Source organism: Lactuca virosa, chromosome 6 (assembly GCF_052849685.1).
Source record: "Lactuca virosa cultivar CGN04683 chromosome 6, Lactuca_virosa_CGN04683_v6, whole genome shotgun sequence".
NCBI lineage: Eukaryota > Viridiplantae > Streptophyta > Magnoliopsida > Asterales > Asteraceae > Lactuca > Lactuca virosa.
The window spans coordinates 266,614,353-266,675,300 of NC_136431.1; the positions used below are offsets into that span (position 1 = coordinate 266,614,353).

The 60,948-nt window shown below is 36.9% G+C and overlaps 2 protein-coding genes across 4 annotated transcripts; both read right to left on the bottom strand.

Annotated features, from left to right (window-relative positions):
- Positions 1-32,697: 32,697 nt before the first annotated feature.
- Positions 32,698-37,095, bottom strand: LOC145119604 (uncharacterized). Of its 3 annotated transcripts, none has more exons than XR_013713906.1 (3): positions 35,751-37,094; positions 32,936-35,660; positions 32,698-32,830 (listed from the first exon to the last, which is right to left on the bottom strand). XR_013713906.1 is itself a non-coding variant. In XM_079055282.1 (3 exons), the coding sequence occupies exon 1, from the start codon at positions 36,970-36,972 to the stop codon at positions 36,328-36,330; it is 645 nt and encodes a 214-aa protein (XP_078911408.1). In that variant the 5' UTR covers positions 36,973-37,095; the 3' UTR covers positions 35,416-35,660; positions 35,751-35,911; positions 36,055-36,327. The 3 variants fall into 3 exon arrangements, 2 of the variants coding, with proteins under 2 accessions (XP_078911408.1, XP_078911407.1); XM_079055282.1 differs by lacking the exon at positions 32,698-32,830 and having other exon boundaries at positions 35,416-35,660; positions 35,751-35,911; positions 36,055-37,095; XM_079055281.1 differs by lacking the exon at positions 32,698-32,830 and having other exon boundaries at positions 35,416-35,660; positions 35,751-37,095.
- Positions 37,096-47,400: 10,305 nt separating this feature from the next.
- Positions 47,401-51,669, bottom strand: LOC145119980 (uncharacterized). Its single transcript, XM_079055763.1, has 9 exons — positions 51,418-51,669; positions 51,048-51,235; positions 49,500-49,681; positions 49,099-49,383; positions 48,942-49,000; positions 48,765-48,801; positions 48,605-48,676; positions 48,051-48,375; positions 47,401-47,960 (listed from the first exon to the last, which is right to left on the bottom strand). The coding sequence occupies exons 1-9, from the start codon at positions 51,530-51,532 to the stop codon at positions 47,595-47,597; spliced, it is 1,629 nt and encodes a 542-aa protein (XP_078911889.1). The 5' UTR covers positions 51,533-51,669; the 3' UTR covers positions 47,401-47,594.
- Between the last annotated feature and the right edge of the window lie 9,279 nt (positions 51,670-60,948).

Genomic DNA, 60,948 nt, shown 5'->3' on the forward strand with positions numbered 1-60,948 from the left:
CTCCTCATGCTGCTCTCGCGTCTTGGAGTAAACCAAGATGTCATCTATGAAAACTATCACGGACCGATCCAACATCGGTCTGCACACGCGGTTCATGAGGTCCATGAACGCGGCAGGAGCATTGGTGAGTCCGAAAAGCATCACCACGAACTCATAGTGGCCATAACGCGTCCGAAACGCAGTCTTCTGCACATCCTCCTCTCTGACCCTCATCTGATGATACCCTAAACGCAAATCAATCTTGGAGAACCAAGATGCTCCCTGTAGCTGGTCAAAGAGGTCATCAATCCTCGGGAGTGGGTAACGGTTTTTCACTGTTACCTTATTCAGCTCCCTATAATATATACACATCCGATGCGACCCGTCCTTCTTCTTCACAAACAGAATCGGGGCTCCCCAGGGTGAACTTCTCGGTCTAATGAATCCCTTACCTAACAGCTCCTGCAACTGTGTAGACAACTCCTGCATCTCAGGAGGAGCCAACCGATACGGTGCCTTGGCTATCGGAGCCGCACCAGGGACTAGGTCGATCCTGAACTCTACATGTCGTTCCGGAGGTATCCCAGGCAACTCCTTGGGGAATACATCCGCAAACTCTCGTACCACGGGTACATCGCCCACCGTTGCCTTACCCATCTCCCAGGTATCCATAACATAGGCAACAAATCCTGCGCAACCCTGCTGAAGGTAACGCCTAGCTCTCGCTGCTGAACATAAAGCTGGTCCTCGCTGTGGTCCCTCGCCCTGAACCACCAGCTCTCCCCCACTTGGGGTCCTGATCCGCACCAACTGCTGCGCACAATCAATCACTGCCCCATTGGGGCTTAGCCAATCTATACCAATAATAACCTTGTTCCCCCGCATTTCCTGCAGCGGCTCTGGACTGGCTGGCCCTTCGACCTAACGTCGGATCCCTTGGGTTTCTTCCCCGAAACCCCTGTCACCTGCTCTGTCTCTGCTTTCCTCTTCCTGACGTGCTCCAAATCGAGCTCCCTCTCCCGCGCCCTGGTAATCATAGACTCTAGGGTCGGGCAGGCTGAATAGCTGACATGCTCCCGAATATCAGCCCTCAACATATCATGGTAGCGGGTCTTCCGCATCTCCTCATCCCCCGCATACTGGGGTACCATCAGGGCCCTCTCCCAGAACTTGGCGGTGATCTCCGCCATTGTCTCAGTCGTCTGCCTCATATCCAAAAACTCCTTGGCCAGCTGCTGAAGCTCCACAGCCGGCGCAAACTCAGCCTTGAACCTGGTCACGAAATCTGACCAAGTCCGGCTGGGGCTCCCAACGAGTCACCAACCGACTCCCACCAATCTCTAGCTCTATCCCTCAAATATCCCGCAACAAAGCGGACCTTCGACCCTTCCGAGCAGAAGCTCGTCAACTGCGTAGACTCAATGTCTACGATCTATCTCCTGGCAGCAATGGGGTCCTTCACCCCGTGATAATCTGGCGCACCGCTCCCTCGGAAGTCCTTGAAGGACAGTGTGCGCGTACCCGTCTGGCTAGACGCCATATCACTCCTGAATGCCCAGAGGCGATCCTCCATCAGCTCAACAATCCCTTCCTTGATCGACCCGAAAATGACCGGGGTCGACTCAAGGATGCCTCTCGTGATCTCAGACATGATGAACTCGCGCAACCGATCATCAACCTGCTCGGATCCTGCACTGAGCCTGATCCTGATCCTGATCCGGAACCTCCTGCTCCATGTCGCGTAGTCACCATACTGAAAATAAACGCATAAATGTCAGGATCATACATACTCTCGAGAGGTCTAACACACTCTCCAAGTTTCCCGGTTCTGTCTCAACCTTCCCTGATTCGAGTAAGGATCCTTTGCTTCCAGTAGTACGGGCCCATACTACCTTCCACATCTATCCGTACCTTCCTCAAGAACTGTCTCGACTTCACCAAGTCCCTTAGCCAATATCCCTTTCCAACTAATCTCATCAAAGGCTTTCCTAGGGCACTCTCCGACCTACTCTCCGCCATCAGCTACACTAGGAGTCCCTACCACCCTTCCCTAACTAGCTTGCGGATACTGTTACATATTCACTCATTAGTTAGTTAAAGTTAGTCAGGACCCCTACAGCACAAAGCAAGCAGCATTCGTGCTTCGAGTAACCAAATCAAGCATAACCTAACCAGGCTATCCTACTACTGACTAGACTGTCCTAGCATACATCTCATACAACAGGCATTCAAGGCATCCTCCTAGATCCTTAGCCTACTCTAGCATGCAGATCTCAAAATCATATATCATATAACATAACATAACAAGTATGGGTATCTTGGGGAAAACTTACTTGAGCTCGGCCGGTTGCACGCACCACACACCTGGTTCTTTCTCAAAACTGTTTAAATTAAATTTTAGAAAATTGTTTTCTTGCGAAAAATCTTTTAATCCTCGGTTTGAGTTCAGACACCCCCCCCCCCCCCCGAGAGTGTGTCCGAATCGCTCAAACCAGGCTCTGATACTAACTTGTAACATCACAAATTTCAAGCCCAATTTTTTTCATTTTTAATTAAGTAATCCACAACATACTTTACCAAAACATTTCCCATGCCATGACTTTTGCAAACAGAAATATAACAATGTGTCTGAAAATCATATTGTCAAAGTAAAATAAATCAGAGTACATTCCCAGAAAACTCCATGCGAAAATCATGTGTGTGTGATGCACTGCTACACCGCCGGCTCCTTCCCCTTAGACGAAGAGGTACCTGAAACCAAAACTAAAACTGTAAGCACAAAGCTTAGTGAGTTCCCCCATCATACCACATACCATACAACCACATAGCATATAAACTGTCGGACAATTTTGGGGTGCCCGTCCTACCCATGTCAAGCCATTCTGGGGTGCTGACCTACCCACGTCAAGCCATTCTGGGGTGCTGACCTACCCATGTCAAGCCATTCTGGGGTGCTGACCTACCCATGTCAGGCTATTATGGGGTGCCGACCTACCCTTCGGTCTTTCAACCGAACACGGGGACTATTTCACCCCCTACTGCTAACACATAATGTCATATCTCTATCATATTGTCAGACGTATATGGGGTGTCCGACCTACCCATTGGTCCTAACGACCGATTCGGGGACTAGTCCCCTCCTACTGTTACCATCTCACATAACATAGCAACTAGCATAGTCACATATCAAGCAAACTAGCATACTCGCATAGCAAACAATAGCAGACCAGACAATTATCATAAAGACAATCATCCCAGCTAAACATCTACTAGTAGGTCGACCTTGTTGCCGTAGACCCACTTCTACTGGAAGGTAACCCACCTCGATGTCGTGTAGTGTCTGAACTGTCCTCGGTGTGAAGGTCGGCTCTCCTCGACCCCTCGATCCCTACATGACAACCCTTAAGTCATCAATCAGAACAAACAACCCTAACCAGGGTCAACCCTTAAACCAAGCAAGTCAACATTGGTCAAAGTCAACACCCAGTTGACCTGAATCGCCGAGTTGGTCCACCAACTCGTCGAGTCCATGCTCCACTAACCCGATCCAACCCCGACACCCCTCGTCGAGTCTTACGGGAACTCGTCGAGTCCTCCTTCATTCAAACCATCAGGACTATCTTCATCCGACTCGCCGAGTTCTTCCTTCAACTTTCATCTCCCTCATAAGAACGTGTCCAGTGTATGACTCGCTGAGTTGTATGAACAACTCGTCGAGTCCATCTTCAAGGTTGGGAGATTGCCTTGGACTCGTCGAGTCTGTTCATACACTCTTCGAGTCCCATGATTCTCAGGCCCCTTTTAAGACTAAACATCTACGGGACTTTCCTTGCTAACAACTGTTCCCTCTACAGAAAGGATTTGGTGGTCATTTCATAACGACTCGCCGAGTCCCAAGAGCGACTCGTCGAGTCCCTCCATGACCATTACTATACAGTCGATTTAAATGGGTCTTAACACCTCAAAACCATAGATCTGGCCTCCTAATGTCCATTTTACACGTAAAGTTCCAAACTTGGTGCACATTGTCACACCCCAAAACCAGAATGGCGGAAACGTTCTGGGGTGGAGGACGTCATGTATAGCATCATAACCAATGTATAATAGCAATCATAGCAACACAACCATTACAATGAATACTTTAATAAAAATGTTTACATCAATTTGGAAATTGTTTGAAACTTGTTTGAATTACATCATATAGTTTGTATGAATATAAACATTAAACTCTTATTGCTCCAACCTCCTCAAAAACCCAGCAGGTACCTGTCTACTGATTTCCTGAGAATACAAGCAGTTTGAAAATATCAGCATAAAGCTGGTGAGTTCATAAGTAGTAGTTTGTAATGAAAACTTGTTGATGAGCTAGCAGAAATGTTTGTATAGTTTCAAGAAAATCCGATATTTTATTTAGTGAGAATGTAGTATTATAAGTCTTGTAATAAACCATGAATATCTGTATGTTTCCAAGAAAATCCGATATTTTCTTTAGTGAGAATGCAGTATTATAAGTTCCGTATAAAACCATGAATGTTTGTTACTGAAAACTGTAGTGATATGCGAAAATACTACTTCATGTGACTAGCTAAGACTAATCATGAAGTATAAGTATTTTTTATATGAAACCCTTGCATAATCTATGTTGTTTGGAAACCCTGGCTTCAACCATTATACGTAGTGTGTGTTAGTTCTATTTAGTATGAATAAAACTATTGAAGAGTGTCAGGTTGTAAACTAAAGGTGATTTATATATAATGTGAGTCGTATAACCATGCTTGATATGACTAGAGACCTTTCCAACGTTCTTCAGGCGTTGAGTTAAATGACATTTGTCACCCAGGCATGCCTGCCTAACTGTAGCTAGCAGTTTGGGTGTGGGATTGTCAGTCCCGAATAGATCTATTCACAAATCTCACGCTCTCCCTCCAGGAGACTTTGGTTATACTATGATAGGATTTATCCCTGTACACCTAAGGGTACAGTAGTGAAGTAGTGCCTCACAGTATCGTACAATCTACTTTACAGGTAGTGTCGTAGCGTTTTATCATAGTGAAAATCCGTATGTATACCGTATGTAGTGAATATTACAGTTATGAATACCATGATGATGCAGTGATGTAAACTGTAAACCATTTCTGTATTATTGCATACGTTTAGTAGTGAAAGTTTTTGTACTTGTTATGTTTTAGAAAATCCCAAACTATACCGATTATAGTTTGCATGTATAGTGTAGTGAATATCGAGTCCGGAAAACTATGCAATTTTTAGTGAAAACGTCCCTTATGCTCAACACGGTACAAAAGGGTTAATGTATGTGAATTTCATGAGTTTTATACTTGTTAAAAGCTCTTTGTATTAAAAAAAATCATTTATGGTTTAGCTTGTATTCCCCCTGAAAACGTTTGAAAACCAGTAAAAATGTAGGGGTATGAACTTGTTGGGTTTTTGAGCATTCTAACACTTCCTAAGTGTACATGCAACCCTAATAACCTTGAATCTATGTTTTCTCTATATACATGCAAATTTCTTTTTCAAGGTTATTTCCTAACTAGCATGGCATGGGGATTACATAAAACATAAAAACTAGTAGAAATACATACCTTGTTGTTGCTTGGATTCCTTCAAGACTTTGTGAGCCTAGCACCCCAAATGTTGTGCCTCAAATGCTTCACACAACACCACAAGACTTGGAATAACTTGAGAGAATACTTCTAGCACTCAAAATCGGTTATGCCCTCTCTAGTAACACTAGGTCACGATTTTGCTAGCCATAGGGTTCCTTTTATAGTGTTGTCACAATTAGGGTTTACACATGAATGCCCTTAATTGTCATGACTCTTGATTTCTCATGACCCATGGGTTTGTAACTCCCATGGACTATCCATGGAGCTCCATATGGTTATAACCAAACCCATAAACCATGGATCATTAATCCACCATAAAAGAATTGATGATTGTCATAATCAACCCTATATATTTAATTAGTCTCACTTTGATCACCAAATTAATACTAGATTAATACTTGATCAATACTAATTAAATAATACTATTATTAATATATTAGAACTTATAATATATTAATAATCATAAGTGCTTTATTCTCTCATCTAGTCTATCCAAGTATTGTAATGCCATGCAACCCAAATGGACCATGCCGGGTCGGGTCAAGTACATACCAAATAAAGTTATGGACTTAGACACTATATCCAACAGTCTCCCACTTGGATAAGTCTAATAACTATATTTGCAAATATGACTTCAAAATCCGACTAGCAATCGTAGCTCTTTCAAAGTCTCTCGGAACTGAGATGATGATGATACGCCATTTAAGATAAGTGATCATACAATCCTCTGTTCTCATGATATCAGCCGGACAAACACATGGAACATGGTCTTACTTATTGTCCAGCATTTGTTTCTCGATCTCTGATTTGTTTCGACATAGAACTAAATTGAACACATCAATTAGGTTCTGACCGGGCCCGGTACATAAGTCAAAACCAAATCATCGAGGGGCCCAGATATCGCTTCTATTTCTAGAAGGAACAGATAAACTTCGACTGATATGCTTGTACTAACTACTTGTTGAATTATTCACAAAGGCACGTTTTATAACATCGAGTTACCAATGCGTTTTCGTACAATCAATGAATAACCAACTCATAGTCAACAACTCATATCTCTAGGTTTGAAGATTTATATGATATTACCGTCTCACGATCACTCGAGATAAATTCCATGAAGTGATGCAAGTGAGCGTGGGTTGAATCCAATACTCAGCCCTTATGAGTACTCATGAATGTTGTAGCAACCATTGCATTGTCTAAAGCACTTTAGACAAATCATACAAGCCAAATTCATGACAGTCTTGATTCATATCTACTTCCAACATATGACTGACTGTGGATGGTTTGAATAATATGATATATACCATAACATAATTATTCTGGAAGTCAAAACATGCAAAGTGAAACACAAGAATAATACTAATCTTATATGGCCCCAACACTTTGAGTGTAAATAAAACACCTTTTATTTAAGCACCATATTGATTACTCATTATTTATGTTTCGATTAATCAACTTTATGCTTGAATTAAAACATTAGTTGTCCCATGCTCCAAGCATGTACACTATGTTTTTCCAAACAACAATTATGCCATACTCCAAGTATGCATACTATGTTTACATATGGTCCTCTCTTTGTGAAATAGATCAATTGACAATATTCCAATGATGCTCATTTCACAATTCCAATCCTCGTTGTAAATGAAAGAATACCAAACTCTTGCCATCTACTGTAATCTGTTAGATTCTAAACTTATATGCAATGATCCCCTTGTAATGACTATTCACAGAAGTCACAAAGACTTGGCAACAGAAATTACAAAGTATTCCAATGGAAAACAATTCCATGGAAATTAAGTCTCAATATTCAAAGTACATTCCTTTGAACATCCTTCTTAGCATTAAGTTCTTTAATCTTACACAGATTCAAAGAATAACTTCCACCTATGGAGACAATTCCATATTACCATTTTGACCATAACTTCTGAACAAGAGTTGCCTCTTTTCAAAATATGTCAATATGGTCCTTACTCTATACTTCTAATTGTCCAAGAGCAACCAATCTTTGGTAAACCTCAGATTGTCCTCGACAACTTTGCTTAATCATTTTAGTCATTTCCAGTTCTATTCCTTTTTCCATCTTAATGCCCTAGGCATTTGGAAAATTTAGAATGGATGAATATTATAGCACATGTAATCAAACCTATACCCAAAGCATATGGGACATGATTTATGCTATAAAATTTTTTATTTGCCATGTTTTCATAATTCGAACTATGAAGAGGGATGCCGTAATCATAATCGAATTTTGAGAACGCAACATATATAGAATTTCCTTACGTTAAACCATTCCAACATAACATTCATATATATTCTTGACTAAAGTAGATTAAATTCTCAATCTAAGCTTGTAGAATTGGAGTGAAGTATAAAATCCTCTCCCTTAATTATAGCAAAACAACTTTTTCAAGGCGAATTGAAACTTTTGTTTTCTATAATTAACATTGCTAACCTGCAATATTTAACATAATCGTCATGCTCCCACTAGCATAATGATTACCAGCATAACACTTTATGCTCCCACTAGCTTTGACATGTACTCAGAAATCTACTAGACTTCTAGAAATCAATACTTTATTGACTTTCTTACCAAAGTTCATATTTCTGATACTAGATTGCTTTGATAAGACTTTATCAAAAACATACACCTTTCCTTAGATAGCTCACATGTTTGTCTAGACCTTTTGCAATTCTCACTAGTTAGTGTGCCGGTTAACCACACACGCTCCACTAACTATATGAGAATGCAAATATTACAACCGCTATCTACTTAAAATCTTCTTAGTGGAAGCGTTTCCTCACCATCATTCTCATGAATCGAAGAGAAACCTTATGACACTTAGATTTTATGGTGTATGTGTTCCTATCCATGTGAATTTGTCATAACCATAATCACAGGACTAGGTTAGTGACACTTCCAAATTCATAGGGACTGAACTTGTGCAATCTTAATTTCTTGCCACCTGGTAGCACAATGCCCACCATTGCTTCCGGGTTGTTATGCAAACAATTGAGAACTCATAGAACTCACAAGCATAATCAACTTTCAACTGGAACAGACACAGAAACAAGAATATGTCAACACGATAGGTTACAAACCTCAAGTCGTGGGCTAGTGATTAACAAAACTCTTGATTTAGTTCTTGAAACTATTTCAGAATCATTTAGACTCCCACTATCCTCTTGACATATAAGACTTCTCTTTGTCAAGAACCATTCCTTGACAAAACAAATATTCAAGATCTAGTGCGGATTCTTATCAAGTTAAACACTTCTCACTATTGGTCTTAGCTGGTCTTTGTTTTATCCAAAACATCACAACTTACCAATCTCAAATGTACAAGAATAGGAAACATCTTACTCTACATTTGACAAGTGTTATGAACTTTCTAAAGACTATGTCACTCAAGTTACAATCTTGGAGTATAACTCCAGGATTTGTTTTTGGCACGAAGTATGAATTATCTTTTGATTTAACCATTTCAACAATTCACGATTCCTCTCCTCAGGCAACAAACACACTAAGGTGTCCTTAGAGGATCAATTGTGATATGGTTCCATAATCACTAAGATAATCATAAAACAAAATACACAAGTACTCTCCCATCTCTTCAGATTGGAGAAAATTTTATCTTTCTGCCTTATTTGATTCTTCTTATTCATTCTGCCATACATTGAAACTTTTCCAATGTTTCAGAATTACACTTAAACTCGTAAGCATAACCATATTTACTAAACTTTAGTAAATCATAACGAATAATCTTATCTATCTTTGTGGTGGACCTGACCAGCACACAACCAAGTGTACCCAATCTTTTAGTCCTTCACTTGACTCACATGTACATGTGAACAAGGAATTAGTCTTAATTTCCCAAAGACGAAAACTTCTCATTCATCATACAATACAAGTTGCATGATTCCAAGTTTCTATCTAACTGAAACTTGGGCGATGAGAATCTTTCCTTATTTGGTAAATTATGATACTACCACAAATGAAAGAATCAAATCCATTTTCAAATATTGCTATTAATGGAAACATATAATCAACAATTTTTCACAAATGCCATTGTAAGGATACTTAAAATAAATAAAATCAAACCTTTTCTTTATTTTAAAACTTTGCGGAAAACTTATCCTTACAACCCATATGAAAACCTTGTTGTTATCTATTCCTAAGCAATATGTCTCAACTCTTAAGTAATAGCTCAAAATTCTGATCACCGAACCTTGCGATCAAAATCCCTCTTCGCGATCAGAATCAGCATATACTTCCTTTAAGTTTCTTCACTTTTCTTTGATTCTTAAAACATCAACATGTGACCCAGTCACATCATGCAATAAGAATCTCAGAATAGAAACTTAATAGAGTTAGACAATGGACTTTACCTGAAGTAGAGTCAAACATTTGACTTTACTATCCTTATGGACTTTTAGGTAAATTTGGCAGCTTCGCAACCAATGCCCTTCCTTTGGCAACAGAAACATATGGACTCTTTGGAAACGGTACACGGGACTATCACAGACTTAGCCTTTGTCTTTACCATTTGGTCAACCGAGTTGACTATGGCCAATTCCTTTCAATTGGGAAGAGAAAGTTTTTCTGGACTTCCAATGTTACCATTGTCAATGTCCATGGAAGTTTGGGAAGTTGATCTTCCAATCAAATTTTGCTTTACCAATGCTCCAAATCATTGCTGATTCAGCATCATCAAGCAAATAGGTAAGATCATTAAGGGTCATGCCGTGATCTGTTATCAGGGAGTGACCAAGTCAACAGCCAGCTACCTTGAGACTTCGACACCCTACTCTCCCGGCTTGTCAATATGTGACTTAATCTCCAAGACCTAAGCACATATAGACTTTGTTTGCCAATAGGGATTGAGTGACTTAGAACTTATAATGTCTTGAAACTTGTGGGATAAGGAGATTTATTGGAGGAGGTGGAGGAAGTGAAGTATGATTTCCAGTCCCACTAATGCACAACAAAGGGATTGATCTTTCACCTTGGTTGCCATTTGGGATATCATCTTCATTAGGAAGCTTGTTCCTAAAGATTTGGAAAGACCATAGCTGTCTAAACTAGACATCTATAATGGGAGAAATTCAAGTTAGTTGATTTAAAGTCCTTAATATAACACCCAATATGAAATATTAAGGCTAGGACCCAACAACCTATTTATAACTGGAAGAGGGATGCCGTAATCCAAATTATAAAATAGTTGAAGGTAGGTAAATGACGATTTACCAATTTCCTACCACAAAAACGAAATATAATTAAGTTTTTAATTGGATTTGAAACTCCTAGATCTTTTGAGATACATTGAACTTTCAATGGCATGTTTGAATCTCGATTGTGCCCTCTCAAGTTTGTGACTGGGATGCCGAGGATCACAAACAAGGTGTGAATAACCATACAAATTGACTTGGTACCCTCAACAATATTACCTAATCGATGTGCCGGTTAACCACACACGCTCCACCGATCTATAATAAGGTCAAGTTACCCTTTGCCACTCTTACTAGTCCATGTTAGTGTGCCGGTTAACCACACACGCTCCACTAACGACTTGGTAAGGTACAAAGTGTAATTTTATGGGCTAGCACCAATTTCACATTTTCCTAAAGTAACTAAGATTGGGAATTTATAATGTATAGTTACTTTATAATTCATTATACTTTTAACGAGTATTTAAAGTCGTATCCTACCCGTTCGGCTAACGACCCTCCACCGATCAAGGAAGCGGTGGGTGAGAGTGGACACCCATTAAGTCACCATTTTATAGGCAACAACCTTATACCCCCCCTTATAGACCGGCTTCGTGAATGAGGCCTACTAACGGTAAGAATGACATATTCTTATACATATCTATATAATTAAAATTATAATAATAGTACAAGGGTGTATTTTAAACATTTAAAATACTTGGTGGTTTAATCTATTAATTAAACTATACTTAATTTAATTAAACTTAAACCATGTCTTTATGGAATTATTAACTCTTTTAATTAAACACTTTAATTAATTTAATGAAGTCCATAAAGCTTGAATTTTACCTTTAAAAAATTCTAAGAGTTCAATTTGGAATTAAAGTGTAAGGCTTTTCAAATTCCAAAACTTGAGGGCAAGAATTGAAACTATTCCAAGTCTCTTCAATTTGTAACTTATGAGTTTTAATGGTTCATAAAATGAAGACTCTTCATTTTATGAAACCTCTTTAGTTCTTTAATCATAATTAAAAGAAGTGACTTTTGGTTATCCATAACTTGAGGACAAGTTATGGACACCATCATTAGCATTAAGATCATGAATTAAACAAGCATATAAGTTACACAAAATTCCTATGATCTTCTAAAAACTCATAAGAACAAATATTCATATCAAACAATTTCAAGAAAATCATATAAACATATACAATACTTGAAAATTGATAAAAGTCATGTAAAATGGGTTAACATAATCATTATCATTTTGAAAAACAGATTTTACAAGTCCAAAACAGATTGGGATAATGATCTTAATCCATTTCCAGCAACAAAACTCGAAAAAACTGCCCAGCACGCTCCTACTCGCCGAGTGCATTATTCTACTCGTCGAGTAGGATGAATTTGTTCATGGACTCGGTGAGTCCTCCCCATGGACTCGGCGAGTCCAGTCGTCAGAGTGCAGAATTTTCGATTTTTAAGCAGTTTTGCATCAAGTATACAGAAAACAATCCTAGGCTCTGATACCACTGATGGGATTTTGAGCATTCTAACACTTCCTAAGTGTACATACAACCCTAATAACCTTGAATCTATGTTTTCTCTATATACATGCAAATTTCTTTTTCAAGGTTATTTCCTAACTAGAATGGCATGGGGATTACATAAAACATAAAAACTAGTAGAAATACATACCTTGTTGTTGCTTGGATTCCTTCAAGACTTTGTGAGCCTAGCACCCCAAATGTTGTGCCTCAAATGCTTCACACAACACCACAAGACTTGGAATAACTTGAGAGAATACTTCTAGCACTCAAAATCGGTTATGCCCTCTCTAGTAACACTAGGTCACGATTTTGCTAGCCATAGGGTTCCTTTTATAGTGTTGTCACAATTAGGGTTTACTCATGAATGCCCTTAATTGTCATGACTCTTGATTTCTCATGACCCATGGGTTTGTAACTCCCATGGACTATCCATGGAGCTCCATATGGTTATAACCAAACCCATAAACCATGGATCATTAATCCACCATAAAAGAATTGATGATTGTCATAATCAACCCTATATATTTAATTAGTCTCACTTTGATCACCAAATTAATACTAGATTAATACTTGATCAATACTAATTAAATAATACTATTATTAATATATTAGAACTTATAATATATTAATAATCATAAGTGCCTTATTCTCTCATCTAGTCTATCCAAGTATTGCAATGCCATGCAACCCAAATGGACCATGCCGGGTCGGGTCAAGTACATACCAAATAAAGTTATGGACTTAGACACTATATCCAACAGAACTCACCTTGAGCAAGTGGTTTTCACGAAAGTCCGGTACGAGATGTTGAGTGTCTAGTGAAACCTCGAACTCAACTTGATCCTAATACATGTAATGACACACACATAGGAGTCAAATGAAGGTTTTGCATTACTAGATACCATTGGAATTCACTCTAGGGACTTGAAACTACTTGCACCACGTGATAGGACCTTGTAGGATTGAGTATAGGGGGTGTATGGCCACCTTGAGTGTGTGTGCGGCCATGGGTGTGCGGTCGTACACTCATGAAATAAGGTGCCTTCGAAGTGTTCTCAAGGTCCATACTCACATCTACGAAGTGTTCTAGTTCTATACTCAATTGTAGTGCAAGATAAGGGTCCTAGAAGTGGGTTTATGGTCCTAGAATGAGTGTATGGTCGCACACAAGAGTGTGTGGTCGCACACTTGGGTATGATGCCGCATACTTGGAGTGTGTTGCCGCACAAGGGTGTGTGTGGCCGTACACAGGTGTGTGCGGTCGTACACCCCTCAAAATGATGCCCAAATTATTCATTCCAAGGTATAACAAGGCTAGGGGCATGTCTACATCGAATATGGAAGTTAAACTCTCACTTTGGAGGGTGTTCTAAGGGTGTGCGGCCGCACTCACTTCCAAACACGAAGAATATGTCGTTTTTCCACACTTAGGGCTTGGATAGAGTGGTCTTTCATGTATTTGTAAGATAGAGAATGAAGTACTCACGTTCTTGAAGCTTTGGAAGGGTTTGTGGTTGAAGAAACTTGAGAGAAATGGTGTAGTGTGCTGCCAAGATTTTAAAGGAATGAAAGGAAAGGGGTCTACCCTTTATATAGGGGTGAGAGTGTTGTCAAGAGGGAGTGTGCTGCCAAGGGAGTGGGTGAGCGGCCGCACACCCAGGTGTACGGTCGTACACTCCTCCAAGAGGTGTGTATGGCCCGATTTTCTCACTATTCAACACTCTGACTCATTCCTAAACTCAACCTTGGTCATATACAAGCTTAGAACACTTAAATGAACCCTTAAATAGCACCAGAAATCAACAAAACAAGTTGAATATTGACTGAATTAGCTAAGCGTACAAGATAAAAGTTTCGGGGTGTTACACACATGCATGGGGTATTTGGCTCAAAAATCCCAAAAAGGTGTCCTACAAGATGCATGGGGCTCTCATGGCCATAGAGTTGGCACCTTTATGCCATGAGACCCCTCCAATGACTCAGATCTGGAAGTAGAACTCCATGAAACACTTCACAAATCCGAAAATGGCTTGGAAATCCCTAAATGCACCCAAAACTCTAAGCTCTAGAGATGAACAACCAAATGGAAGACCAAAACAGGGTGCATTTACCTTGCTTAAGCTGAAAATGGAGTAAGATCTCTGGATCTACAAGCCCCAACTCGAATCCCCAAGATTCTTCCTTCCTTCCAAGCTCCACAACTACCCAAAAGCACCAAAATTGGTCTTAGATCACTCAAAGCGGCTAGGGTTTCGATATGAGGTGTTCTGGGAGTGACAGGGACGATGGAGGCTGAGTTAAGGCGTTTAAATAGGGTGCAAACCCTTAAATTTAGGGTTTCACTCAAACAGCACCTACTCGCCGAGTCAGTCTCCGACTCGTCGAGTAGGTCACTTAAACTTCCCGCGGATCCCGTCTCTACTCGATGAGTTGGGCCACCAACTCGTCGAGTCCCAGAGGAAAATACATAAAAATACTTGAATTAAAGACATACCAGGAATCGGGTGTTACAATGCATGAGTTATGAGCATTTTGAGCTAAGAAAGTGAGAGTTTTGGTGTGTTTGTAACCTTATCAGCCATGCAAAGGCTTAAAGTCACTGACTTTATGGAGTAAGAGCCATTAAGGAGTCCGGATCTGGGATTTGAGTTAATGTCTTAACTGATTAAGACCAAATGTGTAGAAAGAGTGAATTTGGGCAGTACGCTGAGCGTAATTCCTGTACGCCCCGCGTACTGCCCCAGTGTCCCCGATGGCCAATATGAATTCGTGAGTACGCTGAGCGTACCAAGGGAGGTACACCCCGTATAACCTCACTGTGGACTTTTGGGCTAAGTCTCATTTTTGGGCCTTGAGCATTGGGCATGGAGTTTGGGTTTGTGTAATAGAGTTTTGGACCAGATGATTATATATAAGTGCTTTGGGCCCTTGATTTGGGCTTGCCGCTTAGATTTGAGAGTTGGGCCTCAGGAGAACCCATTTATTATTGGGCCTTGATGGGCCAATGGGTATTAGGTTATGGATGGGCTGGTTAGTGGACTGCCTTTGGACCTAATGAGTAAGAGATTAGATTTAGTTCCTAATTAGGTTAATTGTGGGTTTGGTTCAGAGTTAGAGGCCGGTGCGTGGCACCAGCATTTATAGGGGTTGTTCATCATCCGAGGTGAGTCTTTTCACTATACTTTACCTAGAGTGGTAGTTATGTGTGTCCAGAGAGTCGTATGTGCTTACTTGAGTTATGCATTTGTCTGTGTGATATATATGCTATATTATGTGTTATTGAGACCGAACCGGAGGGTCCAACAAGCTATGAGACCAGAGGGTCCTCACTGAGACCAGACCAGAGGGTCCAACGAGCCATGGGACTGGAGGGTCCCACTGAGACACATAGACCGGAGGGTCTTACAGAGTTATAGCCTCGAGTGGCTAATGCGTTGTATGTGGTATTTTGCGGAACTAACTAAGCTTCGTGCTTACCGTGTTATGTGTTATGTGTTTCAGGTTTTTATCAGGATCACGGGAAGGCGCCGGCTTGATTGTACACACCAGAGAAAGAGTCATGTTTTGAGGATCCTGTATTGTTAATTAAATAATTATGGATTTGTGTTTTGTCAATTAATTAAATGGAAATTTTGTGAAATGTGTTATGAGAATTATGTGATTTTTAAATGAAAATTTTGTTTGAAAATTTACGGTGTTACAAGTTGGTATTAGAGCCTTGGTTTGAGGGATTCGGATGCACCTTCGGGTAAATATGGACTCAAACTGAGGATTTGAGAGAAATTTTCAAGGGAAATGATTTTTCTAAAAACGAGCAAGAGTTTCTAAGATAAAAACGAGAAGGAGCAGTGTGTACAATCAGCCAGAGCCTGAACGGTGATTTCCCAAAATACCCCTACTTTTATGTTATGAGATATTTTATGTGATATTTTGCATGCTAGAGGATGGGTTAGGAATTTCATATTTTAGGACTAGAGTGGCCTGATTTGTGATGCCTTAGCCTAGGGGATGCTGCTATCTGTGATGTGCTTTTGAGTATGTGTTGAGTAGGAGTATCTAGCAGGAGTCCCCTAGAGAGAGAACTCTGAGTATAGGTGTAATCTAGGAGAGATACCTAGATGAGCATTGGAGGGGCCTACTGAGAGAGTAGTTAGATACCCGCGAGGGGTAGAGTTGCTTGAGTTCAGTGATATATCGTGAGTGTGAGTAGAGCAAGTGGAGTTGTAACCTAGAGTGGTTTTACGTGTTAGTAGAGTTTACTCGATGTCCGAATGTTGCTTGCTTCGTGCTATTTGGAACTCTTGATGATGGGAGTCAGCTACCAAGTGAATATGACGATATTCAGGAGGTAGATGGTTGGCGTCATAAGGAGTTCTTGTGACAACCGTCAAATTTCGGTCAAGTCAAAGTCAAACAAAGTCAACAAGTCAAACCGGTCAACTCCATTAACCCTTGTATGTTAAGGTTTACGTTGTACAATTCGCTATTTTAATGAGAAAACATCATTTGGAAAATTCATGTGTTTGATTTTCCTTAGCCTTAACAGTGCTAAACAACGAACCAAAGCGATAAAACACTATTGCACAATTATCGGGGGCTGTGTAAGACTCTTAAACATGGCTTAACGGGGTTTACAAATATGACAATTGTAAAAATCTCATCATATTTACTATTTACTATTTACTATTTACTATTTACTGCCTACTATTTACTATTTACGTTTTAAAAATTACTATTATTAGCCAATTAGTATTAACCATCTTCTAGAAACATTTGTCATGATTACATCATGAATATGTCATATACACTAACTAGTTATATGGAGAATGTCAACATTTAACACCTATTATTAAAGAATTATATATGAATAGTAATTCTTACTAGTATAAATACAAGGCTTAAGTCACTCATTTTCTACACCATTCTCTCTCAATTTCAAGACTTCCAAGGTTAATCATCAAGCTTTCTTCCACTCTTGGTTCTCGATTCGTCAAGGCATCTTCTAAGTGTTTTTGAGTTGAACACTTCTCTTCTCCAACATCCATCCTCTAAGAACACATAAGGTGAGTTCATACCCCTACATTTACATGTTTTTCTTAAGTTTTAAGGGGGGAATACAAGTAAAATCATCAAGAACACAATTAAACTTTTTCTATCAGATTACATCAGAAAAGATGAACTTCGATCACGGACTGTTTTGGTCAACTTAAATATTTTAGTTTTCAAAACTGTTCCAGGTGCAAGTAGTTCAAACTCTTAGCTTTAAAATGGCTACTTGCACATCTCCATATGATTTTTCTACAATTTATGGTGATTTTTACAAAACTGCCTATCATTTCAGAGGCAAACCCGGACCAGTCTGTGATTATGAACATTTTCACCTCTGTTAGAGATCACTAAAAATCATGATAAAATTTACGAACAAACTAGACTCATATTCCAAACTCTCAGAATTTGCGGATTTGGATTTAGAGCTTTGATGATTTTTCTATAAATTTTCTAAGAACAGTAACAGAAACTGTATTCAACGAAAAGTTGCTGTCAATTTCATTTCACCTTGTAACATGTTGAGCAAGGTGTATATCTTTATGTGATTATATGTTATTGCAATATATGACATTTTATCTTAATATTTAGACACACATCAGTTTACAAATGGATTTGGACATATAAAATATAAAGAATAACAAGTGATTATAATCAAAGTACAACCGATACATTCAAACATTTAATAAACTATTTTGAATATAGTTTGCATACATTACTACGTACTACCCTTGGTTGATAAACTATAATAGGTATAGTTTATGATACATTACATAACACATACATTTAAAAAGGGTATATTTATACAAAGGATATTTTCATTAAGCAAGGTACGGCCATACGGTACCAAGTTTTCATAACACGTAATTCCGTTAATGACTTTGTGAGACATTTACTTCAAATTACCATTAAGTCCTGTATTGTAACCAGAGTCTCCTTGAGGGAGAGCGTGATAGTTGTGTATAGATCTATATTGGGTTTGACAAACCCACACCTAAACTGCATGCAACAGTTAGACCGATAGGTCTGCGGTGACAAATGTCATAACATTTCCGACGCCCGAAGAACGTCGTTTTAGGCAACCTTGGTCATAGTATGGTTATAATAAACTCACATAAAGTATTAATAAACATTGGAATTTACGGGAACTTCATTAAAATTTAACGAGTTTATGTCGATTTAAACTTGCATTGTTTTACTATAAATATGACAAATTACTTGTACATTTCGGTCTTTGGGTTTTAAGACTACATTTACACATTAAGGAAAATATTGGATTTTCTAACACAAATACTACTTTTACAAACGAAAGGCTTTTAATAATACCAAACAAAAGCTTATGAACTCACCAACCTTTGTGTTGACACTTTTTCAAACAACTTGTATTCTCAGGAAATCATTAAACAGGTAACCAAGTGCTTTTGAGGATGGGGCGCTAAGGCGTCTACTATTTCATATTTTATCAACATATTGTAATTGATTCGTAAACATGTAATTCATACAATGATGTCACTTTTTCAATTATATATATGTTGGTTGTGTTTGCTTCAATTACTATTACAATTGTTGTTATGATACTATACATGAAGTCATCCACCCCCGGACGTTTCCGCCATCCTTGGTTTGGGGGTGTGACAGATTGGTATCAGAGCACAGTTTATAGTAAATTAAGTATATCAAACCACATAAGATATACAAACTATAAACACAATTGGGACTAATAGTCTCTGATTTGTGCATTTTTCAAATAAATATACTCTTAGAAAATAAATGATTTTCTTGATTAAAGTATACATACATACATTACATGCTCGCATGGTATCATAACTAGCGAAAACATAAAGCAAAAGAAGAAGAGTTGAACATTTTGAGTATGCCTTAGTATATGTGGATTAAATCTGGGAAGGATATAGCCTGATCAACTATATCTGTCCGGGAATTTACTTGCATATACCGGGGGATGGTCAGGATGGACAACAAATCTAACAAACCTAATAACACACTACAAAAGGATACTTTAAGAACTCAAAACTAAACATTTACAAATACTATAGGAGTATTTTGTGTTACTATAATAAATTATCTGAGAATTAAATAGGTCTTTATTTATAGATCAATAGCTGCTAAGTGGATGCGCTAAGGTCATATGTAACTAAGATGCTATAGACTTAGAATTTATGTATCTTTGTTTCACTTCCTGTCCTTGTTTGGTTGTGGTCTTGGAGTTAGGGTCATCTATTCGAATGACTATTATATCTTAATCACATATGACTGGTATGCACTTTGCAACTAATTTAGTAACCGATAAAGATCATTTTAAAATATAATATATTAATTATGTCCCGACTAAATTAGTATATGTAAAACTTTTACAAACAGTCATATACTTGGAAACAAGGAGACTCAAATAAAATATTTTATACTTTCATTTTACCTCATAACCCAATGTATTGGGTCAATTAAAAGTATAAAATCGTATGTATCGTAAACATACCGGAAAACAACGTAATAATATACTTTATGTATAAAAGATTTCTCTTCCTATAAATATACTTTTACTAAAAGTACATTGGTTTACGACTTACGACAGAACCATGCCGCCAAGGAGAAGACCAAAACCTTCCGGCAACATAGCAACACCTCCTCCGCCGCTGCCTCCACAGTTTGATCCTGCGATGTTCCAGGCTGCAGTAACAGCAGCCGTAGCGGCCGCAATATCGCAGATAGGGACAAACGGAGCTGGTGGTTCTGGATCGGGTGCTACAAACTCTAACCATGGAGACAGTACCCCGTACAAGAGAGTGTTCCTACAAAGACTTCACCAATGGCAAACCCGACAACTTCAATGGGAGCGGGGGAGTTATCACTTTAATGCAATGGTTTGAAAAGACTGAAGTAGTCTTTCAAGTGTGCTCTTGCCCCGAAGCGAGCAAAGTTAAGTTCGCAGCCTTCACTTTCACCAGCCGGGCCCTTACTTGGTGGAACTGTCGGATTAATTCACTTACTCTCGAAGTAGCTAGCTCCATATCCTGGGCAGAACTAAAAACCTTGATGATGAAGGAGTACTGCCCGAGAGGTGAAATTCAAAAGCTGGAACAAGAACTTTGGAACCTCAGGATGACGGGCTCCGACCTTGAAACCTACACCACCCGATTCAATGAATTGGCTCTCCTCTGCCCAACAATGGTTACTCCGGAGGAGAAAAAGGTGGAGCGATACCTTTGGGGACTGTCTCCCCAAGTGCAAAGTAGTGTCCTGGCTTCAAGGCCAACTACTTTTGACAGTGCCAGGGAGCTGGCACAACAACTTGTTGACCCCCGAGCCGGTCATAATACTACAACCACCACCACTGATCAATCAAAAGGGGGAAACAACAAAAGGAAGTTCTGGAACCAAAAGAAGAGCCAACCAGCACAGGACCCCGCTAAGAAGCAACAAACTGTTGCTGTCCATGCTGCCACTAATGCTGCCACTACTGCTACCACTCCAGCACCACCGAAGCCATATGCTGGAACCCTACCTAAGTGCAACAAGTGCAACTTTCACCACAATGGTGCTTGTAGGGAGATGCACTGTAACAACTGCGACAGGAAGGGGCACACTGCTCGTTTCTGTAAAGCGCCGGCTCGACCAATCAACCAAGTCGCCAGTACGGGGGCAACCCGAACCTGCTACAACTGTGGAGACGCCGGTCACTTCAAAAGAAACTGCCCCAAAGCACAAGCCCCTAATGCTGGTGGAGTAGGAAGAGTCCTGGCAATAGGACATGGGGAAGCAGTCGAGGATCCCACGGTGGTTACCGGTACGTTTCTCCTCAATAACTCTTATGCATGCGTACTATTCGATAGTGGAGCGGAGAGGAGTTTCGTGAGCCACCAATATAAACAATTACTTGAACAAAATCCCCAATCACTAAAGGATACTTATGTAGTAGAAATGGCAAATGGGAAAGTAGAACGCACTAGCGATATATACTCAGAGTGTACTCTCACTCTAGACAACCATACATTTAAAATTGACCTGATGCCGGTCACCATAAAAAGCTTCGACGTAATCATCGGGATGGATTGGTTAGTTCCTCACCGTGCCGACATTCTATGTTACGAAAGGGTCGTTTGCCTCAATCTACCAAATGACGAAACCCTTCTCATCTATGGTGACAAACCTAGTACGAATTTACAAATCATCTCATGCATCAAAGCCCAAAAGTATCTCCGGAAGGAGTACCATGCCTTCTTGGCCCACGTAGTAGACAAGAAACAAGACGTGAAAGACATCAAAGACATCCCCGAAGTGTGTAACTTCCCGGATGTGTTCCCAGAAGATCTTCCTGGTGTACCACTCGCACGACAAGTCGATTTCAGAATTGACTTAATACCCGGAGCTACCCCCGTAGCCAGAGCTCCATACCGCCTCGCACCAACAGAAATGCAAGAGTTGTCCAGTCAGTTGAACGAGCTTTTGAGCAAAGGGTTCATCAGACCAAGCTTCTCACCTTGGGGAGCACCAGTCATTTTTGTAAAGAAGAAGGACGGATCCTTTCGCATGTGCATCGACTATCGGGAACTAAACAAACTCACCATCAAGAACCGATATCCTCTACCCCGAATCGACGACCTTTTCGACCAACTCCAAGGAGCAAATTTCTTCTCAAAGATCGACCTAAGGTCAGGTTACCATCAGCTACGAGTTCAAGAAGAAGATATTCCCAAAACTGCATTCAGAACTCGCTATGGGCACTACGAGTTTGTGGTGATGTCCTTCGGTTTAACAAACGCACCTGCGGTATTCATGGACCTAATGAATAGAGTGTGTCGACCCTACCTAGACAAGTTTGTAATCGTATTCATCGACGATATCTTGATCTACTCGCGAAGCGAAGAAGAGCATCGCCTACATCTACGCCAAGTGCTAGAGACACTAAGAGCGGAGAAGCTTTATGCTAAGTTCTCTAAGTGTGAATTCTGGATTAGAGAAGTGGATTTCCTTGGCCATGTGGTAAGTGAGAAAGGCATACATTTGGATCCCTCCAAGATCAAGGCAATCGAGAATTGGTCAGCACCCAAGACGCCAACCAAAATTCGACAATTCCTTGGGCTTGCTGGCTACTACCGAAGATTTATACAAAACTTCTCCAAGATTGCGAAACCACTCACCACCTTGACGCAGAAAGGTGTGATATTCAAGTGGGAAAATAAACAAGAAACTGCTTTCCAAACGTTAAAACAAGCCCTATGCAGCGCACCGATCTTGTCTCTCCCAGAGGGAACCGAAGACTTCGTAGTGTACTGTGATGCTTCGAATCAAGGCCTCGGATGTGTGCTCATGCAGAGAGGGAAGGTTATCGCGTATGCATCAAGACAGCTTAAGACGCACGAGGTTAATTATACTACCCACGACCTGGAATTAGGAGCAGTAGTATTCGCTTTGAAGATCTGGAGACACTACCTCTACGGCACGAAATGCACTATCTTCACTGATCACAAAAGTCTTCAGCATATCCTCAATCAGAAAGAGCTCAACATGCGACAGAGGAGATGGGTAGAGTTGCTGAATGACTACGAGTGCGAAATTCGTTATCATCCGGGCAAGGCCAATGTAGTGGCCGATGCTCTAAGCAGGAAGGAGTACTCGGGCCGCCGAGTAAAATCCTTAACAATGACAATCCATTCCCACCTGACCATACAAATCAAGGAAGCTCAACTGGAAGCTTTGAAACCAGAAAAGGTGGCAGGAGAGACATTAAGGGGAATGGATAAAAACTTAGAAGTCAAGGATGATGGAGCACATTATATCATGAACCGGATTTGGACACCGAAGTTCGGTGGACTCCGAGACGTCGTCATGAATGAAGCACACAAGACTCGATACTCCATCCATCCCGGGTCGGATAAGATCTATCTGGACCTCAAGAAATTATACTGGTGGCCGAACATGAAAGCTGAGATTGCTACCTATGTGAGCAAGTGTCTGACTTGCGCCAAGGTCAAAATCGAATACCAGAAACCATCCGGGCTATTACAACAGCCGGATATACCTCAGTGGAAGTGGGAACGAATAACCATGGACTTCATAACCAAGCTGCCTAAGACATCGGGCGGGCTTGACACCATATGGGTAATCGTAGACAGATTGACCAAATCAGCATACTTCCTACCGATAAAAGAAACCGACAAGATGGAGAAGCTGACTAGAAAGTACATCAAAGAGATTGTACGACTCCATGGTGTGCCGATATCCATTATCTCCGATAGAGATATTAGATTTACCTCACGGTTTTGGCAGTCTCTACAAAAATCATTGGGAACTAGGCTTGACATGAGTACGGCCTACCACCCACAAACCGACGGACAGAGCGAACGAACCATTCAAACGTTGGAAGATATGTTAAGAGCTTGTGTGATAGACTTCGGTAAAGCATGGGATACCCATCTACCGCTTATCGAATTCTCCTACAATAACAGCTATCATACTAGCATCAAAGTGGCTCCATTCGAAGCTCTTTACGGTCGCAAATGCAGATCACCCCTGTGTTGGGCTGAGGTGGGGGATACACAGCTAGCTAGAGGGCAAGTCTCTAATAGCACCCTCACTGGCCCTGAAATCATAAGGGAAACCACAGAAAAGATCGTTCAAATTCGAGAAAGACTGAAAGCGTCTCGCGATCGGCAAAAGAGTTACGCAGACAAACGACGCAAACCCTTGGAATTCCAGGTGGGTGATCGTGTACTACTAAAAGTTTCCCCTTGGAAAGGAATGATACGATTCGGCAAACGCGGGAAACTAAATCCAAGGTACATCGGGCCATTCGAAATCCTTGCTAGGATTGGGCCAGTAGCATACAAACTTCGATTACCTCAGGAACTCGACAAAGTACATCCCACATTTCACGTGTCGAACCTAAAGAAGTGTTTGTCTGATGAGACACTCGTAATACCACTCGACGAAATCGAAGTTAACGAAAATCTCCACTTCGTGGAGGAACCAGTCGAAATCATGGATCGGGAAATCAAACGAACGAAACAAAGTCGTATTCCCATCGTGAAGGTCCGTTGGAACGCTAAACGAGGACCCGAATTCACCTGGGAACGCGAGGATCAGATGAAACAAAAGTATCCACATCTCTTCCCGAACTCTTGAAGTCCCAGTCAAAAATGCAAATTTCGGGACGAAATTTCTTCTAACGGGGGGATGATGTGACAACCGTCAAATTTCGGTCAAGTCAAAGTCAAACAAAGTCAACAAGTCAAACCGGTCAACTCCATTAACCCTTGTATGTTAAGGTTTACGTTGTACAATTCGCTATTTTAATGAGAAAACATCATTTGGAAAATTCATGTGTTTGATTTTCCTTAGCCTTAACAGTGCTAAACAACGAACCAAAGCGATAAAACACTATTGCACAATTATCGGGGGCTGTGTAAGACTCTTAAACATGGCTTAACGGGGTTTACAAATATGACAATTGTAAAAATCTCATCATATTTACTATTTACTATTTACTATTTACTATTTACTACCTACTATTTACTATTTACGTTTTAAAAATTACTATTATTAGCCAATTAGTATTAACCATCTTCTAGAAACATTTGTCATGATTACATCATGAATATGTCATATACACTAACTAGTTATATGGAGAATGTCAACATTTAACACTTATTATTAAAGAATTATATATGAATAGTAATTCTTACTAGTATAAATACAAGGCTTAAGTCACTCATTTTCTACACCATTCTCTCTCAATTTCAAGACTTCCAAGGTTAATCATCAAGCTTTCTTCCACTCTTGGTTCTCGATTCGTCAAGGCATCTTCTAAGTGTTTTTGAGTTGAACACTTCTCTTCTCCAACATCCATCCTCTAAGAACACATAAGGTGAGTTCATACCCCTACATTTACATGTTTTTCTTAAGTTTTAAGGGGGGAATACAAGTAAAATCATCAAGAACACAATTAAACTTTTTCTATCAGATTACATCAGAAAAGATGAACTTCGATCATGGACTGTTTTGGTCAACTTAAATATTTTAGTTTTCAAAACTGTTCCAGGTGCAAGTAGTTCAAACTCTTAGCTTTAAAATGGCTACTTGCACATCTCCATATGATTTTTCTACAATTTATGGTGATTTTTACAAAACTGCCTATCATTTCAGAGGCAAACCCGGACCAGTCTGTGATTATGAACATTTTCACCTCTGTTAGAGATCACTAAAAATCATGATAAAATTTACGAACAAACTAGACTCATATTCCAAACTCTCAGAATTTGCGGATTTGGATTTAGAGCTTTGATGATTTTTCTATAAATTTTCTAAGAACAGTAACAGAAACTGTATTCAACGAAAAGTTGCTGTCAATTTCATTTCACCTTGTAACATGTTGAGCAAGGTGTATATCTTTATGTGATTATTTGTTATTGCAATATATGACATTTTATCTTAATATTTAGACACACATCAGTTTACAAATGGATTTGGACATATAAAATATAAAGAATAACAAGTGATTATAATCAAAGTACAACCGATACATTCAAACATTTAATAAACTATTTTGAATATAGTTTGCATACATTACTACGTACTACCCTTGGTTGATAAACTATAATAGGTATAGTTTATGATACATTACATAACACATACATTTAAAAAGGGTACATTTATACAAATGATATTTTCATTAAGCAAGGTACGGCCATACGGTACCAAGTTTTCATAACACGTAATTCCGTTAATGACTTTGTGAGACATTTACTTCAAATTACCATTAAGTCATGTATTGTAACCAGAGTCTCCTTGAGGGAGAGCGTGATAGTTGTGTATAGATCTATATTGGGTTTGACAAACCCACACCTAAACTGCATGCAACAGTTAGACCGATAGGTCTGGGGTGACAAATGTCATAACATTTCCGACGCCCGAAGAACGTCGTTTTAGGCAACCTTGGTCATAGTATGGTTATAATAAACTCACATAAAGTATCAATAAACATTGGAATTTACGGGAACTTCATTAAAATTTAACGAGTTTATGTCGATTTAAACTTGCATTGTTTTATTATAAATATGACTTATTACTTGTACATTTCGGTCTTTGGGTTTTAAGACTACATTTACACATTAAGGAAAATATTGGATTTTCTAACACAAATACTACTTTTACAAACGAAAGGCTTTTAATAATACCAAACAAAAGCTTATGAACTCACCAACCTTTGTGTTGACACTTTTTCAAACAACTTGTATTCTCAGGAAATCATTAAACAGGTAACCAAGTGCTTTTGAGGATGGGGCGCTAAGGCGTCTACTATTTCATATTTTGTCAACATATTGTAATTGATTCGTAAACATGTAATTCATACAATGATGTCACTTTTTCAATTATATATATGTTGGTTGTGTTTGCTTCAATTACTATTACAATTGTTGTAATGATACTATACATGAAGTCATCCACCCCCGGACGTTTCCGCCATCCTTGGTTTGGGGGTGTGACAGTTCTTCAGCAGCTGATGGCAGAGAAGTGAGAGAACCTAGGAAGAGCCTAGCGGGTGACCATAGTCAGTTGAGTACGCTGATAAAAGAGAGTATTCACTCGGGAGCGACCGGTTTTAACGGGATTGGTGATCGATAAGGTTGATCAGCTACTTAGGAACTCTGGGATTGGTCAGTGTGGAAAGTATGGGTAGATGTGGCAGGTAGTATGGGCCCGTACTACTAAAAGCAGAGGACCCGTACTCGAAACAGGGAGAATACCAGAGGTTCTAAGTAGCAGATTAAGAGGAGATAACATGGTTCGAGTACCATGGTTCGTGTCGGTTAGTGCTTTTGGTTTTACCAGTTATCCCGTTGTGATTGATTAGATTGAGATCATATGTGATAGAGTATGGGGCCAGAGGGCCCTGTCGAGCGAGTTTCGTTGGAGCATACCTTAAGTGGGAAAATCAAGTTAGCTTCCGATAGATTTTTGGTGAGATACCAATTGGAGTCGCAAGACTCAGGAACGAGTAGAGATGATGCTTATTGGAGGATCGCGGTCTGAGTTAAGCAATCGATCAATAGATGAGACGTCACCTTCTATGACAAGAGGTGTGTTGTCCCCGTGTTCGGGGAGAAGCAAAAGAGATAACGAGTTTCCGGTTTCAGAGTTTGGAGGTAAACCCATGGGATAGCATAGGGTTGCAACCTTTTCGCCAAAGTATTTGGTTAGTATGTTTGCTGCGAGGTATGTTCATACCATGAGAGAGCCATTAGTGGAACTAAGATGGAAGAGAACAAGGAGGTACCTTATTGAGGGAGGCATACTTTTAGCAGCAGTTCCAGGTGTTCAAGAGGAGTATATCGGGGCAGTGGCCCTCGTTGCCTACATTATGTATCGACTGTGAGAGTGAGGTCTCTTGCTTTATGATGATTTCCGCGGTGGGAGGCTGTTCTAGGATTCAGAGACGAGGTGCGTGATAGTGTATTATTTCCGAACCGAGGGTCGGGATTAATTCGGAACAGTTGGGGTATTCGGAAGTGTGTCGGTCTGGAGCTTCGAGATGACTAGAGGCAATCACGTTGGGAGGATTCCGAGATTCCTGTCTGAGTCGCGGGGTATTGGGAGTTGGTTGGTTTTATTGGGAAGATCATTGAGTGATTACGAGGTACGTTCCAAGAGTCAAGTAATGTACCTGGTAAAACAGTCTGGAGTAGATTGTTGGTATACCAATTGGTGATGGTTCGAACCCTGAGTGGGGGAGAACTGGGTATTCTATTGGGAGGATCAGAGATTGTTCAAAGTGTGGGTAGAGAACCAGATATAGAGATCTGCTGTGCGGACATGAGACTTGGGTATTTGGTGGAAGAGGAAAGGTTCGAGGCAAGATGATGTATGTGTATGTGCTTATGAAAGGATGAGTGAATCCATGGCAGGTGGCCGTTGTTCAGAGAAGTTATTGTGACCAGGTATTTTTCGGGTTGGCAAACGTTGAGTTCGAGGCGGTTGAGTCGCTGAGTCAGGGTGCGATAGCTGAGATTAGCGGGTATAGGTGTAGATTGTGATATATACTCCAAGAAGGGGTAGAAGTTGTATTGTCAACTGATTTCAGAGTCGGTATGAGTAGTTCGTATGGGAAGTGATCAATAGAGGGTGGAGCTTCAGATTTTCGTCAACGTGTTTTTCGTCGTTGATGATTTCTCCGTGTTTTAGTTTGTGAGATGGGAATATTTCGAGGTTTCGAGTTGCGTAAGTGGAAGATCAGTGGTGGAGGCAAGATATCATGAGATGTTGTGATGGTGTATCGAGGTACCCGAGTGATTTTTGTTCCACTAGGAACCCAGCAGTTAATTGTCGCTGGAGTGGGACTGTCTAAGGGTGTATCTGTGCTGAGACTAGTGCCTTGCCTACGAGAACTTACATCAGGAGTGGTGGTGTATATGTTGGGTGGGCGTAAGCACCTATCTATGATAAGGTGCAGAGCATGAGTTAGTGAACTCAGTTTAGTGATGAATTGATAATGAGATTATGGGGTGATAAGAGAGCAAGTGAATCCGGGTGGGAGTAATCGCTTGGGATTATCAGGAGAAACCATGGAGTGAGCCCATGGTGAGTCAGTGGGAGAGAGTGTCGTGATACTGTGGGGAGCCGTAGTATTCACCGAATAGCGGGAGAGTGTTGTGATACTTCGGGGAGCCGTAGTATTCGCTATTCAACGAGAGAGTGTCGTGATACTGCGGGGAGCCGTAGTATTCACTGCTTAGTGAGAGAGTGTTGTAATACTGCGGGGAGCCATAGCATTCACGAGTCAGTGAGAAGGTGTCGTAAGTTTGCGGGGAGCCGTAGCATTCATGAGTCAATAAAGGAGCGCTCTAAGACTACCGGGGGGGGTGAAACCGTAGCACTCAGTAGTCCATAAGAGATAATACTACTCAACGGAGAGCTGTGGTATTCACTAGTCAGAGTATGACGCAGAGGAGTTCCTAGGCTTGAGTAGCCTTACCACTTGAGTCTTCGGGAACCTGGTGGCCGGACCAGGGACGAGATTGGGGTCTCCGTGATGGTTGGGGATCGTTATATTGCGATTTTAGGGAGGGATTATCATTAATCGGAAGGGATTGGAGAAGTAATGTATTCGAAAATTCACGGATCTCGGGTTTTGAGTTGAGTATCAGATTGGATATGAGTGGTTCCAATTCTGCTGTTGAACCAGACTCTCGAGTTCAAGTTTGGCTCTTTTTGAGCATTGGGTAGGCAAAATGAGATTCTAGATTTCAGATGGATTTCATTCTGGGTGGTAATGGGTTCAGTATGATGTTTTTAGACCTGAGTGGGTCGGTTCGTTGGTCGGGAAGGACCACGAGACGCATGGAACTAGTAAGTGGTAGGCGATAGAGGCATGGAACTAGTAAATGTTACTGAGACCGGACCGGAGGGTCCAACGAGCTGTGAGACCGGAGGGTCCTCAATGAGACCGGACCAGAGGGTCCAACGAGCCATGAGACTGAAGGGTCCCACTGAGACACATAGACCGGAGGGTCTTACAGAGTTATAGCCTCGAGTGGCTAATGCGTTGTATGTGGTATTTTGGGGAACTCACTAAGCTTCGTGCTTACCGTGTTATGTGTTATGTGTTTCAGGTTCTTATCAGGATCGCGGGAAGGCGCCAGCTTGATTGTACACACCAGAGAAAGAGTCATGTTTTGAGGATCCTGGATTGTTAATTAAATAATTGTGGAGTTGTGTTTTGTCAATTAATTAAATGGAATTTTTGTGAAATGTGTTATGAGAATTATGTGATTTTTAAATGAAAATTTTGTTTGAAAATTTACGGTGTTACAGCAAGTCAAATTTGTTCTCGAGGCTAACAGAGTTGGATATCATTATTGATAGAGGTGGTAGTTCGGAGGTGATTCTTAATGAAAGAAATGACGTTCGTGAAAAAAAAATTCCATTTGGAGAAAAAAACATGCTTGTTGTTTCCCATAAGGCAAAAATTAAATGGAGCATTGAAGGTGATGAGAACTCTAAATACTTCCATGTTGTAATTAACTAGAAGAGAAGACAAGTTTCTATAAATGGTGTGAAAATAGATGGTGAGTGGATTACGGAGCCTAGAAGAGTAAAATTAGAATTTTTTTTCTTTCTACAAAGAAATTTTTTTGAAACAGGAAATCATTCCTTTTGGTTTCTCAAAGTTCTCGGTTTAAGGAGCTTTCAGCTTCTTTGGCTCAACAGCTCGAGGTTTCCTTCACGTTGGAGGAAATTAAACAAGCGGTTTGGGATTGTGGTAATGAAAAGGCACCGGGACCAGATGGGTTTACTTTCACGTTTGTAAAACGGTATTTGGACTCCTTGAAGAGCGACATTTTTGAGTGTGTGGTTGATTTCTTTTCCAATTCGAGAATTCCTTCAGACTGCAACTCCTCATTTATTACTCTAATTCCTAAAGTCATCAGCCCAATGTTAATTAATGACTTTAGGCCTATAAGTCTCATCGGCATCCAATACAAGATTTTGGCTCAAATCCTTGCTCTTCGTCTAGCTAAGGTGATAGATATAGCGGTTAGTAAGGAATAAACGACCTTTATTAAAGGCCGTCAAATCCTTGATGGCCCGCTTGTCGTGAATGAAGTTGTTAATTGGTATAAGAAAAAATTAAATATGATGATGGTGCTAAAGATTGATTTTGCCAAGGCGTACGACTCGGTGAGTTAGGAGTACTTACATAAAATTATGCAATTTTTGAAGTTTAGGACTAAGTGGAGATCTTGGATTAATTATTGTCTTAATTCTGCTAGGGCCTCTATTCTTATAAATGGTAGTCCTTCTGATGAATTTCAACTTCAAAGGGGTCTTAGACAAGGTCATCCCTTATCTCCATTCCTGATTATTTTGGCTATGGAAGGTCTACACGTGGCTATTGAAGACACGATTAAAGATAATTTGTATAAAGGTGTCAGCATGGGAAGATAGCCTGCTAACATTTCCCACCTCTTTCATGTTGGCAATGTGATCTTATTAGGGGAGTGGGATAGAAGGAATATTTCTAATATTGTTACTCTCCTCCAAGGCTTCTACCTTGTGTCTGGTTTGATGATAAATCTTTAGATGTCAAATTTATATGGGTTTGGTGTTAAATGGGAAGAGGTGGTGATTTGTGCTCATGTTGTTGGTTTTAGACTTGAAAAGTTACCTTTTATTTACCTTGGTCTACCCGTAGGTCAAAATATGTCTAGAATTGTAGGGTGGAACTTTATATCGGAGAAAATGGTTAAGAAGTTATCAAGGTGGAAGATGTCTACTCTTTCTATTGGTGGTCGTATGGTGCTAATTAAATCCATTCTTAGATCCATACCAACGTATTATATGTTGATTTTTTGTTACATGTTGCAGTTGCAAAAGATTTGGAATCACTTCGTGCTAGTTTTTTGGGGGGGATCCAAAAGGGGCAAAGAAAAATCTAATGGGTTAATTGGCATTTGATGCTAGTTGATTTCAATAAAGGAGGATTGGATATTGGAAGCTTGATTGCGTTGAACTTTTCTCTTTTGCAAAAAATGGTGTTGGCGGTTCCTAAATAATCATAATCTTATTTGGGTTAAGATCATTAAAGCTATTTATGGTGACAACAGTGGATTCGGTGGTGGTAGGTCTAAAGTGGTGGTTCGGCTCCATGGGTGAGGATCATTGCTCCGTCGTCGAGGTTGGAGGAAAAACAGATCTTATCGGATCAAGTTTTCAGAAAAAAGAATTGGTAAAGGTACTTCTATTCTGTTCTGGAAGGATTGTTGGATTGGATATTGCAATTTAGCTACTTTTTTCCTCGGTTGTATCAACTTGAATCTGACATGTGTTGCTTGATCGTAAAAGGGGTGTGGATTTGGTTTGGAAATGACGTCGCAACATAAGGGGGGGGGGAGAGAGAAAGAGAGATAGATAGAGAGAGAGAAAGGAAGAATCATAATTTGAGGAAATGTATAATCTTCTTGCTAATGTGGAGCTTTCAGATCATGAAGATAGATGGGTTTGGAATCTTGACCTTTCTAGTGAGTTTTCAGTTGCTCACTTAACAAAATGGATTGGTAAATGCATCCTTCCTTCTATTGATACTCAAACTAGATGGAATAATTTATTGCCCCGTAAGGTTAATATTATGGTGTGGAGAGTTAGAATGGACAAACTTATTAATCTCGATTATGGAGGTGTGGATGCCCCTTCTACCCTTTGTCCTATTTGCAATATGGAAGTTGAAACGACCCAAAAACCATGATAATTTTTTTTTTTTCATTTTTAAACAAGAGTTACAGTCATCAAATTGTTCCAAAACCATCACATAGTAACAATGTCAAATTATCAGAGTAAAAATATCAAAAAGTGCGGAAAACAGTGATGGGAGAATGTTGTGTCATCACGTCGGGCCCTTCCCCTTAGTACCAGAAGTACCTGAAACCAAAATTATAAACTGTAAGCACAAGCTTAGTGAGTTTCCCCAAGTACCACATACCATACATAAATAAGTTAGTGTTATGGGCTAAATCATAGGCTTACAAGTAATTCTTGCCGAGCGTCAAATCCCGATCTTCCATACAGGTGTCAGGGGCCAGATCCTGGTATTTCATACATATGTCAGGGGCCACATCTTGGTCTTTCATACAATTGTCAGGGGCCAAATCCTGGTCTTTCATGCACATACCATAGAGATAGCTAACATCCTATATCACAAATAATGGGCCGACATGGTGCCTTCGACCCATGGATACAGTGAGAGAACTCACCTCAGTCTGATGATAAATAACTAGATGCTCGACTACAGAACCGGAAGCTCCCACACTAAACACAAACAAATAACCCTAATCAAAATTAGGTTATAAACCATAACCGTAGGTCTAAAATCCCGAACCCAAACTCCTAGGATAAAAGGTCATTTTACCCTTCCCATAATGGTCCTAACCAAACTTGGCCCAATAACACAATACTGGCCCCCAATGCCCAAATCATACAACTTAAGACCCGATAACAGAATCCTGAGGCCCACTCATACTTTAAAAAGTCCAAGGCCCAAAACCTAACTAAGACCCAAAAGTCTAAAGCCCAACCAAAGTCTAAAATCCCACAAAGAGCTAATGCAAGGCGTACACATTGTACGCTCGACGTACGTGACCGCCAGTACGCGCAGCGTATCACTTGGTACGCCCAACGTACTGGGCTGCTTGCCACCCTAGGCCATTTAGTGCTTAATCCATTTAGCCCTAAGGTCCAACTTTCATATCTTTTTAGTTGTTAGGGTTCTAATACATAAAGTTGGCAACTTTAACCCTTAACATGTCTTAATGGAACCCAACATCCATTTTTGTCCAACAATACTCATAATAAGAACTCAAACTCTTGCATGGACCAATAACAACCATCAAGATGACATTTTTATGCATCAAGAACAACAAAGAGGCTGAGATATAACATATCTAACCCCCGGAGTTGCCCAAACTCACAAGGAGAACCCATGGGACCAAATAAAGCTCACAAACAGGCCCTAATCTCTAACTATCAAAATAAATCATCAAGGTAAAAACTTTATACCTTCTCTAGCTCGCAAAGTTGATGAAGACTCAGGATATAAAAGCTCAACCTCAACAAATGCTTGGTCTCCAAGCTCTTTCTTCTTGAATACACACAAAAATGCCCCAAAATGACTTTCAAAGCTCAAGAACTCTCAAAGGATGAATTAGGGTTTCAGTGGGACGAAATGAAGGATGGAGACTGATGAGAGTAGAGGTCCAAAGGCTATAATGATGTTTAAATAGGGGTCAAACCCTAAAAATTAGGGTTTGACCCAGGCAGACGTACGCCCCACGTACGCCTAGCGTATGTGGTTAAACCCCCCACGACCAAAGCGATCTCGTACGCGTATCAAACATACACCCAAAGTACGAGGGACCAAATTTGCCAAAATTCTAAAACTTAAATTGATTATTGGTGGTCAAATGATTTACTAAAAAATCAAATACAAAGGTAGTGTACAAAATTAATTTCGATAATTTTGAAGTGTTCTGTTGATTAGCCAAGATAACATTGAATTCAATGGATGTCCATGGTTTTTTTTTGTTCTGTAATCATAACCCACAAACAAGAGATGGATCGGAGAAGCAATAGAAAAAAAATGTTCTTGTTTATGATTTGCACAATGAGAAGAGAATAGAAGAAGAGAGCATTTTAGTCTTTGTGAAAATTGCTTTCATTTGTCAAACTCGGTTCCACCCTTTTGGGTGGGATAAAATTTATAAGTTTTAGTCTTATTGACTAATTTTTTGTTCCATTGACTTTTTGTTCTACACATACGAAACACCTCATCAAATGATTTTCTTCCATTTAGTTCTGTTCTGTTCCACTCACCAAACACTACCTAAGGTCCATTTTACCAGATCCGAACCTATATATGATTATTTCTTTGCTACTCTTAGCCAAGTAAAACTATAGGATTTTCAACAAATAATAAATGATTATTAAAGATTCACTTCACGTGAAATTTGATAAATCTTGACATGTAATCAACAACAGTCCCTTGTATGATAGTAACGAAGGTTTTGATAGTCTCTTATTGTTGATCATATCTCTAACGATTTTTTTGTAGTCGCGTAGTCTCTTAGGTGGGTGAGAGTCATGACAAAAAGAGGGGGAGGTATCCTTGTTAACTCCAAGACATCATTCTATTCTATTCTTTGAGTTGGAAGTGGTGGGTTGTTTTTGTGGAATTGATATGCCAATGGGTTGAATAATAAAGGTTTTCATAGTCACATCTAATAATGGTTTTGTTGATCCTATCTCTAGTGTTTTTTATAGTCCACTACTTGTATGATAGTAACGAGGGCTTTGATAGTCCTACCAATAATGTTATTGTTCTACCAATAATGTTATTGTTGATCCTATCTCTAATGCTTTTTCCCTAACGGTGTGCTTCCACTAGTGAGCATATTACTAGTGTTTCTCCTATCCGAATTAGATAGAGGATACCAAGTTTGAAGTTCTTGAGATAAAAACCAAAAAATGAAAGGTTCAAAGCTTTGCCAAAGGTCAATTTCCTCTACAAAGCCCCTTGCCAATTCTATACACCTTGTTTACGTTGTGATTATGAGAATTCAATTTTTGCGACAATAACAATTCTATTTTTGGGGTCACGTTAACCAATTTCAAGCCTTTTTAACAATCTTTTTAACCAAATATACTCATTTTTGTTTTTTCGTTGCCTTTCTTTTTCATCCATAGAGCTCTCATTCGTCTGTGAAAGGGAATATAAAAAACATTAACGACATCATAAAAAATAAATCAAATTGATATATAACAGAAAAAAGGAAGTAAATTTAATTACCTTGTACGAAACACCGCCGGAAAATCAAGTAGACGGAAATCTGTTACGAATAACGGCACAACACTGCAATTCACTAGCAAATCTCACGGCGACGGGTATGACGTAACAGGTGACCTGACGGGCGTTACGGAAAATGAAGACATATGTCATTGAATCTGACGCTGTGAATATGAATGAAACGAACAAATCAATTAAATTTCATCGACAACGAAAGGAACAAATTTATAAAATTCTTGAAAACAAAAAGAACCAATCGGAGAACAGATAAAACTCAAATTCGAAGATCTTTTTTTAATTCTGTTACCAAATTGATTAATTATATTAGTAACAAAATGTCCTTCAAATTTGCAACCATTTACTATCATCTCTGTGTACAAAGGAGATTTCGGTTTGATTCGATTGCTGATAAGCTTCATCCTTCTTGTCCAAAGATTTTATGTCGTCGAATTTTAGTAGAACCAGGTTTCGCCGGAAAACCTTCGCGCCACCATAGCGAGATCTAAAACTGAAAACTGATGGATGTAATAGCACCAAAACCTGTGACTGCGCAACATAAGATATTTCAAGCATAATATTTTCATAACTCGTCGGCGTTGGACATGATCGACAACCGACTAGGTCTCGGTTCGAAAGCCAATCTCCGTCGTTGCTGATGCGACGAAGGGCGGATCAAGGCAGCGAGAGCTCTCTTAACCAGATCACCTCCTTCAGCAGTAGCTATTCGCACAAGCGAGTTCGTCATCGCAGACCTTCGAGCATTCAATCTATTCGGAGAGTATGACGACATCGAATTACTAGTGTTGTAGTTCTTGTGTAAACTACACCTGAACGATCCAGGATGCGTCGTCGGCGAACACAAACACGTCTTCTGCGAACTTGGTTTCCGTACAACTTGATTTCGAGGAGCCACCGGCACCGTCATCGACCGATTCGGAGATCCAGATCTACTCGATATAGAGACTCTCACCGATGACGACGTCATCGACGCAAAACCATGAAGCTTAACTCTCGTCGGAGAAGACGGACGACTGTAGACGTAACTTGAAGAAGGAGATGAACAAAAGCTGGAACTCGTCGACGACGCAAACGGCGATGTCATATCAGCAGCAAACGCCGACGAATGACGACCAAATCTACCGGTCGGAGAAATTGAACGGTGGACGTGGAACGTCGACGCTAACGGCAACACCGGTTTCCTTGACTTTTTGGAAAACGTCTCCATTAGAAAGTGTGTGTTTTTGGTGTTATGTGTGAGAGAGAAGAAAGAGAACGAGAAGGAGATGGAGAGTGTGTTTTTACTGAAGGGCCCTCAGGCCTTCAATTGGGCAAACATAGCTCTGCTTCGATGTCGAATTTATAGGAGTGGGAAAAGGAAAGTTGGTATGTTTGTAATTAATGGGAAAACTAGGGGTTGATTAGCGGAGGATACATAGGTTTAGTTCGGTTAAGTTAAGTAAATAGGCTTTAACCATGGTTAGGTTAGGGTTTTTTGTTTTCCTTCTAACAAGATTATGATCGAACGGTGGAGAGCGAAGCAAATGGACGAATGATATGCCATGCGTGCAGCTGCTTCCAGCTGAGGAACTTCATGTGGACCCCACGACGTTAATTCCATAAAATGCAACATAAATACCAAAAATATGTAGCAACATTGACATTCTATATTCTATATGTATATTAAAATGTATAAGATTTATTTATAAGATCAATTATATCTTATATTAATTTATTAATTACGTGAACGTTTGATTAATTTATACGATCGTGGTTTAATATCGTTGTCGATTTGCAACTAAGGATTTTCATAAAGTTGAGTATATATATAAACTATGAACGCGTAAAACGCCGGAAACATATAAAAAAATACATATAAATGTATAACTAATCAATGTTTCTCAAAAATTTAATAATTTACATATATAGATATTTTATCATAATGGTTATTTAAAACTAATATATATATTGTTATGAATATCTGATCTACGTTCTGTCAACAGTTATTTCTACTTTCAAATGATTATATAATCCTTTTTTATTTATTGGAGAAGATAAAAATGAAACCATTTCTATCTTTCTTCGTACTATTAACAATCGATGGAAAATCAATTAACCTATATTAATAAGATCTAGAACAATGAGGTTGCGATACAAATTCAATTTCTCAAGCAGAAACCTTTTAGTCTGAAATTTTTAAAACATCACATGCAAGTTGAGATTGAAACTTTGTCAAATTACTAAAATGCCTCTGATCATATTTTGTATTTTTATACTAAAACGTTGTCAAATAACAAAAAATGCCATAATCATCTTTTTATAAGTTTAGATTGAAACCTTGTCAAACTATTCATACTTAGTAAGTTTAGACTTGAACTTTGCCAGATTACTAAAATTCAACATGCCCTTAATCATCTTTTTATAAATTAACCTTGGCAAACTATTCATACTTAGTTAGTTTAGACCGAAACTTTTTGAAATTACTAAAATGCCTATCATTTGATTGAACAGGGATTTGATGCCAATTTGTTGGCTATAATTTTAAGATAAAATATTTTGGAGATGATAATATGAATGGAGAACAAAAGAAATGGGTTTTCTTCTTTTCTCACACCATGTTTTATATTTTTAGACTAAAACAGTCGTCAAACTATTCATACTTAGTTCTCTCTGGTTGGTTCACCAAATGCAACAGTTGAGATGAAGGATACGAAATCTATAATAAATTAATAATTATATTCAATGCATTAATCATTTTTCAAAAATATACCAATGATGGGTTGTATTTCTTGATTGCCGCATGCCTTATTGTTACAACCTAATCATATAAACAATAAAATCCAATAAAAAATAATTTATAATTTAATTAATAACTTGTATTTAGATTTTAGATACTAATGGGTATTAACATTAGATTGTAATGGGGACAAGAGTGGCAAGATCGTTGATGTTGGCTTTATTTTTCCTTTCTCTTTTTGTATTCTTTTTGCAATATAATTGTTCGATCGGGAAAGTGTAAAAGTATCCCTTACATCTATACATAGTAATCAAGTGCCCATCCATCAAAATGAAACAAAAAAACATCTTCAAATCCAGCTTCAAGTATCAAATGATGCAATTTATCTATTGTTATAAGGCTGCATGATAAGTCCAGAAAGCTACAATAAATATCATTAATCGGCGCTGTGAATAAACCACAAGCAATACGGCCTTACGCTAACTTTCTCACTGCAGTGCAACAACTTATAGCCATAAGCACTCCTGCAACACCAGTGCAACAAAAAAATGATGAAGTTTCATCAAAGTCAAGGGTAAAATTGTAAATGATGATGCATACCTTCCAAAAGATGCTACCATCTGGATAATAACTACAAAAGCAACATGCTCCAAAAAATTGTACACATCCTTATTTTCTGAAAAATGACCGAAATACCCTTCAAGCCTCAAACAACATAACCTGCTTCATTTTTAGGATTCCATCCAATCCACATGAATATGAAATCTTCTCAACTCAAAGAATTGTTATTTTTTAAATTATTTTCAGCCATATACCAAAAATATCATGTATTTTTATTCATTTTTTTAACTCTACGTAACCATTTATTCATCCAACTAAAAAGAATCCACAAAGTAATTTTTTTGAAAGTATGATGATACTAATGATTTTTTTTTCCAAAGTTCGATTCTATTAATGAAATTTGTTTCCAGAAAGCAGTCCTACAAATGAGCTTCAATATACAAAAAAAAAAAAAAAAAACTTTTCCTTATCATCTAAAAGTAATAAAAAAAAGTAATTTTTTTTAAATGCAACGCTATTTTATGAACTCTGTTGTACATAAAAGAAACTATCTTTGGGAAGGTATAAAATGACAAGAATACCCTTGATTCAACAATTAACTTTATTAAAAAAAATATCAAACAAAGATTATTTATTATGAAACAGAACTTCCAAAATTTCTCTATGACTCAAAATTCAATGTAACTCACCACTGTACAGAAGGTACATCATCCTACCTTAGTTAGCAGTAATGGTTTCCTAAGCTAAACTTTGAGTGATTACCAGTAGGTGTATGATATGGAATTACAAAACATCATTACTACACAATACAATTCCATTAAATAATCGAAACGAAAACTCAATAAAAAATGGAAAAAAGATAAATCAACTACCATTCTTAACCACATTCCTGAAATTCCCAGCAAAATAAATGATGGCAACGTGAAAAATAACCTTGATTTGGGTTTCTTTTATATATAACAGAATACATTTTGTCTATTGTTTTTCAACCCCCATAAGTAACATATCACAATTTTCTCCTTCAATTGTTAGCTAATCATCTTCATGTATTGATATCACTTCACACAATTTCAGTTTCAAGTTTTCTTATTTCTATTAGCCTATATCATCTCCATTTTCCTGATGGTCTAATCATTTTACTAATTAACACGTAAAACATAATCATAAAGAAATAAAAAATAGGAAAATAAAGCGCAACAGTAGCCTGACGTTGGTGTTTTCTGCTCAGGACCACAGCCATCCACAAATACATAAAATAATTCAAATTAATAATAATAATTCAATTTCCACGAAACATGCTCGTTACCTAAGAAAGTAAAGTTAATATAAAATTAGCATGTATTTTATTTGCTTACATGCAATGGAAATCACTTCCATGCTTATCCTGCCCAATTCTTCCAATCACAAAAGATATGGCATAATCAAGAATTCTTCCAATCACAATAGAATGAGACACTTTTTTCATCTTATAGATAGCAAGACATCCAGGATAATCAAATTCATTCTGTAATAATCTCTCCATTATTTAATGATGAAACTATAATATCTTTTAAACTTACCTTCTTCATAACTACAAAAGTCGAGATCACATAGCCCTTTATCAACCCACCCACAAGAAATACTTTAAAGAAATTTGGGCTTTTTCATCAATATGCTCCATGTGCTTCTCATAATGTAACAATCTTGACATCCCTCCTGCAACATCAAGTTGCAAAAGAAATTAACTTTCAATAAGTAAATAAATAAAGAACATAAATGTATGAAACATATGTTAATTATACTAACTTTTATGACCTCTCAATATTCATAGCTTTCCTCACTGAAAATCATCCCCGGAAAAGAACAAAATCAAACAACAAAATGATTCATACTTGCAAAAGAAAAATAGGAAAGTAATAAAATCAACCTAACTCAGATTCAAAATCATGAAAACCGAATGCTTGTCTGAAACCAAATCAAAGCATCAAGCTAATTGATAGTCTTTTTGTCTTTATAATCTAGTGCACGCCATACCTTTTTTTCCCTTTCAGCTTGCTGTCTTTGGACATATTTCATTTACACTGGCTCCTTCAAGTGATCTGCCAATAGAATACCTCTTGATTATCAAAATCGAGGCCTATAAGTAAGTGGACCAGCGGAAAGTTCTGTGGTCGCAGCCATGAATCCATCCACATCCAACCCCTGTTACAATGCAACTGTAAATACAATAAAGCCCTAAGAAAAAAACAACGCATATGTAAATAATATGATCTGAATAAGAAAACACAAGAAAGGTAAAAAAAAGGTTTTTCCAATCACCAAGCACATCCATATAATTTTTCGTTCCTTTATAAGCTCCAATCAATCACTGCAAACATGAAAAAATGGAAGTGGTTTTTACCCAAATATCCTTCTTCTTCAAATTTCATCCTCTGGTTTTTAATAGCTTGTGTAAAAATTTGATATCTTAGGGTGTAGAGAAAAAATTCAAGATAAAATAAGACAAAATTAAAAAAACTTGTAACCCTACGATGGTAGTATTTACAATCAATTCAAAAATGACGACATGGTCAGCTAATGAAAGAACCAAAAAGGAGCAAATATACCTTAAATTGAGGACCTAATTACCTCTTCTATTGAACCTTCAATACCATCGAGGTCTTCTATACATCTGCTGAAGGAATGAAAACCTTCAAATTCTTCTCCATTAATCTGAAAAAATAGAAAATAGATTTCATATGGAAAAAAGAACATTTGGGTAACTTAATTAATCAGGGTTTGGGTTAGGGTAACGTTTAGGAAAAACGAAAGAAAGAAAACGAACCTGGATGGGAGAGATTTAGAATTGTAGGTGGTGGAAAGAAACATGTAGACAATGTAATGAAGTTGAGAGAGCTGGGAATGTCGGCCGATAACTCCTCTAATACGTAGTGGAATTCAGGGAGGGAAGAAACTCACCGGAAATCAAATAGATGATAATGAGTCGATACATACTGTAAATGTAGGTGAATTGCATTTTAATTTGTCATTTCAAAATTGGAAAATGAATTCAAATTACATTCCTGCTTTCTTGGCGATAGTTATTATATCATTTATTGGTGATGAGGAAGGAAGGTAACGATGACATATTAAATGACTAACAAACTGTGTTTCACTGATACATTGGTTAAGGATGATGTCAGCAGAACATCCGATGGTGGAAAATATAGGATTGAAATACAATCAATGGCTCTGATTTCTTCAGTTTAGAATTAAGTGTTCTCTTTTAATAATATTTAGAGATTTATAAAAGTTCATCATAGGTTGAAATATGATAAGACAAATTAGATAGAAAAACGTTCATAAAAATAAAAATGCATAAAAACAAATATAAAACTATTGCATTAAATGATACGCATTTTTAAAGTAAATTTCAAAATGACCGAAACGATTAATAAATAAATATTTCAATCTATATTAATAAAATAAAATTGATGATATATATTTTAAAGAGTTGTTCTTAATCATAAGTTTCTAAAGACGTTTTTGAATACAATATTAAATATCATACTGATAAATTTATAGTCATTATTTAAAATTAATATTTTGAATCAATCTCTATTTTTTAACTTTGGAGAATACAACATCCAGCTATTGGTTGTCTTAAAAACTCATAAATTTTAAGAATAATCCAAAATCCAATGAAAAGTTCTGGAGTTTCAAATAAAAAAAAATCATTTTTACTTAAATCTAACAAAAAATTAAAAAAAATATTAAATGTGAACTATATATAATATTAGGGCATTAAATCAAACATTAGATTGAAAAACTGTGACATTAAACATTTTGAAATGGACATTTCGGACATAAGTAAGAAATTTCTTTGTAATTTTTTTGGAAAAAATAAAAAAAAAACTCTGAAAATTGAAGATCAAATCGGGAATGCAAAATTTGGGAGTCACTTTTCAAAAATCAAAAAATTGTTATTTTCTTTAAAAAAAACTTATTTATAATGGAAGTTTACTTAATATCCTCTTTTTTAAATATAATAAATGGGACATTAAAGTTTCTAAAATGACATTTAACCTTTTTTCTATTTCATGTATATTTAAAACTAACAGTTTGTTTCTATTTGGAACAATGAATGTAATCTATAAAAGTAAAATCAAATTTAAAAAATATTAATATTTAAGATAGTCTATAACTCTTAAAATGTTAAAAAAAAATAAACATGTTACAACCCAATATAATTTGTTGTAAATTATGTTATTAAATTAATTGTTCAAGGACTTGTTTGTACATAGCATAAAATCAAAGTCAAAATTAAATTTTACAATGTCATAAATATTAGAAATTAAAAGGAAAGTTTGCATTAATGAAATTGATATTCATTTATTATTACAATTAATACAATTATTATATATAAATATTATGTTGATTTATTAAAATGAAAAAAAAAACATAAAATGTCATATGTGGAAAAAAATAAAACAATCACAAAATGACACGTAACAAAATAAATAAGAGTATAACATGTGCCAAATATATTTAATTATTTATTAGAGTAGATAATTATATGTTGGAAACCTTAGAAGACTCCAACCATATTTTATTAAAAAATAGTGTTAAAATTTATTTGAACCCCATTATATTTATATGACATGAAAAAGTTGATTTCTATTTTCAAAGTTTACCAATAATGTAACCTTAAATTTGGAGTTTATTATTCATAGCTCCATATTTTGTGCAAATAAAATTTATATCCATTTATTATTATTACATTTACTACAATTACTATATATAAATATTATATGAAATTTAATAATAATAAGAAAATCATAAAATGTCATGTGGGAAAAAAATTAAAATAACCACAATATGACATTTGACAAAATGAATGAAAGTATAACATGTAACAAATTTATTTATTCATTTATTAGAGTAGATAATTATATTTTGGAAATCTTTGAAGACTTCAACCATGTTTTATTAAAAAAATAATGTTAAATTTTATTTCAATCGATTATATGACATGTAAAAGTTGAACTCTATTTATCAAGTTTATAAATAATGTAACTTTAAATTTAGAGTTTATTATTCATAGCTCTATATTTTGTGCAAAATATAATATATAGAGTGAAGTTTATAAATAATGTAACTTTAAATTTAGATTTTTTTATTCATAGCTCTATATTTTGTGTAAAATATAATATAGAGTGGAGTTGTCTTTTTATTTTACAATTTATACGGAATATAAAGTAACTATAAATAGAATGGGATTGAATATGGTCTAATTTTGCTATGTTTTTTCAAAATTGCATGTTAATATGTATCTAAATGTGATCTTTCAAAATTGAAATATAGTAGCTTAAAATGTGATATCACATAAATAATTGTGATTTTTTTTCCAGTCGGGTAAGGACCAACGCATGAATGTCATAGAGCCATCAAGTTAATTACCCAATCTTTATCGATGCAAAATACAAAACGAGATTAAAATTGGCATTTACATTAATAGCACTTGATTTCGTGGATGAACACAAAAGGCTTTTGTTCGCTAAAACAAACTTCAATGTGCATTTTCATAATCAGATGATTAGTTATTTATTTTTCCTCTTAGCTCTTTTTAGCTCTTTTGCTAAATGAAGCACATTATTTCTACATATCACAAAATCAGGGCCGGCCCAAGACATCAACAGGAAGATGAGGCATCATTCTCGGTCCAACTATTATGTGTAGATATTTTCTTTGGGCCAATCTGCCACTTTGGTCCAGTCCAGCCTATGTAAGGGCGACAAGAGCTGAAAATTTAAAGAAGCGGCCTTTTTAAAAGCCCTTTTTCGAAAAGTTGTAAAAAGTTAGGTTTTTCTGACTTTTTTAAAAAGTCAGTTTTCCTTATATCCAAAATCCAAAAATAGCTTTTAAAATGTTTTTACCAAACATGTTTTACCTTTTATCTTTTCCAAAAATGATTTTTGGTTTGAGATAAGTCAAACACCCCCCTAATCTCTTAACATAACAGAAGAGTGAAGACTAGTGTGCGTTGTCCCCAATTGGACTCGTAGTCTCTTTGATTTCCAGTTTCAAAAAATTTACTTGATTTTGGATTTCTTTTTGTACTTTTGTTATTTTTATTAGGTCCAAACATGAGTCGGTTTGAATTTATTTTAGGATAAAATATTTGCTTCCGATGCATGCTTTAATTGTTTTAATGTATCATCATATTCCAACAGTAGTATCACATACATTATTTAATGTTTTTTGCACAAAAAAGTAGCAATTTTTTAATGAAAATTACGAGGCGTAGCTTCTACACATTAATTGGAAAATTGTGTGTACGATCTATACACAATGTTCACGATTTTAATAAAAAATGGTTTCTAAAATTTATGGTTTTGTTTTCTATATGTTTTCATTCATTAGTAGATAAGTTATTTGGATGGTTTTGGCATGAAAACCAAAAAAATAGTAATATATAATGTGTTTATATGTTTATGATTGTTAGCATTGGTTTAATAACATAAAAGGTTTATAAACAAAGATCAAAGTGTAGTGCTAAAATATATGTTTTAATCTTAATGAAAACACTAGTTGTAAGACCTATGTATCACATGAGTTAATTAAAAAAAAATTAAATACAAAGGTCAAAATAGTTGAGAACTTTGAAGTTATAAGAAAATAAGAAAAATAATGAATTATTATAATGCTTTTTATCTTTTAAATTTAAACAAATAATTTAAATAAATAAAAAAAATTAATGAGTTTTAATTTTGAGGATTTTGAAATTAAAAGGTAAGTTATTTAATGAAATTGATATCCATTTGTTACTACATTTATTGCAATTATTACATTAAAATATTATATGAAATTTAATAAAATAGAAAACTCATAAAATGACATTTGGAAAAAGAATTAATTCAAAATAACTATAAAATGACATTTGACAAATTGAACGAGAGAGTGGCAAGTGACAAAAAAAAAACATTCATTTATTAGAGATGATTGTTTTAAAAACATGTTTTTTTTGGCAGTCATGCTTATGCAACAAGATGAATAATTGTCGCTAATGGTGATGATGTTTATTAATAGGCTAAAATAGTGTTAGATGGGTTTCTAACGACAGTTAAATCTGTCACTAAAGTTGTTGAGTATTTATGGCACTTTGTTGCGGTCACAAAAATGCTTAAATACATTTTTAATTGAATAATTATTTCAAATTGTCTGGATACGTTAACATCTTGCCTCGACTAGACCTATTTTTGTAATGTTTGTATGGTTACTTTCGATTGTTTTGAAATTGTAATTTTGTGACATGCATGCCTTTTATTTATTATTATTAATTTATAATTTATGTCCTTTTAGTTGTATTGTGATTGATTAGTTAGGAAATTATACTAGAATAGTAAATATAATAGAAGACTCAAGACTACCAAACAAGGTCCATGGATATTGGAGATTTAAGAAGTTCTATCGGGCATCAAGAATTGATAACAAAGCAAGTGGGAGATGAGAATCCATATGGTTATTTTGTCTCTAGACTATGTATGGCTCACAGAAAAAATGCATAGGGATGAGGCAACATGTGTGTTCTATTTATTTTACTTTGTTGCTAAAAATAATTTTGGAAACTTAAACAAAATTCTTACAAGCCAACAAACTAATTTTACAAACAATGTTGGCAATTAAAAATATGTTCTATAAAAAATGAATTTTAAGTGTTTAAAAATGATCATTTTTTAAAAGGACAAGTTAAAAGTTTTAACTAAATAAAACAAAAACCTGTTTTTATAAAAATATATATCTCATGCTTCTCATGAAAAGTTAATAGTCTTTCGGCATGAGAAAGTGTCATAGACAACACCTCACTCAAGTTTTAGTTAAAATGATGTGATACTCATTATAACTAGAGAATCTTAGGTCTCGTGTCACATGATTTTGTATTGTTGATTTACCATCCAAGTTTGTGATCCATGACATAGCTGTCAAGGTAATGGATAATCAAGTGCTAAAAAATGGATCTGGGGATATTTAGTAGATTTATGAGATTCAATATAGTTTGATGGTAATTAATTATGTAAAGATGATATTCATAATCAGGAATTGATACATTGATATTGAATTGGATGCAAAACATGAAGAATCACTTAATCCATAAGTGGTTATAAGGATTGTAAGCCAAAAGAACAAATTCAGAATTTAAGAAATAGAACTGTGATCTCACTGTGGAATTGGGTTCAACAAATTAAAAATACTAGAAAAGTATTGAATTGCATTATGTGTGATGAATCGGTAGTTTGAAAGGGTTGGAATGATTGCAAGGAACGCTAGTGAGTTATGAATCAAATTAAGCACTTAAGAGTTAAGTCCATTAGAAGAAGTTTGATGATCAATAATATCATATACTAGATAACAACCATAATATATCCAATAGATAAAATTAAAGATAACAACAAACACGACTCAAGATGTACAATAACACGCTACTAACTACCATAAATAACACATACAAGAAAGAACAAAATAGCATAACCGAATCCTCCACCACCCACAACCACCAAACTATTGACAACCCTCTCAAGTACACACCATACTTTTCAACTACTTTTATCGATTTCTGTTCTTGCAATGAGTGTTTTGGTGTAAACCCGGTGCCTTCTTTCTCTTCCATAAACAACCCAAAACACAAGTGACAGCAACACCGCTAGTGACACCATCAGCAACCCGATATAGATCCAGTTGCTGTATCGCCGGAGACCCGGGCAATATTCATGGGAGATTTCAGTGAAAGTTTGTCTCACAAAAGTGCAGTCTTGAAGGTCTACTAGAAAAGGCCCATAGAGGTAGAGACTATAGCTCAGCTTTATGCCGCCAGCCATTTGGCTGTAGAAATCCGGTGTCAGGCGGCCCGTGGTGGTGCAAATGCCACTTGGAGAAACTTGACACACAAATTGACTATATACCTGTCATAAATCAATAAGATTAAAAGCAATATACTTATTATAACATTGGTTATAAGGTGATAAAACTTTTCATTCTTGTAACCAATATACCTGAGTGGCATTGATCAATGCGACTTCTTTAGGATCACAAACTCGATCAGTGAAATCAGGTCTATGCGGATTGCAAAGGAGTGGAACCAACGGCCCAGATTGATTGAAATAAAGTGGGGTGAAATTTGGGGCAAAATTAATATTTGAGATATTTGTGATAACTTGGTTGATGACATTGACTAATTGCGAAGTAACCTCTTTGCTCCTGATTGAAGTTTCTTGAGCTGTGGCATTGTCTACACATGGAAGAATATCATCTAAAGCCGTATGAGCAGTTGGGTTCTCAACCCATTCATTCATCGAGACACAAGTGTCTGAAGTCACGCTGATTGAGCATAAACATGAAGTAAGAATTACAAATCGAAAACTGTTATACAAATCATTCAACCTCATCAATTGGGGGAAATCAACAAAAAATAATCAATTTTGAGGAGTAGCCAATTACGAAAGTAGTAAAATTCAATGACGAAATTACAAACGAAGTGAAATTGTGTTGCTAATTATCCCACAAAAGAACAATTTTGCTTGCTATATGCGTAAGAAAATAGGCTTACTTGTGGAGAACAAGGAACACGCCGCATAATACAAAGGTTAACGTGACAAGAATCCATCCGAAAATCACCAAGCTACAATGATTCAGAACAAAACATTCAATTCAATAAAAAAATGGATGATATTCATTCGATAAAATTAAACATTAAGTATCTAACTCACGTGTAAACCATACATTGCATCCCAAAGATCGAAAACACTGCAAAGCAAAAACAAGATCAAAGAAAAAAATAAACGAGTTCTAACAATGTATCAAGGCTACGGTTGTAATGCAATTTTCAATGATGAGAATGACAAGGGAATTTACGTCTTTTTCACAGAATCCAAAAGGAAACTTACAGAATCCAATAAACGTCAGGAAGAGCATCACAGCAGATAGAATGATCAGAACTAACCTCCTACAAAACCACACAATCTCATAAAAATAACGACATATGTTTAAAAAAAAAGGGTGAAATTGAAGAGTTATTGCATCTTAAAGCCAATTACTACTTACACGATATCAAGAACATGTTCTATTTTATCTTGATTGTCTTCAGTTTTGTCTGAAAGGTCATAAGATGTTGTATTCAATTTTGTCTGTATCTCATCAATGTCTGATTGGACTTGAACAGGTAAGAACACTTGGGCTACAGCTATTTTCTTTGCAGAAGCAAGATCATCTGATAAATTCCTAAGTTTCTCTGCAGTTGTATCTGCTTGATGTACAACATATTTTAATGTTTTGTTTGTACTATGATGAAATTTTGCTTGACCCGTGTATAAAACAACACATCCAACACTGAAAAATATCCAACAAGAGCCATTAGTTTTTACTTTAAACATATCAAATACAATAAAATTATCACTCTATAAATAAATAAATATATGAACACAAAATACAATAAAAATACGTACATTGCAACAACTGTAAAGAGGATGAGGAGAATTAGAGACAATGCATAAGCTAATTTGGAATAGCCATATGGTTCTCGTGTACAGCAACAATAACAGAGGCAAATCAGTGATAAGCAAAGCCCAAATATCACAAACCACGCTAAAGCCATGATAAAGAATGGTGCAGCAGTAAACGCCACAGACTGCAAAAAAAAAAAAAAAAAAAAATTATCACATGGTCAAATTACATATATGCCCCTATGATACAAATGGATTTGTGAAGTTCATGATAGAGTAAAAGTACAAATATAGTTCGTGTTAGGAAAGAAAGTTATCCTTTTATTTCTTGTAAGAAATATTAAGGTGAAAGTTCATCAAATAAACTAAGTTTTTTTCTAACTCCGAATTCATTTTTTTTCCAACAAATATGCTTGAAACAAGGATTATAAACCAAAAAAGAGAAAATTTGTTTATTTTTCCAATTAATGTTGATGGTAGCAAGTAGAATAATGAATAAATCCATGTGGTTTGGAACAAAACTATCATTATTTAAATGAGACACTATCGATCTATAACGATTTAACGTTATAGTATGAAACAGAGATTCTTAAATTATTTGATTAATGATTATGTCCACATGTTGGATTTACAAAATATTGTCAGTTTAATATTCAAGGATATGGACCAAAGCTTCACACCGTGTCCTTTATTCAAAGTCCCCCTTTTTTTTATATTGCCAGCTAAAAGAGGGATTATGTAATAATATACTTGCTCCTTTTGACTTTAAATATATGCAAAATTTTAAAATTCAAATTTCGAAATTCTGATTCTACTGATACAAGCACATAAACTTAACCTGTTTTCTGCCCCTTGTAATCTAATTTAATGGATAAATTGAAATTAATATATCTGTTTTTGACCAATTTTTACTCTTTCTTCTCAAGGATACATTATTAAATCTTTAAATATGAGACCCAATTAATAGAGTTAGCCTACTAAAAGGATTTATCTTTAATTAAAACTAAATCCAAAATCATTTTGTGTTAAAGCTATTTCCATTAAATTCTGGTTTTTTAGCCCTGCAAATCTAAATAAATGTATTTTACCAGATAATCATTGATTTTTTAAGGAGAAAAGCCGTTTTATTCCTGTCTTCCAAAAAAAACTTGGATTAATGGGGTTCTCTAGGCTCTACACCTACAAAATCTTAGATAGTTTCTGGGTTTTTTTTTCACTATTTTTCCTTTTTCCCAAAATGTATCAGATTAATGGGTTTTAACTGAAGTAGCAACGCATAAAGAAAAGTAGAAAACCAATTTAATTACGTAGTAAAAGAATAAGCATAAATTATTAAATTACATAACCTTATCTTCGTTTTCCCAAGAAACAAACAGATTAATGGGTTCTTTAGGCGTAATTTCTGGGATTTTTTTTCACTATTCTTCCCTTGGGCCCCAAAAATATCAGGTTAATGGGTTTCAATGATGAAGCAAAGCATTGAGAAGATCAAATTAAGTCAAAGAAAGCACGCTGTATGCATAAAATTGAAAATAAATAAATAAAACTTACACCCCAATAATGTTTTTCACTAATGTTCCATCCTCCTCTGTATTTCTTTAAACCATCGAGTGGATCTTTTCTTGCTGTTCTTTCTTCAGCCAACACAAGCGATGAATTCACATCATTTTGTTCTTCAGCGAGTAACCTTTTCGTTCCCCAAGTTTCCAAAAAATCATTAACCCCCCTTTGATTTTCTCCTGCAAAAAGAATAATAATCATCAACAGCAACAGCAACACAGATCTCGATACTTCGTAAAATCGGTTTAGGAAAACCGAGAACAAACTGTAGATAATGAAACAATAGTTTTGCAAAATCGCTTAAACCCCATGTAACTTTCACGGGTTAAATCCAAACGTTTTGGGGGATAAAAGGAAGTACCTGAAGTGGGTGTGTTGAAGGTAGAAAAATAGGGTTCGCCATTCGCGAAAACGAAGAACAGAGCAACAAGAAGAAGCAGAAAAGCAAATGGGAGTGTGTTCTTGGTTGATTGCATTGTGATTAAAAGTTCTTTCGAAGAGTTTGAACGAATTATCAACACTGCAGCGTCAGAAAATACTTTGCAACCCTGGAATTGTGAGTGGAACAAAAGTGATATGAAGAAGAGAGAAAGAGAGAGAAAAATGTGGTGTAGATATTAGAACTGTCGGAGACGTGGCATAAAGGGTTTAAACGTTGTTTTATTTTTTTATTTTTAAATACACTCTCTCGTTCTCTCGTTCGTATGTATATTAAAAAATTGATTTATACGCATAAAATATATGTTTCATTTATTTATATAATAACGTTATTTAATTTCTCTGGACAATATTTTTTAGATAAATCTTCGTAAATTAGGGATGAGCATTTGGACCGGTGGACCGGACTGGACCGGACCGTTTTTTTGGACCCCCGGGCCGGTTCTCGGTTCTAGGAATCAATCAAAACCGGTCTGGTTTTTTTCGGTCTGGTCCGGTTTTTACCGGGTTTAGAACCGATTGGACCCAATTTAAAAAAAAAATTGTAATCTGGAAAATTTTTAAACAATCATAACTCATTCGTTTTAGATCAGATCGACACGCGGTTTTTTTCAACGTTTAATTTACAGTTTGTAGATGAATTTAGACTACAATTTTATTGATTTTGGTATTATATTCAATGAGTTACGGTCTTTCAAGGTTGAACTATCAAAGCTGAAAAATTTCAGCTTTTCAGCAACATTTTTAAAATTTTGTAATTTGTGAAAAATTTTAAACAACCATAACTCATTCGTCTTATGTCGGATTGACATGCGGTTTTTTTCAACGTTTAATTTACAGTTTGTAGATAAATTTAGACTATAATTTTGTTGATTTTGGTATTATATTCAATGAGTTATAGTTTTTCAAAATTAAGCTATCAAAACTAAAAAAATTCAGCTTTTCAGCAACATTTTTAAAATTTTGTAATCTGTGAAATTTTTTAAACAACCATAACTCATTCGTTTTAAGTCGGATTGACCTGCGGGTTTTTCCAACATTTAGTTTACAGTTTTTAGATGAATTTAGACTATAATTTTGTTGATTTTGGTATTATATTCAGTGAGTTACAATCATTCAAAGTTGAGCTATCAAAGCTGAAATATTTCAGCTTTTTAACTATTATTTTAGGCTATAATTCTGAATTTTATGTATCTTTGACAGATAAATCACATGAAAGGGATCGTGGTGAACTTGATTTATATATTAGTTGCTTTTATTTGGAAAATTAATTTTTCAAGTTATAATATTATAACATCAAGGTAGATTAGTTATGCATGAATCAGAAACGTAATCATTTTTACAAGTTGTATCGTATCAAACCCAATAACATATTCATGTTAACGAGTTCTATCAAACCCAAAAACTTATTTTAACGACTTGTACTCTATGCAATTAAAGTTGTATCGGTCCAAACGGGTCCAAGAACCGGAAAACCCGGACCTGGACCCGAACCCAGACACGGACACGGACACGACTCATCCGGTCTGGTCCACGGTCCACAATATTCTCCATAACCGGTCTGGTCCAAGAGTCGGTCCGGTCTGGTTCGGTCCAAATGCTCACCCTTATCGTAAATCGTCCTGTGGTTTTAATTTTTTAGTATTTAATTTTTTTCGGTCTCATAGAAGGTCTATGTCATTTTAGTATTTCATTTATATAACATTAAGTTTAGTATTTAATTTTTTTTGGTCTCATAGAAGCTCCATGTGATTTTAAAACTTTTCAGTGACAGTCTTTATGGCTAACATTGTCTATTTTAGTTTGTTAAGTCATAACATGTGCAATGCATGTGAGTGCAATATCGTCTTTTACAAGCTACATAGACCATTCATGAAGTTTTGTCTTAAAACCCAAATCCATGGAAATTATTGAATTGACGAACCCAGACTTGAATCACGTATACATAAGGATATCACACAACAAATCCTCCATAAATTTCTGTAAATTGGAAAACGGTTATTGTCCTTTATTTCTTTATAGACCTCAATGAGACATCATACATCCATGGCAACGCTGATGGATTCTCCTCCATTCACGTTGCTCAATGATTGTATTGTCAATTCCTATGTGTTGTTGATCTCTCCAATAACCCTTTTGATCGTTGTTTTTTTCTTCACCACTAATTATTTTGATTTTTTTCAAGAGCTGCAATAGCTCAAATCGATTCAATGTACATTTAAAAGTTTTGGGGGCAGAATCAGAAATACGGTTCATTAATAACACTCACAAACTTGTAAGATCTTACAATGACACTAAAATCAAAACAAGAATAGGCGGTTTGGATAGTCAATCTCCCTGATTTCATGACCCTATACATGCATCTCAATTTCTTACTATCCTTGTTATGCTACAACTCCAAAGTCATTAAATATTTTTTTATTGTAATTTGTTTGATTTGAAATGGTCCTGAACCTACATCCGATTTCAAGTAGCCAATTTTTTTTCACTGTGCTTGTTGTTTAGCTATGGTAGTTTAGATCAGCTAGCATGGGAAGAAGATAAGTTGTGCACATAAGGTGTATGATAAAATGCTTGAACAAGAGAAATACACAATTATACCGTAACAAGAAATATCAACGAAGCTATTGCATCGCCTATCTAAAGTTTGTTATAGGAGATTACTAATTTGTAACACCAGTAATTTCACAAAAAAAAATACACCCAATTTTTTTAAATATTAAACATCGATTGTGTTAGGGTCGAGATCATCAATCCTGTCCAGGATCCCAGATCTCAAATATATCTAAGGATCCTGGATCTTAAAGGAGTCTCAGGATCCAGAAAATCGCCATTATTATTTCCTAACGAAATTAACGGATATATTTCTTGCTTATTATCCACATGTGTAGAAATAGTCAACATAAGACTCATTCTCAATGAAGAATCGCTTCAATCAAGCTTAAGACCCAAAATTACCAAGTCAATGCACGTGCAAATACCAATTCAACAGGATCTCGGAAATATCGAACTTTTAGTTACTTAACCTATACTATATATATGACTGTTCACTATTTGGATAAAACCGAATTATCCAATTGGACAATTTGGATTGGACTATTTGGTTTGGATATTCAGATTTTTGGATTGGTTTTCAACAAAATCGAATTATTATTTTGGGTCTCGGATTGGTTTTGGTTTATAAAATAAGAACCGAATAGTCCAAAAAAACCGAATAAAAATTTATTATTTATTTATTTATAATATATATTTATAGTTATTTATTAATTTTGTAATTTAATTTTTTCAAATAGGTTCAAAACGTTTCACCCAATAAAAAAAACATTAATATACATTTTCTTTCAAAAGTTTTCTATCTATAAAATATTTAACTATAATATATTTTCTTAGTAGATGTTTATAAATTTCAAATCACAACTAAATAATTTCAAATCACAACTAAATAATATATATCTATAGTTATTAATTAATTTTGTAATTTATATATACACCTATAAAACACACACAACAGGCACAATCTTTTGACACCTTACAGACCTAGAGCTAGGGAAACACTTGTAATCGTATTTCAATCATCATTTGTGTAATTTACATTCAAATCAATAAGATCATACAAGGCAACTGATCATTATCACCTACCAAGGTTTTATGTCGGAGATCCTAGCAAATATCAAGGGCTTTCCTTGTAAACCACTCGTATTATTTTTATCTCGATTTGGTACTCACATTATTCACAACACCACATCCTCTTATATACCTCGGTTGATATCCATTTGATTGATTTTTTACCAAAACAATTTGGTGCCCACCGTGGGGCCGTGGTATTCGTAATCGTCCAAAGATCGTTATTGGGGTGCAAAGTTATTCATGGAGTGATCACTTTGTAATGGTTTGACTCTTGTAGACCCACTTGCATATCGGATTGATGCCTTGTATGTAACACCCCGTTGTTCAAGTATTTTTAAATTCACCTTTATAATTTAATTCATGCCATTTTGGTCCCTGTAGTAGAAGGAAGTAGCCATGAGAATCCCAAATGGCAAAACCGTAATTTGGAAGGAATGGGAGTACGCCATGCGTACGTGTGTACACTTAGCGTACTAGGGCGTGCCCTAGTACGTTGGGCGTACGTCCACGTACGCAGGGCGTACTCATCAGATGTTGAAAACCCTAAATTTTAGGGTTGAGCCCTATATAACCCCATTTCACTCACCCTTTCAGGCTCCACCCTCCTTGAGTCGATCTTTCAAGCCCTAGCCCTTGTGTGTGTTCAGCTTGAGTGTGTGTGTGTGTCCTTGGTGTTGAAGAAAGAAGAAAGGATTCTTTGAGAAGCTTTGGTGTGGGATTCAAGCTTGTAGATCTGAGATCTTCATCTCTTTGGGAAGCTCAATAAGGTATAAAGCCTTGAACTTTACTTGTATTTCTTAGAGATCTATCCATATGGAGTTTTATGAGTTTTGTCCCTTTTTCTTTGACTTAATGAGTAAATGCTACTCTAAGACCAAAGGAGCTGCTTTTTCCGAGGATTTGAGTTGTGTTAAGTCATAAAAATGCTTCCTTGACTCATTTAGTGCTTGCATGCAAAGTGTGGAGGTCTTTAGTGGTTAAGATAAACTAGGAAGTTGGTTTTGGGTCTTAATGATGCATGCAAAACCATAAATTTGGAAACTTTATGGTCAAGAGTACTTTCTTGGACTTGGATCTGGATTATGGACGTTTGGACTGAATGAATTAAGCCCTTATTCGAAAGTTTGCATGGCCACCGCGTAAGCTGGGTGTACCAGGGCGTACGTTGGGCGTAGGTGGTCAGCAGTGCTCTTCTTGGTCAAGGAGGAGTACGTTGAGCGTACAGCTGGTACGCCCTGCGTACTCAGTCTGTTTGGTTTAGCAAGTTTGGGCCACCTTTTGGGCTTAGATTCTTGGGCCCTTATTGGACCATCTGAGTATTAGTGTTTTGGGCTAAGTGAAGGGATGGACTTTAGGGTAAGGCCCAAGTAGAAGTTTGGGGCCAATGTGGAAAATTGGGCTGAATATGGGCCTAAAGCGATTACTTAGTTTTGGGCCTTTTTGGATCAAGATTTGGGCCTGGGTCTTGGCCCAACTGGGGAAAGGGTAAAGTGGCCTTTTACCCAAATTATGAACTATTAGCTAAGGGTTGTAATCCAATTATTAATTGGACAATTATTTTGTTGTGATAGCGCGGGGATTTTAGTGAGCCAGCAGCCAGAGACTTTCAGTGTGATTCAGTAGTGTGAAATTAGTTTTCCTCACTCTACTTACGAGTCGAAGGCGCCAAGGCCGACCCATTGGTTGATAACCTGATACTCGTTGATTTGCTGAGTATGGAATAGATATGCATACTAGTTTTGATATGCTAGTCTGGTAGATCTGTAGGACTAGCTGTGATACTGTCTGATTATCTGTGTATGTTATTATTTGTAATATGTCGACATATTGTGTGGGTTGGGTTGAGGTTGTACTGCTCTGTGCGGTAGCCAACTAACCCCGGAGAAAACCAGATATGAGCTCAGGGTCGGGGAGGGTATGCCAGACTCATACTGTGGGCTCATGAGCATTCCAGATACGAGCTGAGGCCGGGAAGGGCATGCCAAACTCGTACTGAGTGCTTAGTGGTATTCAGTTTAAGGACTGATTTGGCCGGGGAGCAAGCCAGACATAAGTTGTGGGCCAAGGGCAAGCCAGACTTATGATGTGGGCTCAGGGGTAATCCAATCTGTTAGTTGTGGACCCATTGCATGTTATTATTGTATATGTACTATTTGTTTGTGTGTTGGTATTTTGGGGGAACTCACTAAGCTTTGGGCTTACAGTTTTGGATTGTGTTTCAGGTACCTTAGAGGATCGCGGGAAGGCGAATGCATGATCGTGCACCTCCTCGTGTTTGGTTTTATAATTTTGGGAAAACTCTTATATTAAATATGTTTTGAAAAATATTTTGTAAATAATGATGATTTATGGGTTGTTTTAAAAAGTTTAAATTTTTCATTAATTTTTGGGATGTTACATTGTGACATGAGAATGAGAGAGAGAGAGAGAGAGAGAGGGAGAGAGAGAGAGAGACATGTTAGCACCTCTATATATAGTGGGTTGTATACCACTTGTAGAGTGTGTGAGAGAGAGAGAGAGACATGTTCTTTTAATTCCGCATGCCAAATCAAATGCTCATGATTCACTACATTTGGTATCAGAGCGGGTCTTCGAAGATCAAAGCGATTTTTGAAGAAACAGTTCTCGATTTGGCTACATTCAACACAATTGGAGCGTTTATGGTGAGTCTCTCAATGATCTCTCAAAATCTCTTTGATTCGTGCTTACGTTATTGAATTTTTTATCATTTTGACTCATTGGATCATTTAAAAAAAAACTCATTCGTTATGATCCACTAAATTTTTCATTGATCAAGCCCGATTTGATCCTATTTTCTTATGTTATTCAATTCTCAATTTGCAATTGTTCATTTTAATCAAAATCAAACCCAAAAGTGAATTGAATTTGTTATCTTGAGCCTAAAATTCATTTTGTCTAAGATCCGATACCTAGTCTCTTACTGTTCATAGTCCATATATTGAGCCCATAAGTTTTTCTTTCGATCTGATATCTTAAAAGGTTGAGTCCAAAAATCATTAAACTCGTTGATTGACTCGGTATCCTATTTGGTTCGTCATGGCTTCACGAATACGCATTCTAATGTTCATGTCTCAGTTATATACCTCGATCATGATTTTCGGTTTCGTTTTAATGTTACTGATAATCAATTAGAGCTTGTTCTTGAATCTAGACTTGTGAATCGATTGGATATGATTTGTGTTATTATCAGTCTATTATGATCAAGTTGAAGTTAAAATTTGTCAATCAATTCTTTGGTTTTGAAGAACTTGACCAAGAACAGTTGAATAATCACTTTTTGATCTGAAATTCGATGTTAGAATCATCAATTTTGTGTTTGTTGACCATTGAATTCGAAAAGTCAAACTCGAAAAAAGAAGTCAAAATTAGATTCTCAAGTGTTGATTCTAAGAATTAAAGGTTGAAATTGGTTGATACAAGTCAAACTTGGGTTGTTTGATGTCGAAATAGTGTTTGATTTGAGTCGAATTTCGAAATTGGTTGGGTTCATGGACTTGATGTCGAACATTGTGAATGGGTTCATGTTCGCATCTTGAACGTGATTTGGAAATCGAACCTCTTTTGGTCAATATTGTCATATTGATGTCGAATGATGGAGTCTTGGAAGTCAAAAGGAGTTAATTTCGACATATAGGGTCAAATTTGGTTTGGAATTGGATCATGGTGTCGAACACATTTGGAATGATGTTGATTTAAGAACGAAGGGTTGTATTTGTGGTTAACAGATAAATTTTGGAGTCGATTGTTGCTTGGGTTAATTGATGTCGAAATCAGGTTCAACTTGTGGTGATTAGCTTGATGTCGAACGCTCCAAACCAGTTTGATATGTGAATAAAGTGATTTCGCATTTGTCGTCACAATCGTGTTTTGGTTTTGTGGGTCAAAATCAGTTTCGCATATGAGGTTGTATTGATTGGGTTGATGGTCAAACAAGGCTTCACATCTAAGATCGACAATTGGGTTGGTATCAGATGGTTCGTTCGCATCCATGGATCGTATGTTCAATGTGCGAAAGTCTTCATAAGCAACTGGAATGCGAAGCGAAGAAGAAAGGGTTGTTTCATTTCGTATCCCTGATCTTTCAAAGAAGTGACAGTTTTAACATACTTTCACAATGGGGGTCATAAAATGTGATAAATGCTGAATTTTCATTTCGCATACCTACAATTTATGCGAATTGGCAAACTTTACCCAGTTTCGCATTCGGGGTAAAAATTATGAGAAATGGGAATATTTTCGAATCAGGTCCCTACAGTTGATGCGAATTGACACTTTATGCCCAATTTCGTATTTGGGGTAAAGTTTCGCATTTGAAAGCTATTTTGGCGCAACGGGTCCCTGCATAATTTCAAAATTGACATTTTCTACCCGGATTTTTGAAATTTAAGTCAAAGGCGGTCCGAGAAGTATCAAAATTGAAAATTATGATATTTTTGGATTTTCCGGATTTATGCAAAACGTTTATGCCATGTGTTAAGGGAGAGTTTTGTATATAAAATTCCGAATTTAGTGCTTTCTCATTCCTTTTCGGTTTTATAATCATTTTTTTATTATAAAAATGGGAGAGATTTAAATATGAGAATTCGAAAGTTGTGAATTTTTCATATTACGCGGACTTGAAAACCGATGTGACCTTGAGCAATCGAAGTTTATGAAGTGATTCGATTTGAGATTCTGAAGTGATCTGGGTTTTCCCGGTTCATGATGGGTTTGGACTTAATGAAGATTTTTGGAGTGTGCTTTTATGCTCAAATTTGGGTAATCTTGTGGAGGTTTGGATACTCCTAATTACCTTCTGATGCTCGGTTTGTAAGGTATCACACTCTAGAACCCAGATTGGAAAGTCATTGAAGAAGTGAAGATTTGAAGTTCATTTCTACATTTTGTCACGCTTGAGGCTTAGTTCGTGAAGTTGCTTATTTTTGGAAGATTGAAGCGGTTCATCAATTCCTAACTTTGAGGGGGAGAATGTTAGGGTGCAAAGTTATTCATGGCGTGACTTTGTAAGGGTTTGACTCTTGTAGACCCACTTGCATATGGGATTGATTCCTTGTAACATTAGTGAGTGAGTGAGAGAGAGAGAGAGAGATAGAAAGAGAGAGAGAGAGCGAGAGACATGTTAGCACCTCTATATATATAGTGGGTTGCACACCACTTGTAGAGTGTGATTGAGATATGTAGTTCATTGTGACTAGTGAGTGGGATATTTATGTAGAGCTAGATCTAGATCCCTTTTGTACTCATTTACTATGACCGAATACATATTTTAGCACCTAAATCACCGTGTTCTTTGTGTTCTTTTAATTCCGCATGCCAAATCAAATGCTCATAATTTGCTACAATCATGTCTACCCAACCAACTTTGTCATCTTCATCTATTCCTCCTATTTCCTAAAAAAACCTTTCCCAAACTCCGAGCGGACCTCCTAAAAAGACTTCTGATGCACCGAAGGAAAACACTTCCCCAATCGTTACCCAAGGATTTTAGGATCCTCCTGTAGCGATCTCCAATAACGAGCTCTCCGCCATAATCAAGAGATTGGAACAACAAGTATCTCGACAACAAGAGGACAACAGGATGGTGATCAACGAAATGGTAAGAGTGAGGGCGGGGATCTGTAAACCTCACGAAGCAGCACCCTGAATCTTACAATCCAAGATCCTGAACTTTGATAACTCAGGATCCTCAGGGGATCACCGAGAGATCGGATCCTCAACGCCTACCGTTGCTCCTGCTTGGGGTGTAACTCGAAATGAGTGAGCTCCTATAATCCAAGATCCCAATGAAACCTTCTTTACTCTCAAT

Bases quoted from the DNA above. Each gene is read 5' to 3' on its own strand.
- LOC145119604 (XM_079055282.1), bottom strand. From the start codon at position 36,972: ATGGAGACGTTTTCCAAAAAGTCAAGGAAACCGGTGTTGCCGTTAGCG.
- LOC145119980 (XM_079055763.1), bottom strand. From the start codon at position 51,532: ATGCAATCAACCAAGAACACACTCCCATTTGCTTTTCTGCTTCTTCTT. The intron at 51,236-51,417 runs GTACTTCCTTTT...TTCTTTTTGCAG, and splicing joins CTTCAACACACCCACTTCAG to GAGAAAATCAAAGGGGGGTT. The intron at 49,001-49,098 runs GTAAGTAGTAAT...GTGGTTTTGTAG, and splicing joins GAACATGTTCTTGATATCGT to GAGGTTAGTTCTGATCATTC.